The sequence below is a fragment of the Arvicola amphibius genome, chromosome 12, assembly GCF_903992535.2.
Source record: "Arvicola amphibius chromosome 12, mArvAmp1.2, whole genome shotgun sequence".
NCBI classification, from domain to species: Eukaryota; Metazoa; Chordata; class Mammalia; order Rodentia; family Cricetidae; genus Arvicola; species Arvicola amphibius.
Genome location: NC_052058.2, coordinates 22,373,045 through 22,444,651, shown reverse-complemented (window position 1 = coordinate 22,444,651; position 71,607 = coordinate 22,373,045). Strand labels below are relative to the sequence as shown.

The window sequence follows — 71,607 nt, the reverse complement described above, 5'->3', positions numbered from 1 at the left end:
GCAGGTGGTGAAGGGAGTCAGTCATGTCGGCTAAGTGGCATGGAGCGGAGCTGTTGCTAGCTATATCCAGGTCCTGGGCTAGAGTCCTCGGGTGGCTTCTGGTTGAGTCCTGTCCCCGCCAGCCACATGGCAACAGGGAGGTGTTGCTGTTACAGTATTTCGCTTTCTTACAGAACCCAGGATCACTAGTCCAGGGGTGGCTCCACCCACAATAGGCTGGGCCCTCCACGATCAATCACTAAGAAAATGCTCTACAGGATAATCCACAGCCTGAGCTCATGGAGACATTTTCTCAGTCGAAATTTTCCCCCTCAGATGGCTATAGTTTGTGTCAAGTTGACATAAATGTAGCCAGCACAGTAATTTATAAAAAGTTATTTTAATTCTTAGGCTTCTCCAATATATTTATTACCCCTTCTCTGGCTTTGGCTGTGGAAATCCAGTATGAAATAGAAGTGTTTTGTTTTGTTTATTTATTTATTTAGGCACAGAGTTTTTCTGTAGCTTTGAAGCCTTTCCTGGAACTTGCTTTGTAGACCAGGCTACTCTCCTGGGATCCGCGTGTCTCTGCCTCCCCCAAGCGTTGGGATTAAAAGCGTACCACCACTGCTCGGCTTGATTTTCTTAATGTATGTTTATTTTATGTAGATAGGAGTGTTGGTTCCAGGGGGGTCGCGCAAAGATGAGAACAACACCAAGTCTATAAAACCAGAAGCAAACTTTATTCCAGAAACCAGATCCTAGGAAAACCAAAAGCAAACTTAAAAAAGTAAAAATAATAAAAACACCATGGGGCACAGAAGCTTATCAGCTAGCTGAGACCCCAGCCAGAGATGGTGTTTGTTAGGCTGTGGCAAAAAGGCTGGTTTCTGAACCCTTCTTTTATACTTAGGGCACCAAGCATTAGGTCTGAACAAAAGAATTTTTAGAATCTTACCCTGACCCCAAGGAGGGGAGTGAGTTCTAACGTCAGTGGGTAACTAGGCAGCTATCATGAAATACGTTTTAGAGTAGATTACAGCGACAGTCACTAATTGTAAGAAAACAGATGTCTTTAGCAATTAGTCAGAAAAAGGAGTGCTTGTATTACTAGAAGATTGATAAATTAGAATAGCTGGTTTTTAAGCTGAGAATTTAGAAGATAGCAGAAAGTTCTTTACACTATCTCAAGGTAAAACTAGATACAGACTGCCATACTTTACGACCTCCATTATCAGAGCTCAATAGTTAAGCCAGGCGTTTGCACCGTGGTCACTGTTTCTCCTGGTACCTCCAGGCAGTGTTTACCGAAGCCCCAGGCCTCCCCTTTAAAGGTGCCAGTTTCCCATAACAGACAGTGCCTAACCCAGAGGTCACACATCTCTGTCTCCTAGAGGTTAACTCAGTTCACATCTGTCTTTTATCAAGGATGGCCAGGAAAGTACTCTCAATTTGAAGGGAGAAGCTCTGGCCTTGTAAATAAAACAGCCAGTTGTAAACTGAAATGACCTAAGCTGATGGAGACTTCCCCAGCATCTGAGAAAATAGCTCACTGTGAATGACTGATCCTTGATCTGCTGAGAAAGCTGCTGACAGTCTGTTCTCGTTCTCCTAGACTTATAATTTTATATTTCTTTAGTTCTACATTCTAATTTTTAGAATCTACATTTTTATTTTCTTATTCTTGGAATCTTCAAGAGCTTTGCTCACGTCTATGTGTGTGTACACTGTATGCCTGGTGCCCATGAAAGCCAGAACGGTGTCAGGTCCTCTGGAACGGAAGTTACAGATGGTTGTGAGATGCATTATGGGAACTAAACCAGTGGATGCTCTTCTGAGCCACCACTCCAGCCTCCACACCACCCTCAAGTGTGCCAGGTGCACACCCACACACATGCATGCACACACACCATTTCCCTGTATAGCCCTGACAAGGCCTGGAACTTCTCACCTAGACCAATCTGGCCTTGAACTTGCATCCTTCCCTGACCTCTTAACGCCTCAGTGCTGGGAGTACAGACATCCACCACCATGCCAAGGAGAACCTTTTTCCAAACATGAATTACTAGGTGTTATTACTAACCCATTTCTCAGGCACAGAAAAGCCAAGAATTTGCCCACGTTCACACTTCTTTGTATCTCCAGCCTTTAGTAGAGACATGAGTAGCTAGAAGGCTTTTTTGTAAAGATCAAAAACATACCCATTGTCCCTTCCCCTAAGAGTTAATATAAACAGGCCTGTAAGTCAGGAGGCTAGGAGGGACTTTAAGAAAGTAAAGGGCTAGGAATATAGCTCAGCTGGAAGAGCACTTGTCTGACAAGCTCTGGGTCCTGGGTTCAATCCCTGATACCTTAAGAACAAAAGAGAGCAGCCAGTTTTGGCCCATCTTTGTACGGAGGCAGGAGGATTTGGAATTCAAAGTCTTTTCCAGCTGCAGTGACTTTGAGATCAGCCTAGGCTACATTAGCCCATGTCTAAAATAACAATAATAATAATTGGGTGGTGATGGTGCACACCTTTAATCTCAGCACTCGGGAGGCAGAGGCAGGCAGATCTCTGTGAGTTCAAGGCCAGCCTGGTCTATAAGAGCTAGTTTTAGGACAGGCTCCAAAACTACAGAGAAACCCTGTCTCAAAAAACAAAAAAGATAAACAAAGAAAGAAAAAGAAAAACAAACATGTTTAATAATAATAAAAGTCTTCCTAAGAAATAAAGGTTGGTAAAATGCCGGGCGGTGGTGGCGCACGCCTTTAATCGGGAGGCAGAGGCAGACGGATCTCTGGGAGTTCGAGACCAGCCTGGTCTACAAGAGCTAGTTCCAGGACAGGCTCCAAAGCCACAGAGAAATCCTGTCTCGAAAAAAAAAAGGTTGGTAAAATGTCTACTCATCCTATAGTGTTTTCCTCCACTGGCCATTGATTTGTAAACACTGTATCTTTTCTGTTCTGTGTCTCTTGTGAATTCATTCACTGGAAAATGGAAGCCAGAGACGAAATCCTGTAACAAGGTAACTTCTTGTTCTTCTTTTGTGTGATGTATTTTCATGCATGAATGAGTACACCCACGAATGCAGAGGCCAGAGATCAACGTGTCTTCCTCGGTAGCTCTCCACCTCTCTTGCTGAACCTAGAGTTCACCAATTCGGCTAGACGGGCTGGCCAATGAGCTCCAGGGATCCACCTAGCTCAGCACCCATGCACTGGAGTTACAGATGTGTGCCACCCAGCCTAGCTTTTACATGGGCTCTGGAGGATCAGAATTCAAGTCCTCACGCTGATGTGACAGGCACTTTACTAAGAGCCAGCTCGCCAGTCCTCTGCCCTTTTTTTGTTTTGTTTTGTTTTTAAATGGTTTTTCTCTAGCCCAGGTTGGCCTCAAACTCCCTGTAATCCTCCTATATCAGCCTTCCAAGTGCTGAGGTTGCAGGTATGAGCAATCATGCTCAGTTGATTGTTGGGGGAGGCCACTTGTTTGTTCCCGGCTGCTTAGACCCGAAATAATCACTCAGAAACTATATTATTTGCAATACTGTTTGGCCAATAGCTTAAGTGTATTGCTAGCTAGCTCTTAAAGCTAGAATTAAATTAACCCATTCCATTATTTTACATTTTACCACGAGGTTTGTGGCCTACTGGCAAGGTTCCAGCTAGCAGCTCGGGGCATTTTTCCCCTCTGACTGCTCCATGGCATCTGGAGACTCTGCCTTCTTTCTTCCAGCATTCAGTTTAGTCCCCTCTCCCCTGGCCCTGGCTCTACTCTGCCCTATCGCAGGCCAAAGCAGCTTCTTTATTCGTTAACCAATAAAAGCAATACATATACAGAAGGACTTCCACACCAGTTGATTTCTTTATTTTGTTTCATGTCTGAGTTGCTGTTCTATTGCTGTGAACAAGGAATACTTATGAAAGAAAGCGTGTAATTGGGGGCTTGCTTAAGATTTCCGAGACTTAGTCCATTATCATCATGGTGGCATGCAGGTAGGCAGGCGCTGGAGCAGTTGCTGAAGGTTTACATCCTGAGCTTCCTGATCCGTAGGTAGAGAGTCTGGGCCTGGTATAGTCATTTGAAACCTCAAAGCCCACCCCCAGTGACACTTCCTCCAACAAGGCCACACCTCCTGATCCTTTTCAAATAGTGCTGCTCCCTGATGACTAAGCATTCAAATATATTATTGTGTGGGATGCCATTCTTGTCATTCTTAGTCAATCCACCACGATGTCATTACCTTATATAGAAAGTAATGTGTGTGTGTGTGTGTGTGTGAAACCTCTCCTATGCTAAGTATATGTATGTGTGAAACCCCTCCTATATTAAATGTATGTGTGTGAAACCCCTCCTACATTAAATGTATGTGTGTATGAAACCTCTCCTATGTTAAGTGTGTGCATGCCTGTGTGTGTAAAACCTCTCCTATGTTAAGTGCATGCGTGCCTCTGTGTGTGTGTGTATGTGTGTGTGAAACCTCTCCTATGTCAAGTGCGTGCATGCCTCTGTGTGTCTGTATGTGAAACCTCTCCTATGTCAAGTATGTGCATGCCTCTGTGTGTGTGTGTGTGAAGCCTCTCCTATGTCAAGTGTGTGCATGCCTCTATGTGTGTGTGTGTGAAACCTCTCCTATGTCAAGTGTGTGCATGCCTCTATGTGTGTGTGTGTGTGTGTGAAACCTCTCCTATGTTAAGTGTGTGCATGCCTGTGTGTGTAAAACCTCTCCTATGTTAAGTGCATGCGTGCCTCTGTGTGTGTGTGTATGTGTGTGTATGACTTCTCTTATGTTAAGTGCATGCGTGCCTCTGTGTGTGTGTGAGACTTCTCCTATGTCAAGTGCGTGCATGCCTCTGTGTGTGTGTGTGAAACCTCTCCTATGGTAAGCACCTGCTCTGTCACTAGGTCATACTCTTAGCCCTATAAAACCAATCATGTTGAGCACTGCCTTGGTAACCTTGCTGAGTTTCATCCCATTTTAATTCTTCTTATTTTTGAGTATAAGGTGTCTTGTAGGCCAGAGGTTTTTCTTCAGGTGGCTAGAAGAAACCGGTTGGATCTAAGATAGGTTGATGGATTTTTCTTTGGGCCGCCAGCTCACAAAAAAAGACCCAGAGACTTATTATTAACCATGAAAGCTCAGCCTATAACCTAGGTTTGTCCCACTAGCTCTTATAACTTAATTTACATTTTGCCTCATGAGTTTTTACCTCTCTTCCATCTTGCACCTCCTGTTTCCTTCTGTGTCCTCTGATGTCTCTCTTGAGCCCAGCTTCATCTCCTCTTCCTCTCTCTCCCTGGAGGTCTTGCCTAACCGCTTTCTGCCTGGCTATTGACCATTCAACTCTTTATTAAGCAAGTCAGAGGGCGCCTTGGCAAAGACACATCTTTACAGTGTACAAAATTCCACAACAAAGATGTCTACCAGACTGACTGCCAGAGAGCCTCTGACCTCAAGATGCTGCTATCTGCATGCTAAGTGATGAGTCCTCCTAGCACTGATAGCTTACAGTTGCCATGACAACAACAGAAAAACTATAAAAGTGAAGAGGGGGTGCTCCACCTACTACCAGAAGACTTATAATTATGACTCCCGTTTATTAGCCCATACCCTCCCCCTTTTTATTTTTTAAGGGATGGATTAATATGGTCTCTCATGTACCCCAAGCTGGGTACATATACTCCTCCCTACCAGCCAAAACAAAAGTGGCTAGACAGATGGTTCCAAACACTAATACAATATATGTATGTTTTCCAAGACAGGGTTTCTTTGTGTATCCCTGACTGTCCTGGAACTCGTACCATAGACAGTGTTGGCCTTGAACTCACAGAGATTTGCCTGCCTCTGCCTCCCAAGTATTGGGATTAAAGGTGTGTATCACCATTGCCTGACAAAATAAATCCTTTTTAAAAATCTAAAATTATCAAATCTTCCTAAACCCTCAAAGTTAAGAACTTGACTTTTGAGTTTATCCCTTACTTCTGTTCTTGGCCAAAAAGTCTCCTTCACTGCTCAATTAGCATTTAGTCTTATTGATTCCATGACTCCCAAGAGGAAAAAGGGATCATAGTTTGGGGCAAATATTGGTAGCAACTTTTTTCACTCAGCCCTTTGGGATACTTTTTTTGTTTTTATGAAATAAAGTATCATCATTCTAAATTTGAAAACTATGAGATCAATTAAGATTTTAAGACTTAATTATTATTATTTTGCCCTTTGGCATATTCAATAAATATGAAAAAAGTTGAGGTGGGAGGGAAAAGAACCTGGCTAGCAGTGGCAGCAGGTGCTCAGAACCCCAGCCCCCAGCAAAAGACCAGAGTCAAGTCCCAGGTGGTCCCTAGGCTGTCCTCTCTCATATTATGTTAGTTTTAATTGGCATATACTAATTATATATTATAATGAGTTATTGATACTTTCATATGTGTATCAAATGTGTAGTGATCATCTGCCCCTTTCTCTCTGGTCTCACTCCCATTGATCTGTTTCCTCATCCCAAAGAGTAGACCCCCTTCTATCTCTTTCTCTCTCTCCTTGACTGTGTGTGATCAGTTTAAATAAGGCAACTTCCAGTGTCTCCTGATGTTTTAAGGAGACACTGGGCAAAAGTATAAAGAGCAGGTAAAACTGAAATAGAGTTGGTAAAAGGATAAATGGTTGCTGTAATAAAGGTCAGTTCACTTATTTTTCTCTGCCAGGACTTCACACACACATACACACACACACACACACACACAGTCATATATATATAATTTCCCTTGTTAAAAATGGTCTTGCTGCCTTTAATTCCAGCACTCAGGACACAGAGGCATGTAGATATCTGAATTAGAGGCCAGCCTGGTCTACAGAGCAAGCTCCAGGACAGCCAGAGCTGCACAGAGAAACCCTGTCTTGAAAAACGAAAACAGAACAACAGAAAAAGAGACTTGCTCTCTTGCTATGTATCCCAGCTGGGGTGACTGGTGTGGACTACCACACCTGGCAAGAGCATCTCTTGTTTGAAGAGCCCCATAATGTGGAAATAAGGACCCTAGGCACTTTGGGCTAAGATTCAGTATAAAAACAGGACAATCGCCGGGCAGTGGTGGCACACGCCTTTAATCCCAGCACTTGGGAGGCAGAGGCAGACGGATCTCTGTGAGTTCGAGGACAGCCTGGTCTACGAGAGCTAGTTCCACGACAAGCTCTAAAGCCACAGAGAAACCCTGTCTCAAAAAACCAAATAAAAAATAAATAATGAAGCCCATCAAGGAGGCAGGAGACACTGGTTAACCTGCCTTTCACCCACAGCCTGTTAGTCAGCAAGTATTTCCTTCCTTGCCAACAATGTGTGGAATGTACTTGATTTCTTATCTCAAGAGGAAAAAACCCATGCGGAATGTCTACACGGTATTTGCAAGGATCTGTATCTTACATAGGAAAATCAAATTAAACCATCAAAAGAGATTTTGCTTTTGTTTATTTATTTATTTTTGAGGCAGGGTCTCTCACTGTGTACGTCTTACTGTCCTGGAACTCACACTGTAAACCAGGCTGACTTTGAACTCACAGAGATCCGTCTTGCCCCTGCCTCCTGAGTGCTGGGATTAAAGGTATTATAAATAGAATATTTTTTTGAGTCAGTGTCTCTCACTTGCCTGGGACTGCTGGGATAGTAGGCATTCCCCACCACACCCAGCTAACTATTAAAAATACCATCCTTATGACTAACAAAACCTTCCAAACCTCAGACCACTCCAATAACCTATAAAGTGCTTCTCGTTTCTGTCCGCAACCTGAATCTTTTGCAATCAGTCCCATCCCTTCTTTCTCTTGATTCCTCCCTTCCCATGAGAGCTTCGTGTGAATGCTCATACTCTGGTTCAGTTTTTCTTTCTGTAGTCGTTGGCATAAAAGTTTCCCTAAATCTGATGTTACTGTTCGTTTGCTTGTTTGGATAGGATCGCGTGCTTCCCAGGTTAGCTCCCAACTCTCTGTGTCACCAAGGCGGGCTTCTACCTGCTGTTCCTCCTTACTCCACCTTCCGAGTGCTGGGATTGCAGGAGTGTGCCACTGTTGGGGACCCAAGCGAGGGCTTCAGGCATGCTTGGCGAGTACTGAGTCACATCCCCACCCCAGATAGGACTTTTATCTTTCATTGTTTTGAATGCCTAGTTATTTGCAATTTCTTCAGATGAGGATAGTTAAGTTTTAATGCGGGAGATCATTGTTTTGTCTTTTGTTTAGCGAAGAAGGGGTAAGAAATGAAGTGGAGTGAAAGTCTAGTGCAAAGGCCCAATAGCTGTGAAGGAGCGTTTTCCTGCATGAATATGCTGCCACCAGGTGGCGCCAGACCGGCCTGGTGGGGCACTTTCAAACTGGTTTTTGAAATCCTGCAGGTTCAGGATTTGCTGGGGATAAGTTTGCATGAAGAATTAAAAATAGCCTGGCCTATCTGATTGGCAGGGACTCAGGATCTTGACAGAAGACTCAATTGGCACGGTTATGAGAAACAAGCACCCACATAGAGTTTTGGAAGGAATACAAAAATGTACAACTCTGGTAGAGAACAGCTTGGCAATATCTTAGCAAATCTACATATGCATTCAGCCTGGGACCTGGCATCCCATGCCATTTACCCTGAAGCTATATCTCTAACAATACGAATATACGTATTCACAAAAATATTTGATTGCAGCATAATTACACTTGCTAGAAACCATTTTAAAATGTTCAAGACACAGAATATTGTTTTACTAAACCACAACGAATGAAATTCAGCAACTGTAAAAAATGGCAAGGGAAAAAAAATCTCTACAAACAAATTAGGATTGTTTTCCCCTCCCCCACTTCCTTTCTTTTATCTTACTTTTTTCTTGAGAGTGTCTTACTCCGTAGTCCAGCTGTTCCTTCAAGACTTCTCAGAGATAGACTTCATAGGATGTCATGTCCCGAGGGAGGCCAGCCACCAGGAACCAACTGACCACAAGCAGGGTGACTCACTCCTGCCACAACCAACAGAGGCTTCGAGACCTGCTGGATACATGAGACCCTTTGCTACTGCCCCTTCCCTTAGTGAACTGCGGACTTGCTCTGCCATGTACTGCTGTTGGCTGCCATAAGAACTCTCCAAGAACTTTCCAATGGGACACTGGCAGTCTTTCTGTTGGCACCTCTCAGTAAGACACCCCAAAGCTTGCTTGAGGACATAGAACTGGAACATTACCAATCTCTTTTTGTTGACATCTGTTACCACCAAGGGTTGCAGGGTTCTCACTTTCCAACTCAAATGACTTCAACATATGAAATGGAAAAATGGATTCGTTCACAGTTTGCTACTAAGTTATTAGCGTACTTGAAAGTTACTTAAGATGAAGCCTTCCTGATAATCAACAGTTTACAAAGCCAGTAGCTGAAACTCTAAGAATCTGATTACTACTCATAAGAATGGGATCTGAGGGGGCTGGAGTGTTTAAGAGCAATGGCTGCTCCTCCTGAGGTCCTGAGTTCAATTCCCAGCAACCACATGGTGGCTCACAACCATCTGTAATAAGATCTGGTGCCCTCTTCTGGCATGCAGTCAGAATACTGAATACATAATAAACAAACAAAGAAATGGGATGTGAGTTTAGCTATGGCTCTGCACAGAGACAGGACATCCTAAACTGTCCAAAAGATCATAAGATTACTTCTAGCTGGAAGTTTTGTTTTTTAAAAAAAATATTTATTTATTATGTATACAATATTCTGTCTGTGTGTATGTCTGAATTGAATTGAATTCAGGACCTCTGGAAGAACAGTCAGTGCTCTTAACCTCTGAGCCATCTCTCCAGCCCAGATTCTTTGTTTTAAGGGGCCCCATTTCAAGAAGATCAGAGTTCAAGGCCAGCCCTGACTTTTTATAGAAATCCTACACATAGAAAATCCCCAATCAGCCAAGTGGTGGTGGTGCACACCTTTAAATCCAACACATGGGAGGTAGAGGCAGGCAGACCCCTGTGAGTTCAAGGCCAGCCTGGTCTACAGAGTGAATTCCAGGACAGCCAGGGCTACACAAAGAAATAAGGAAACCCTGTCTTGAAAAACCAAAAGAAAAAAAATAAGTAAAAGAAAACCCCAAATCAACTTGGGAAAAATGAGTATCATGGAAATACTTATAAAAGACACCCCTACAGGGGTTGGTGAGATGGCTCAGTGGTCAGAGCACCTACTCAGCTCCACCATAAGACCTGGATTCAATTCCCAGCAGCCACGTGGCAGCTCACAACTGTCTGTAACTTCTGTTCCAGGGATCCGGCACCCTCACACAGACATACATGTAGGGAAAACTCCAATGCACACAAAATAAAAACTAAATTATTAAAAAAAGACATTACTATATTTGCATATGAGGCAGAGGCAAAAGGATCAGAGATTCAAGGCCAACCTTGGCAACATGTGACCCTAAATTTAAAAAAGAAAAAAAAAGCCATACAAAATAGTTGTATCAGAGAGCTGGAGAACTAACTGGCCCAGTGTTTAAGACCACTTGTTGATCTTGTGAGGGACACAGGTTTGCCTAGAGAATAGCTTGTGTCTCCCAGTCATGGTGCTGAGATAAACGGAATAACGAAGGAGTAGCTAGCTAGGTCTGTGGTAGCAGTGATGAAGCCGTTAACACCTGAGGGGTGGAGGGTCGGTCGTCATGATAGCAGCAGACACTGGGGTTCAGGGGGCGCCTGCTGCGATTTCTAAACTCTTCCATTCCGAAATAAGGAGCTGGACAGAGACTCATAGATAACAGCCACAGAGGGGGTTTATTAGGAAAGAAACTGAGTTAGCCGGGGTTGACTCAGCAGATATGGCTGGGTTGGCAGGTGTCTCCTTCCTCTATCACTTCCTCTTTGTTCCTCTTGAAGCCCAAGGATGAGCTTCTCCACAGAGGTGGAAGAGTATCCAACCGGCTGCATTCTCTTACTAGACTTTCCAAACAAGCTCTCAACAAGAAATTCCTTCCAAGGTTGGAGAGATGGTTCAGCATTTAAAAGCACGGCCTGCTCTTCCAGAGGTGCCGAGTTCAATTCCCAGCAACCGTGTTGTGGCTCATAACCTTTTGTAATGAGATCTGGTGCCCTCTTCTGGCCTGCAGGCGTACATGCAGACAGAACACTGTATACATGAGAGAGAGATAGAGACACAGAGAGAGAGAGAGAGAGAGAGAGAGACAGAGACAGAGACAGAGACACAGAGAGAGACAGAGACAGAGAGAGACAGAGAAGGGGGGAGACTTCCGGAGGAAAAAGTGAGCCTGTTAAGCCGTTAAGGTACCACACACACAAAGGATCGGGACTTCGGGGACCTTATAGGTCATCTGCATACGGTGGGCTTTCTGGCACGTGATCAATCTGCGTGGGAAAGCAGTGTTTGGCTGGGGTTTCAGTTTTCCCTTGGACTGGTTTCTTTCATATGCTAATTACTAGCCTTGGTGTAAAGCCTTTCAGACTTGTTCCCATTCACTCTCCTGGCTCAAAGAGACCCCAACCTGAGGTTCTAACTAGCGCTCCTAACTGCCTCTCACCTGCCCCCAAGTAAGCGGTCTAGAAGATGCTAGGGTACCCAGGAGATAGGTAACTGGGAGTTGGGCCTCTTCATGGGGGCAGCTTCTGTGGGTGGCTCTTACGCTAGGGCTAGGACTTTTTAATGACATGGCTGCTTTGTGTCATCAATGTTCCTCTGTGGAGCCCTAACAGACTCGTTTGGCTCACCAAACTGTACTCAGATGGAATCCTTTTTGTTCTGTCTGTTCTCTGTCTGGGGTGAACATTTCTTTAGAATCTCTTCAGTTAAGTCATGAGATAGGATTGGTCATGCTTAAACTCTGACACTTGTTAAAGGGGATTAGTCCATGTGACTAGGGCATCTGGGTGTGTGAACTGATCCTATCTAGGTAAAAAGTGAACACTCATTTATTTATTTACTTATTTATTTATTTTGAGCCCAGGCTGGACTGGAACTCATGTTGTAGCTTAGGCTGGCCTCAAAGTCCTGGCAATCCTGCCTTGACCTCTTTGCTGAGAACAGGGATCTACAGGCGTGAGACACCTTGCCTGATTTATCTATCAGGTGTAGGAGATACTGGCGATGGAGTTCCGTGCCTCGCTGGTGGGAGCTACTGTAAGTGCCATTCTCTTTGAACTAGAATGTTTGTGCCTGAGACAGTGTTTGGGCTCTTGAAAAGACAGCTCGTAGTGTTAGATTTTAATCAAAAAAGGAGTAGAGACAGAAAGTTGGCATGTGTGTGTGTCCGTTGGAGATCAAAAGTTCTGGAAAACCAAATGTGCTGAGCCATATCCCCATTTCTCAAGTAATCACCCTGGGACCTACTAGGATGCTCTGGGACCTATCTTTATTAGCAGGCTTTGGTTGGAATAAACAGTCTATTTTCCTGGCAGCTTTACGGGGAGGCATTATAAGGCATTGTCTAGGGCCAGCCCAGGGACATGCCGGAACTTGCTAGAAGCCATGCAAGAGTCTGGTCAACAAGTCTTTTGTGTGTGCATGCGTAAGTGAAGGTTAACCTCTGGTGGTGTTCCTCAGGAACTGTCCACCTTGTTTGAGGCAGGGTCTCTCACTGGGACCTGGAGGGCACCCATTAGGCTGTATGGCCAGTGAGCCCTGGGGATTCACACGTCACTACTCCAGTGCTGGGATTATAAACACTCGCAACCATGTCCAGTTTCTTACCTGAATGCTGGGGATTGGTCTCAGGTCCCCAAGCCTTCACATGTTGAGCTCTCCCCCAAGGAGCCTGTCACCTGCTGTTTCTTGGCAGTTGAGCAATTTTACCTCAGTGACTTAGAACACGTGAGTAACTTGCCTCACCGCAGCTGAAAATGTGCACTGTTTTTAGACGCCTTGGGAAGAATTTTCTTTCCTTCCTTCCTCTTTTTCCTTCCTCTTTTGTGTGTATTGTTTTGAGAAAAAGTTTCACACAGCCCGGGCTCATCTCGAATTTACTATGTAGCAGAGGATGTCCTGAACATCTGATCCCCTGCCTCCACCTCTCAGGTGGGACTGTAGCCCTACTTCAGACCACTTCTGGTTTTGTGTGGTGCTGGGGATCAAACCCAGGACTTTGCACATCCGACATGGGCTAGTATGCTACCAGCCTTTTGGCTTATGGAAACATCCACACAAGTTGCTGGCCACCAATCTCCAGGGAAACAGGGCTGGAAGGCTGCTCAGTGTGAGACAGTGTGCTTAGGAAACACTTAAGGAAATACTGCCAGTTGTGGGGGTGGGGGGCGGGGGTGGGGGGGAGATGGAGCCTAGCGCTGACGTCAGTAGCCTGAGGAGTTTATGGCTGAGGGACCTAACTCAGGTCAAGGCGGTTCCCTGGCTACATTGCAGACAAGAGTTCCAAGGCAGGTCAGAGTGAAACAGAGTCACGGAGTTTACTAAATAGAGATAAGAGTACATACTTCATACTGAAGCGTGGGTAGTTAAAGAGACTCACAGAGGAAAAGGACGGCATGCACCCGAGTATGGGTGTGGTTTTCAAGAGAAAGCCTTCACAAGGGCTTTTTAAGTTATGCCACTCAGCGGATGCAATTTACATGGTTTAAAGATGAAGCAAACTTTAAATATCAAATGAGGGGCTGGAAAGCTGGCTCAGCAGTTAAGAGTACTTACTCTTTTCTTGTTTTGAGACTGTGCAACAGTCATCCTGGCTGTCCTGAAACTTGCTTTATAGTCCGGCTGGCCTCGAGCTCACAGAGATCCACCTGCCTCTGCCTCTCTAGTGTTGGGATTAAAGGCATGCGCCACCACTACCTGGCAGAGTCTGTTGCTTTTAATATCCTCATTTGAAATGTTTGGCTGAAGAAAACTAGCATTAGCTTCTTATGCTTTAGAATTAACATGCTTAATTAAATAAGAAATCATTTTGCATGTTTAGAGATTAAGAAAGGAAAGAGCTCTTTAATAATAGCAGGAGAATTGTTCTAGCTAATACACAAGAAGGAGCCTGTCTGGGATAGAAAAAAGTTCCAATTTATATAGGTCTTGGGCTTATACACTTTATATACACTGGCTGTCATCCCTAAATCTTGTTCAGGTCCCACCCCCAGGGGACCTTACACTTTGAACAATTTGAACAGAGACAAGAGACTCAAACCTGACCACTTGGGCAGATGGGAGGTTCACACAGGAAAGATCATCAGAATTATTTTTCCTTTTTCCTTTCCTTCCTTCCTTCTTTCCTTCCTTCCTTTCTTTCTTTCCTTCTTTCTTTTGTGTGTGTGTGTGTGTTTTCAAGACAGGGTTTCTGTGTATAGCCCTGGCTGTTCTGAACTAGCTCTGTAGACCAGGCTGGCCTAGAACTCAGAGATCCACCTGCCTCTGCCTCCTGAGTGCTGGGATTATAGGCTTGCACCATCACCACCCGACTTGAAGTTTACAGTGTGGGGGTTCCCCTAGGTTTGTGTGTATATGGTGGGGGTGGGGGAGACAGGGTGGTTTAGGGAGTAAAACCACAAAGCTGAGATTGGTCTTTTTCTGACTTCAGGATTGGTCTTCTGAAGGTTGTAAAACGGCTTCCCCTTTCTCTCCCTCTCCAAACAATGTCTTCTTTAGCCTTTGCTGGGCTCAAACTTGCTATAGAGCTTAGGAGAGTCTTGGACTCCTGATTCTCCTGCCTCCCTCCTTCTAAGGTGCCAGAACGAGAGATGTACAGCACTTTCTGGGCTTCTGCTGTTGTCTTAGGTTGTGACAGGGATTCCTCATTGCTGGGTGTCTACAGGCTTGCTTGTCCTAAGGAACCCCCAGCTCTCCATCAAAGAGGGTAACCAACGATGACCAAGCCACTAGTCAAAGGGGTTACTGGCTATTAACCATGCTATTTATGTCAAAAGATGCCACCATTAGTTTTTGTACGTCTCATGAGGAGGTCACAGACAGGGTAGGCAATTGTTTGTTGTTTGCCTCAGAAAGGATCTCGCCAGTCCTGGTTCATGCCAATTGTAGGAGACAAAGCAGACAGCTGGCAACTGGGAAGCAGCTGGCTATTGATTTTTTATTCTTCTCTTCTTGCCTAGCATCCTCTATCAAAAGGATGTAGGTAGACTTTGAGCTAAAATACAAATTCCTTTCTACAGCAATCTTTGACCACCCTGGGGGATGTGTATTTTGAACCTGGGAGAGACGCGGGGGTGGGTGCAGCAGCAGCATGCTGTCCCAGAGCAAGCACCCAGACGTGACTTCTCTACAAGTGAATTCTCGAGTCTCCCGTGACCTTACATCTCACAGTGCTTCCTGAAGCCTCCCCTAATTTGACTCCACTGTGGCCCAATGGACATGTGGGGAATTGTCTTGAATGATTAATAAACTCCAAAACTTTGGGGTCCAGCCAAGCCCTGCATCTATTGGAATACAGCACAGGGGACACCTCTTGAGGGTTTTTTCCCATGTGAATATTCTAATTTATGCATGCCTCACACGTATGTGAAGAAACGCTTAAGTCCTGGTTCTACCTGTCAGCTTGGGTAGAACAGCAAGAAGCGAGACTTGAGGCTGAGCTGGAAGAGTCAAGCAGGGGGCACGTGGAGTCCTGCGTGAGCCTACGTGAGCTTGCTTGTGTGCGTGTGTGTGTACGTGTGTAAGGGCGGGGAACTGTTATTCTTCCAGTCACCCAGCGCACCCAGTCTTTGCCAGCCCCGCCAGCTTTTCTGACGACTTCATTCCACCACCTGACAGTAGCTCCCGGCCAGACCGGTTCTGAGGTGCAGAACTAGAGAGGCCCCAACCGGAAAGTCACTTCTCACAGGGAAGTTTACTCAATCCAGGCAAGGCAGGGCCTTGGAGTGTGTGTTGCCAGTTGGCGTGGGGCGTGGGAGGGCGGAGGCAGCCCTGCCGGCTAGGCGGGGTGCTGGCTAATAGTGGGTGAGGGGAGAAAAAAGAGAAAAGGGATTGTGAAAAGCATTACTTAAGGCAAGCGAGATGGCACAGGGGGTCCTGACCACGGATTTTATCCTCAGAATCCACATACAGGTGGAAGGAGAGAGCTGACTTCCACAGTTGGTCTGTGATGTGGACACGCATGCGCACACACGCCTACATACCCAGACATTTTTTTAAAAAATGATGTTGAGATTAGGAATATTTATTTATTTATTTATTACTTACTTATTTACTTATTTATTTATTTTGATACACGGTCCTCTGTGCAGCTCTGTCTGGCCTGGGCACGCTACTAGGACAGGCTGGTTTTGAACTCACAGAGATCTCAGCCTCCAGAGTTTGGGCTTGTTTTTGTTTTGAGGAGGAATTTCAAGTGTGTCAGGCCTTGAACTTAGTCTGAGCTGGAAGAGTCAAGCAGGGATCGCGCTGGGGTAGTGCGTGAGCCTACGTGAGCTTGCTTGTGTGCGTGAGTGTGTGTACGTGTGTAAGGGCAGGGAACTGTTATTCTTCCAGCCACCCAGTGCACCCAGCCTTTGCCAGCCTCGCCAGCTTTTCTGACGACTTCAGACACCAGCATGTCTGTTGCAGAGAGAGGTTTAAGCCTTGAGCTTCCTTTAAAATATATATATATGTGTGTGTGTGTGTGTGTGTGTGTGTGTGTGTGTGTTTGGACACGCAGGCACAAGTGTTCAAACACTCGGGAACGCTTAGGAATATCGGAGCACAACTTTGAGAAGTGGATTCTCTCCTACCTTAACGTGGGCTCTGGGGATTGAATAGAGGCAGTTAAGCAGCCCCTTTGTTATTTAAGCGACTTGGTTTGGGGCTGCAGAGACGGCTCAGTAGCTCAGAGCTCTTGCTGTTCCTGCAGAGGATCCAGGTTCAGTTTCCAAGCCCCACATGATGGCTCCATTTCTTACTGCAGTTTCCGGGGATCTGCTGCCCTCTTCTGGGCTCTGCACGCGCCTCATGCACACAATCGCTATTAAGCAGGCAGAACATGCAATACATAAAATAGTAATAAGTAAATAATTTAAATATTTAATTGATTTTTAGTTACCTACATACACGTGTATCTGTGTCTTTATAACTGAACGGTTTTAAAATTATGCATGTTGGGCGGTGGTGGTGCACACCTTTAATCCTAGCACTCAGGAGACAGAGGCAGGTGGATCTTTGTGAGTTTGAGGCCAGCCTGGTCTACAGAGTGAGTTACAGGATAGCCAGAGCTTCACAGAGAAGCCCTGTCTGGAAAAATAAAACAAAGCAAACATAAAAATTTATTTATTTGCTTATTTTTTTTATTTTTGCAACAGGGTTTCATATGTCCAAGCTGGCCTCAACTCAATATTACTGGCCTTGAACTCTTGATTTTCCTGGCTCTATCTCCTGAGTACTTGGATTCCAGGCATGGACCATGGCGCCCCAATTTTTTTCCTGCTAAATAATTCTTACTAGGTGGGGTTGGCCTGAAGCCGCTGAAGCCTATTTGGAATCCCCCTGTTGTAGGTGTACCAGAGTCCCTGCTTACCTTTAGTAACACAGAAAGAAAGAAGACAATTGCAAGCAGCATTTAAACTGAGGATCCAGTTTTTCCCTGCGTTAATGTTCAGCAGAACAACGCCACTAACCTTGCCCACCCCAGTTCAAACAAAAAACCAGATAGTAATACCTCTTCATTTGGGAAGTGGTAAGCTTTTGGGGACTCTGTGGATGAATGGGCGGGTAGTCACAGCCTTCCTGGGACCCATTAGAGCAGCGTGTTTCAATGGCCATAAAATTGTTCACACCCTGACATCCAGTGACGGCTCTCATGGGAATAAGCCCTCAGGAAACAATTAAACGAAGCAAGAGAGCATATACATATATATGCGTGAAAGACATTCATTGTAGCGAGATTCGTAAATGTAACAAGCTGGATGGAGACCAAGTTCTCCACAATAAGCTGATTGTTAAACTAGAGTACGCAGACCGGTGGACTTTTATTCAGTTATTGAATAATAATTACGGAGAGCGTGTAGAAACACGGAACTATTTATAATTTTGGGGTATACACTTATTAAGTAAGAGGAGAGCGAAAGCCCAGTATGGTGGTGCCTGCTGGTGCCCCAACACTCAGAAGGTGGAGCAGAAAGACGAGCTGGAGGCTAGATCGGGTTCTGCGGCTAGTCTGGACTATAAAGACAGACTATATATATTTATTTTTCTCTTTTGAAAAGTCCTTTCCTGGTTATTGAAGCCTGAGCACTCTGGAGCAGCAAACTCTCTGGTGACATTGTGTCAAGGTTGTGTGGGCGGTCCTGCACTGGGGTCTGGGCAGAGCTCAGAAGGTTTTGGTAACAGTAGCGCTACACACCACCTGAAGCACCGTGACCCTTAGAGGAACAGGAGCTTCTTGAGGACTTAAGCTTGAGCCCAGTCCCTGCCCAGGTCTCTGTGGGCATCCAGCAGCTGTGTATTGAGGCCAAGGCATGCAGACAAAACTCCCACACACATAAATCTTAAAAAAAGAAGAAGAATTATAGGACAGGAAAAAGTTCCAGGAAGTTGAGGTCAATTATGATACTCCATATAGAAGGGAAAAAATGGAAGAAAATAAAATAAAAACTTATATCACAGATGACTGAAGATACTACTTTTTTGTTTGTTTTTGTTTTCTGAGACAGGATTTCTCTGTGTAGCCCTGCCTGTCCTGGAACTCACTCTGTAGACCAGGCTGGCCTTGAGTTTACCGAGAACCACCTGTCTCTGCCACTGAGTTCTGGGACTAAAGGTGTGCGTGTGTGGCTACCACCACTTGGTTGAAGATACTACCTAGCATAGGGTCTTCTGCCCATGCCCCGCAAACCGCTTTTCCTTCTGTGTATAAGAATCCCTTTCCTATACCTGGGTTTCCTGAGATTGTCTTTTTTGGGGGATGCTAGCCTCCTTCATCTTCTCTGCGTGTCAGTCCTTGAGTAAATCTGATTTCCTACCGGCTATTTCTTGCCTCCTGAGCATTGGCTTTCTGGGTGCCTTGGATTACAGTAATGTTGGATTCTATGTATGTCTATACATTGTCCTTTCTTCAAGTCAGCACCAGAGGCCCTGACAGTCAACACGATCCTTCCGGTCCTGGAGCCGACCATCAGGGCGGTGTGAGGTTCATTATGCTACTCGGACCTGCATGAGATTTGAAACATAATTCCTTTTAAGTTTCTAGAAGTTTTGGATTGCAGTTTAACAGAGGTAACTGAGGCCTTCGAAGACAAAAATCACGGATGGAGAGGAAGCTGTATTTTAACTTGATATATACATGGCAAACAGAAAAATTTCACACGGGAAACTTTGAATTTAGGTTTTTCTTTTTCTTTTCTTTCTTTTTCTCTCTTTCTCTATTTCTTCCCCCCCCCCTCTCTCTCTCTCTCATCGTCTTTGGGAGAAACAAAGGAGGCTATGGTAGTTAACAGCATAGTTTGTTTTTCAGATTTAAGTCAGTACTTCTCTGGTGATGAGAGTCTGAAGTTTAATTACCCTCCCCTTCCTGGTGCAGAGGGGAGGCACCCTTGAAATGGAAATTTCCTTTCCTAAGGGGGCAAGCTTCTACACTCTTTTCTGAACGGTTTCCAAGGCTGGGAGTGTGGGTCAGTGGTGGGAGCATGCGCACTTTGCAGGTGGACGGCTCTGGGTTAGCCAGTGCCAGTATGATCTAGAACTAAGTGCTTACTCCTCTACCCATCCAGGGAGGGACAGACAAGCATCTAAGTGGTTTTGTTAGGAGCTCATGAATGGAGGCAGTCTTCACTCCACAGAGCAGAACGGCAGCTCCTGTTGGACACGGGCAAAGCTGGGTTTTGTGAGAGAGGGACAAGAAAACAGAATATGGAGTTAGGGAAATTTGCTTGGTAACAGGTAACAGGAGGTTGCAGGTGTTTTTTGTTTTTTGTTTGGTTTGTTTTTCCCTTCTGTAAGGATTAAAGCAGGAAGTACTTCCTCCCTGTGGTGACTCAGGAAACTGGAATCTCTTGTTGGTAAGAAAATGCCCTGTTTGGGCTCTGTGTGCTTCCTTTTCAGTCTGATTTATCCTTTTGATTTGGCCTGATCACTCTTGGGACCCACCAAGACCCCAGGTCACAGCAATGGCTTCCCATCATTTCTAACTGTATCTTTTAACAAGCATACTGTATCTTTTAACAAGCAACTGTATCTTTTAACAAGTACTGCTGGCAAGGAAGGCACCAGGTCTCATTACAGATGGTTGTGAGCCACCATGTGGTTGCTGGGAATTGAACTCGGGACCTCTGGAAGAGCAGCCAGTGCCCTTACCCTCTGAGCCATCTCTCCAGCCCATTAAAAAATATTTATGTATTTATTCTATATGTGTGTGTGTGGTGTGTGCGTGCCTCGGTGTGTGTATGTGTACCACATGTGTGGAGGAGCCCTTGGATGTCAGAGGAGGGCACTGCATCACCTGGAATTCGATTTATAGGTGGTTGTGAGCTACTATGGATACTGGGATTGGAGCCTCAAGTTTTGTTTGCTTTTGAGACAGGGCCCACTATGTAGCCTTGGTTGTCCTGACTCACTGTATAGACCAGGGTGGCCTTGAACTAGATCTGCTTGCCTTTGCCTCCAGGGTGCTGGTGTTAAAGATGAGGGACGCTACACCCAGCCACACCCACTTCTTGCTGAGAGGAGTGTTTCCATACATAGAAGAAGCTGAGACAATGTGGGTGACATCTTTGGATTCTGCTCCCACATTAGGTGAAACCTAATCACAAGAGGAGTGGGGGCAAGGGTGAGGACGCGCTCGATAGTTGACTAGTTTTGAATAATAGACTTCCAGCAAAATGGACGTATTTCATTTCCAGACGGAAGTGATGAAAGAGCTGCACGATTTTGCAGATCTGGGAGGCCTGTGTGGTTTGGTCTATCCCTTTTGCAGTCCCAAAGACCTCAGCGTGAAATCACCAAGCTGCTCCTTGGGGGATGGTTGTTCTGCAGAATCAGCAGTGACTTTGTATTAGCAGGTACTAAAGTGCTGTTGTATTAAGTCATTGGGGTTTTGAGCTTGTCTGGGCTGTGTTGTTTAATGAGTTCATCACTATTACAGCAGGTGGCTTCCGTTCTTACCGACACCCTAGCCCAGGTTCTTACCTACACCCTAGCCCAGGCCCTGACACCGCCCCCTAGCCCAGGCTCTGAGTTCTGGCTTCCTCTTTCTTTGATTTTGCCCATCTACACGGTTGCCTCTGTCTTCTCTGGGTAAACTTCTCCTGATCCAGTGTCGATGCACAGTTCAGCTTTTGCCTCAAAGGTTTTTTTTTTTTTTTTTTTTTTTTACTTGAGTCAAAGACGAAGCACCATGTTCTAGGAACACGGATTCAGGTTGCATTGAATAACATGTTCTAACATGTCAGTAGTTTCATGAAGTTTTTTATAGTTCATGACATTTTTACAGTCGGAAACAAAAGAGAGCCATAATTCAAGACAGTTTTCAAGCGTGTTGGTGGGAACCCCAGTGAAGGAGCCTGCTCCTACAAAGTCAGCTAGGGTTCCTGACTTGGGCTTGGGGGTCGTTAAGAGACAGGTTGGTTACAGCACAGCAGGAGACTCAGCTGCGGCTGTTAGGTCATAGCTGGGTCTTAGTTTCTGGGTTCGTGGAAGCTACCGGTTTGTTAAATTCCTATATTCTCAGGCTTTCTTTCTTTTCTCTCTTTTTGGTAGCTGGAAGATGTCAGGTTATATACAAATATGAGCGATGAGGGTCTTTTAACCGGGCCACAGATCATTTGGCTCTGGATCTGCAACATTCCGATTCTCCATAAGCAGGATGTTCTAGTAAGCCAACCAGCCTGGAAGGGTCTTAAGCTAGGCATGGTTTCTATGTGGAAACTTCAGCTTCTAACACTCTTGCCCCAGAACCTTTGAGCTTGGTGCTGCTGAATTGGTGTTGGACTCCGCCAGGACCTGGCAGAGGGAACACAGGAAATTTTTAAACAGGTAATTTACAGTTCTTGTGGCTAAGTAGGTAAAATAAAGCTGTCCCAAAGTTTTTAATATGATTTATATTTATTATTATTATTACTACTACTACTATCGTTCTTGTTTTTTCTAGACAGATTCTCACTCTCTAGACCAAGCTGGCCTTGAACTCACAGAGATCCACCTGCCTCTGCCTCCTAAGTGCTGGGATTAAGTGCCACTATGTCTTGCCCTGTCCCAGGGTTTTAATGTGAAGAATAATTTGGAAAGAAATGAAAGGGGTATTTGAAAAACAGTTTTCTGATAGCAGGGTATATAGCAAGGTGTGGGGTGAGTTTGAGGAGAGAGGATCGGTCAGGGATATGATCACGTAATTCTTTATATCAAAGGTGGTAGTGGTTAGATTTGTGTAATCTTTCAAACTAACATCAATTATTAATCCATATAATCCGGTAAGATAACCTTGTTCTTTGACATCTTGGAAATCCAGTCCCAGGCTGGTGATTGTAGTTACTCAGAGGCAAAGCAGGCATGTCGGCTTTGTTCACCTGTTCGTTCACACACTCTTCCTTGTGTTCATTCATACAGCCTTTTCTTTTTTTTATAAATATTTATTTATTATGTATACAATATTCTGTGTCAGTGTGTATGTCTGCAGGCCAGAAGAGGGCACCAGACCTCATTACAGATGGTTGTGAGCCACCATGTGGTTGCTGGGAATTGAACTCAGGACCTTTGGAAGAGCAGGCAATGCTCTTAACCACTGAGCCATCTCTCCAGCCCCATACAGCCTTTTCTTAAGTCCTGCTAGACTGGGGCTTGCAAACCTTTGCACCATGGGGCTCGTATAAAAGGCTCATCTTTGGGGGCTGGAGAGATGGCTCAGTGGTTAAGAGCATTGCTTGCTCTTCCCAAGGCCCTGAGTTCAATTCCTGTAACCACATGGTGGCTCACAACCATCTGTAATGAGGTCTGGTGCCCTCTTCTGGCCTGCAGACAGACAAAATATTGTATACATAATAAATAAATATTTTTTTAAAAAAGGCTCATCTTCTCCTTCTGGATCTGGGCATGGTGTTCTTTGATGCAGCCAATAAAATCCTGCCTTCTGGAGTGAGGGTGATGCCTGCAGACTTTGCCAAGAATGGACACAGGAAGTATAGAAAAGGATCCATTCAAATAATATTCAAGTACTGTGGCCCCCCCCCCCCCCGTTCTGGTATTGAATAGAGGGACTTGTGCATACTAGGCAGGCATTCTATTACTGAGATGAATCCTAGCCTCTCGAGTGAGATTTTACCTGCTGTAAACTTTAAATGGTCGTGGGAACAGTTTTGGGTTACGTATTGCTGTGAAAACTCATAACCATCAGCGTCACCAGGCATGAGCCGCAGGAGACGGTACCTGGAACTCGGAGTCAGCAGCTGATATGTTCCTTACTGTTTCAGGACCGTCAGTAAATAAGAGAAGAATTTCAGGATGAGTCAATACGATGCCCAATCAGAGTTTATCTAATATTGGTTTTAATTTGTGCATGTGTGTTTATGTGAATGTGTGTGCGGATGCTCTTGGAGCCCAGAGGATCCCTTGGAGCTGGAGTAACAGAGCGCCGTGAGCTGCCTGAGTAAGTGGGCGCTGGGAACTGAACTCCAGGCCTCTGCAAGAGCAGCAAGTGTCCTTAACCACTGAGCAACTTCAAAAGTATTCAGTGTTAAGTAACATTTGTGCCATGTTTTAGAGTTTACAGTTACATAAATTGAGCCTCAGCATAGCCACTGGTGAGGCGGTTACTACCCCCACTTCACGATGCAGGATACAGAGCTTCCCCAAGGACAGTACCGGGCTTGCTTTCCCAACCCACGTCCCTGTTACTGTCTCAGTCTGTTTCTTGTTCCTTGGGCTTATTTTGAGTATGGATTTGCCTGCATTCCTGCTTAGACGCCTGCACCGGATCTGGGACTTCCTTTGTTTATTACCCGAAGGGTGGGTGGGTCCTTAGTAAGGGCCAGGCGTTAACAGTTCACACGCTCCGCTGCGCTCTGTGACCACAAGAGATTTTAAGGATCTTTAGCGGAGAAAATTTAGTATAAAAATGGAAAGCAAAGCCGGGCGGTGGTGGTGCACGCCTTTAATCCCAGCACTCGGGAGGCAGAGGCAGGCGGATCTCTGTGAGTTCGAGACCAGCCTGGTCTACAAGAGCTAGCTCCAGCGAGCCGCGCGGTGGCTCAGCGTGTAGGGCGCGTGCGAGTGTGCGTGCGCGTGTCCGCGAGTTCGAATCCCGTGTGTGTGTTCTGTCCGTGTGCTGCTTGTGCTGACCTTGCGCGCGCGCGTGTATAATCCACGCCGCATCTTGTGGAAAATAAAAGAAAAAAAAAAAAAGCTAGCTCCAGGACAGGCTCTAAAGCTGCAGAGAAACCCTGTCTCGAAAAACACCAAAAAAAAAAAAAAAAAAAAAAAAAAAAAAAAAAAAAAAAAAGGAAAGCAATTCTGTCTGACGCATTGAGATTTTCTTCAGGAAGAGTGAAAAGCGTTTCTGGGATGCTTCAGGTCTCTTCCTGGCCAATTCTTGGTTCCCTGGTGTATCCTCGTGAGTGAGCCTGGCATTTTCCTGAGGTGCTCTTCACTCTGCTTACCCTTAGAGAACAGTGGTCCCTGGGAGGTAGGGTAACCATTCAGCCCAAACACTTAGCCAGAAGCGGATGTGATTATTTGTTTTCCCAAGCTAACCAGGCAGCCAGGGAAATAGAATCGGTAATTTAGAACAATTAGGATTCCCCAGTTTTTGTCACAGACAACAAAGCAACCAACCATAGTGAGGTGGTATTAATATTAATAATTAAACATAGTTAAACATAGTTAATAATAAATGTGCTTAATAGAGACACGCATGATGTAACACTTTTTTTTTTTTTGCTTATTATACAGTCCTTGCTCCTTTAGGTTTTAAAAGTATTTTATATGGTAGAACAACCACATAGTTTTGATTCCTGTTAAAGTTTTATAAAGGAGAATGATCTAGAAACAGATGACAGTACTTCATGAGAAAACATTGATCATTCATATTCATCAGACCAGATGGTGATCCCCCAAATAAGACTTGTGGTACATGTTGTCCGGTGGTGCCCTTGTCAGCTTGTCACACGCTGCAGTCATCTGCGAAGAGAAACCATTGAGAAAACGCCTGTATAAGATTGGCCTTTAGGCAAGTCAGTTTCTCGATTGACCACCGATGTGGGGGTACTCCCCTGCGGGTGGTCCTGGGAAGAGAGCCTCGAGCAGAGCACGGGCGCTTCTGGCTTTTGAGGTCCCCGCCCCAGAATTTTCTATCACTTTATGTCACCGATTTTTATGACTGGGGTATTTTCACTTTGAGGAAACGGAGGTATCTCAGAGGGACAGTCTCCTTCCTTAAGGAAAGGACTTAAGAGGTAGGGTATGTTCCCTTGGTGATAATTATACTCTTGTGTGTGTTTCGGGATTCTTCCACACCTCCGAGGGAAACCTGTCTTTCCGATGGCTGGAAACTACAGCTCTTTTGCTTTTACTAAGTCAAGCTGGTGATAAACAGTCATACATCAGTCTGATTTTGGACAGTATTGGTAGCCTCGCTAATGCAAGGCCTCAAAAAATTAGTCTAAGACTCAGAATTGTTCCTCTCCACGGAAATCTTTAGTAAAAGGCGAAAGATTTATACGATCTGAAGAGAAACCAGAGTATGCCTTACTTTCCTAGGTGTACAGTCCTCGGCCGACTGTACCTCCTAGTTCACCAATGGTAACTATTCTCCTCGAAAGACTGTGGCTGTTTCATTCGTTTAGGGTAAAATTTTGAAATATCCATCAAATTAAGAAACTAGGATGAATAAAAATGAAAACAACAAAAAAGTACATTGTTCTTTTAAATGATGTAATTACCCGTGTGCAGTGCATTGTGGGTATGCAAATGTCGCCGGCGGGCCGGGTGGCCTCCCTCGGTTTCCGGAAGTGCCTTGGATTTGTCCCCGTTGCCGCTAAGCGCTGGGTCGCCACCAGAAAGAGCGAAAGCCAGATTTACAAGCGTCCAGACGTGTGTGACTTTGGCTTTGCTTGTGCGCTTTAATTCCAGCTTTGATACGTAGAGGCAGCGGAAGGGGGAACCATTGGATTTGAGGCCTGTCTGGTCTACATAGCGAGTGCCAGGCCTGCCAGGGTTACATATGGGAACAAAACTAAAATCAAAGTATGACTTTTCTGGGCGGAGCCCACTGTAGCGCGCGTGTCTAGCATGCAGGAGGGTTCCATTCTCAGCCCCGTTACATAAATACAAACAAAAAAGTTGAGAACACCATCTTGTCTTTAAAGGCGGGGGTACAGCTCGGTGGCTGAGTGCCTGCCTGCCGTGCAGCAAGGAGGCGGGTTTAATCCCATTGTAAAATCTTTCCAGCCTGGCAGGGGTGGCATATGCCCGACCTCTCAGCATTGGGAGGGCTGGGTTTTAGTAAGGTAAGACTTACCTAAAATAAAATCAAGTATCGTTTTAAAGGATTATTTAATAACACAGAATGGTGTCCCACTGTTTTGTGAAAGTAAATAAACAACCTAGGACTTAATAAATCCGTGTTTATTTATTTCCGGTGCTTGGGCTTGACCGTTGGCCATGACACCCTCTACCCCCCAGCTACACCTCACCGCTGCTATGATTGGAGAATAGTAGGACGTTCTTAGTTTATGAGTCTGATCAGGAAATCATTAGATCGAGAGGGTGTGGAACTCAGGGTGAGCCTCCTGCCTTGGCCTCTTTCCAATGCGGGGATTACAGGTGTGACCACTCTTCTGGCTTCTTACAGCCTGGTGACCGAGGATCCCCTATACTCTGTCGGTGCTGGGAATAGAGTCCCTCGCCACAGTGCTCAGCCCCACTGATTCTCTGAAAACAAAACAAAGCAACTTCTTCTGCAGTAAAAAATTCAGGGAAGAATGGGAAATAAACACAAAGAGATTTTACATAATAAAAAATTAATATGCATATGTAAATGTGCTATCGATGATTGAATTGATCCTACAGAAGAATGTGTTTAGACTAACAGTAATGATACATGCCTGACTCTAGGGTGTTGAGGCAGGAGGACCGCTGTGAGTTCATTGTCATTCTGAGTTTACACAGGAAGGTTGAGGGCAGACTGAGCTAGAGACTGAAACCTTGTCTCAAATAGCAAAGATAGAGCTGGACAGGCGGTTCAGAAGCCAAGGGCACAGACTGCTCTTGCGGACGCTGCGGTTAGGCTCCCAGAATTACCTGGGTTCACCGCTGTTAATATTTTGCTGTATTTGTTTTTTTTCCCCCTCTCCATTCACTGACACGCACACTTTTTAAAATCATTGGAGGGACGTTAATCCTGGCCCTTCACCTTAAATAATTATGTGTTTCCTAATGATAGGATCGCCCGCACACATTGATTGATTGCTACAGAACAACTTCACATCATGAACGTCAACATAATTGGTACTTTCCTAGGGTGGCTCACCAGCCTGGGGATCAGGCAGGGTTGGCATCGGTTGAAATCCCTCTGCCTTTCATCCTCTCCGATTGTCAGGAGGCTTCTGGTCCCCTTTGAAGTCCCCAGTCCCCAGGGGATATCTAGTGTGGGTGACAAACAGGGACTCTGTTCTTCTCATGTGCCAGCTGTGCTGAGTGATCTTTATTGCCAACTTGAGAGGACTGAAAATCATCCAGGAGGCACTTTTATCACTCACCCCTTTCATCAATCACTCGCCGCTTTGTAGCACCAACAATGAAAACCCTGAAAACCCAGAGACAGATACTGGGGTTCAAGCGGAAGATCAGAAAAGCAAAGCAGCCAGCCACTAGCTCCTACCTCTACCTACCTCAGGGTGGTCCTGCCTCCACGAATCCTCAGACGGAGACTGGAAGTGAGACCTGTTCCTCCCGTTTTATATTCCTCTCTAGTGCTGGATTTAAAGGCATGCGCCACCACTGCCCGGCCTCTATGGCTAACTAGTGTGGCTGCTGGGATTAAAGGTGTGAGCCACTACTTCCTGGCCTATAGTGGCTTAGCTTTGCACTCTGATCTTCAGGCAAGCTTTATTTATTAAAACACAAATAAAACTTCACTATACCCCTTGCCTTACAGCACGCATTCCAGTCTTGTAAAAGACTGGCCTGCAGTGCCTAGTGGTCTGGCTTATGCTCTCCTATCTTAATGTCTTGGGTGTTTTCTCCTTTTCTGGTGTCTTCTATCTCATCTTCCTCCTGACTTGTAGACAGCTACTTATTGTCCATTCAGTGCCAACTTTCTCCAGCAGGCTGCCCGTATCTGTACCTACGATGGGCCTATCCCAACTTGTCCTCAGCTGGTGTCCTTTCTAAACTGTGATCTCTTAAAGGAATGTGTCAAATCTTCTCTGTATGCCCAAGGTCTAGGTAGTTCATATTAAGGATTTAAAGTTACTTGACTGGAAAGATTTCAAGTGCTCAGCCTGTTTTTCTTTTTTCTTTTTTTTTTTTTAAATATTTATTTATTTATTATGTATACAATATTCTGTCTGTGTGTATGCCTGCAGGCCAGAAGAGGGCAGCAGACCTCATTACAGATGGTTGTGAGCCACCATGTGGTTGCTGGGAATTGAACTCAGGACCTTTGGAAGAGCAGGCAATGCTCTTAACCTCTGAGCCATCTCTCCAGCCCCTCAGCCTGTTTTTCTTATAATTGTTGATTTTTTTTTTTGTCAAGATCTTCCTCTGTAGTTCAAGCTGTCCTTGGGCTCACAGCAGGCCTCTTACCTCAGCAAGTGTAGTAGCTGTCACAGGCACGAGCCACCACACCAGCACACCCTGCTTTGTTCGGTTTTATTGTGAACCTCAGATGGCCCTCTCAACTGCACCTCAAGGTTTGATGTGAAGGTGTGGTTAAAGCCAAGTAGCATGACTAACTTCTTTTGTCCAGAGCACCCATTTTCCCCTATGCAAAGGGATACTTGTGATCAATATTGTGTTATCTGAGTCTGATCTGTCTTTTTAAAAAATATTTATTTATTATGTATACAATATTCTGTCTGTATGCCTGCAGGCCAGAAGAGGGCACCAGACCCCATTACAGATGGTTGTGAGCCACCATGTGGTTGCTGGGAATTGAACTCAGGACCTTTGGAAGAGCAGGCAATGCTCTTAACTGCTGAGCCATCTCTCCAGCACCTTGAATGTGTAATTTTCAGGACCTTTCTAAGCCTTGTAAGTTGTGCTTCTTTCTTTGTCCTTCCATGTTTCTTTTACTTCCAGAGTCTTAAGAGCCACCCTCATCTTTCTAGGAAGGAATGTTTCAGTTTAGAGTTTAGCTCTGGCTCATGAGTGTACATAAATATACATAAATATATAGATGAGAATTACATGGGAGTGGGGTGGGAGGGTGTGTGGAAGGAATGAAAGGAGGGAGGAGGGGAGGGAGTGGGAACTTGGATTGGTACTTTTTAAAAAAAATCTAATAAAAAATAAAAAAATAAAAAGAAATATATAGACACAATTTAAGACACAAGGTCTACAGAGGTGACTCAGTGGTTAAGAGCAATAACAACTCACAACTGCTTGTTGCTCCAGATCCAGGGACTATTTTCCCTCTTCTGGATTCCACAGACACTTGCACTCACCTGCACACATTCCCATACCCACACACATACATATACTTTAGAGAGGCATAAGATGATGATTGTTATTGTGGGCTGAATTATGGTCTCTAAGAAGATATGTTGTAGTCCTTATCAAAAGAATGCAATGGTGCTATTTTATTTAAAAACAGGTTTGAAGGTATATATATATATATATATATATATATATATATATATAGTTATTCTAGATTAGGGTGAGTTTTGATTCCAATATGATTCATATTATTTTAAGAAAAGCAGAAGAAACATAGAGACCCACAGAGGGAGGATGGTCACATGGCTGGTCCAGGGAAGGAATCTCATCAAGTTGGTCATCAGACTCCCTAGGCTGCTGTTTTTCCTGCTGCCGTTGCTGCACCAGCTCTCTGACTTTGTAAATTAGCTGTTTTTATGTAACTGTGACCCAAATTGTTGTGGAATATTCCTTTACACTGTGCAAAGATATGTCATTGTGATCAATTTAATAAAAAGTTAAACACTCAATAGGTAGGCAGGATTGCGGGGTGGCAGAAAGAATGCTGGGAAGAAGGCAGAGTCATGGGGAGATGCCAGGAATTGCAGAGCACAGGATGGGTAACACAGAGATGAGGCAATAAAGCCATGAGGCAGAAAGTAAATGAATAGAAACAGGTTAGTAGTTATAAGAGCTAGTTAGAAATAAGCCTAAGCTATTGATTGAGCTTTCATAGTTAATAATAAGTCTCTGTATCATTATTGGGGAACTGAAAATTCCCAAGAAGTCTGACAACAGCAAATACTTTCCGGAACAATTAAGAGAGGAAGGATTGTTTGGTTCGTGGCCCTGGAAGGGTCCATGTTTGCTTGGCTGTGTGTACTTGAGCGGATCTTCCTATTCAGGAACCCGAAGCAGTTTCCAACTCATGAGGTGTAGGGAGCAGAGACTGAGATGGGATCCTGGGACAAGGTGTAACCTTCAAAGGCATGCCTTCAGAACCTCCTTTCTTTAACTAGACCCCACTTCCCAAAATTTTCAGAACTATCCCAAATAGTGTCACCATCTTGGGACCAAGCACTCAACACATGAAACTGTATTGAACCTTTCATATTCAAACTGTAATATTTGCCTCTCTAGATCAAGGGTCAGAATTCTGGTCTACAACATCCAGTTGGTAAACTTAGGCCATTTGTATGTATTATGGGTATTATGGTTTTGGTCCCTGTCCCTTTAAGAGACAAGCCACGCCCATTCCCTCCCCATCCGCTGAGGCAGGCTGATCTTCAGCTTCCGGCCTGAGCTCACTCTCTTTTCCATCTTCCTCTCGGAGAGGCAGCTTCGCTTCTGCCTCTCTCCCCACTTCTCTGCTCTCCCCCTTTCTTTCCCCTTCCTCCTTCCCCCTTCATAAATCCCCTGAATAAATATTTAACCTCACCATGTCTCTGTCTTCTGCCTGCCCTCCATGTGTCTCCCTGCCTGGGACCAGCCACTGCTCGGGGACCGGCAGCCATCTCTGCATGGGACTGGCTGCTCGCAGGGCCTGCTGTCTGCCGCCACATGGCCTGCTACCACCATTTGGGACTTTATAGAATTTGCTGCTTGCCTACAGCTGCCGCCTGGGACTCCGTAGCATTTTTTTAAAGAACAACAATGGGCTGTTGGATGGGTATGAGGAAGAACCTGGCTCTAACAGCTTCAGCAAACCTAACGCTCTCTTCTGGCCTCCTCGGTCATCTGAACATGTGAGGCACACATGCACACACACACAATAACAAAAGCAAGTCTTGAGAAAAAAAAAATGAAAATCTGCCAGGCGGTGATGGCACACACCTTTAATCCCAGCACTTGGGAGGCAGAGGCAGACGGATCTCTGTGAGTTCTAGGCCAGCCTGGTCTACATGAGCTAGTTCCAGGACAAGCTCCAAAGCTACAGAGAAACCCTGTCTTAAAAAACCAAAAAAGAAGGGGCTGGAGAGATGGCTCAGTGGTTAAGAGCACCGACTACTCTTCCAGAGGTCCTGAGTTCAATTCCCAGCAACCACATGGTAGCTCACAACCACCTATAAATGACATCTGGTGCCCTCTTCTGGCCTACAGGCAGGATACTGAATAAATAAATAAATTCTTAAAAAAAACAAAAAAGAAAGAAAAAGAAAAGAAAACATGCCGATCAATGATCAGAACGAACACAGGAGGAATATTGTTTTGTGGCTGTAAAGTCAACATGGAAATCAGTTATATCTAATTAGTACCAGACCCTGGATTTGAGCTCTAGTATTCAGGCTTGAAGGAAAATTATTTTTTCCATTATAGCAACTCTCTGCTGATGTCAGAATTACCAGACACCAAGTCTAAGGCTTCGTTGGTGAACTGCACCGTTGCTTTATGTCCTGTGCAGGACGAACTACAAACTGTGATACACTGAATGCACGCAAATCATCACTAGAGACAGTCAAGTGCTGAGTCTGGGGTTACAGGAAGTGTACATTTTATTTGAACACTCGTCTTAGACCCAGAGGTAGTTCTCTTTTGTTAGTATATGCACCTGTGAAATTTTACAAAGAAAATATTGGCTTAACAAGTACTATTTCATACAAGTTTTCTAGGAATTGCCAAAGGAGCCATGGAAAGAACCCAATGGCCTTGCTATTGCATTAAGATAACCCTGTGCGCCGCCTGGTGGTGGCAGCGCACACCTTTAATCCCAGCACTTGGGAGGCAGAGGCAGGTGGATCTCTGTGAGTTCAAGGCCAGCCTAGTCTACAAGAGCTAGTTCCAGGGCAGGCTCTGAAACTTCATCGAAACCCTGTCACAAACAAACAAACAACAAACAAACAAACAAACAAACAATATAACCCTGTACACAGTGAACGAAGCAACATCTAGGAGGAGGGGGAGGGGGAGGGGGAGGGGGAGGGGGAGGAGGAAAATGGTGGAATGGCACTGGAGCAGGAGTGATGGGGCAGGTAATAGAGCACCAGAGGATGTGTGTATTGTTGTTGGACATGCCGTCTGGGGACCAGCACTACTTGAGGATGAGGTAGTTAAACCGTTCAGCAAGCTTACTCACTTCCGAGGTGATAACTTCCCTTCCAAAGTTGCTGCCTGTCTATCTTAGGGCTCCACCGAGCTCGGGATCCTTCTCTGCTAGGAGAAAAACAAACAAACATATTTTTTTTTTTTTTTGGTTTTTCGAGACAGGGTTTCCCTGTAGTTTCTAGAGCCTGTCCTGGAACTAGCTCTTGTAGACCAGGCTGGCCTCGAACTCAGAGATCCGCCTGCCTCTGCCTCCCGAGTGCTGGGATTAAAGGCGTGCGCCACCACTGCCCGGCACAAACATTATTTTTAATTGTTTGTCTCCTCTGCAGTGGGGAGGAAGGTGAGGGGCAGGAGTTGTGCACCAACACCCAGAACTCTGGGTGTCTCCAGCTGGGGTTTCAGGGTATAGAGGCAGGGGTGTCTTTTAGCTTTAGCGGCAAGAGAGCGCCAGGGATCAGGCCCTGACGTGGCACCAGAGAAGCACCTTTGAGCATGTGCGTCTGAGTGGAGGCAGAGCCCGGCGGAAAGCCGTAGATAGGTGCTGATAAGCTGTAGGGAGAGCGGCGGTGGAAATGGTTATTCTGCAGTCTGAGTGCTATGTTCTTCATGGACAAGCACTGCTTATGAAGGGTGCCTTGGCATCCAGGGCCTGAGTTTTCCCTGAGGTGGACTGCAGGTTACTCAGGTCTTCACCCAGGGATTCATGCTCCAGGGGCTGCTGCAGGATCGTTAGAATTCTGGGTCTTGCAGATAGAAAGTTAAGATTAGGCTGCTTATTGTCTCATGGCAAAGTGGTGGTAAATGCAGTGTGAGAATGGAGATAATACCATCATTTGATAGATCCGGAAGGGTAAAGTGTACAATCCAAATTCACTCACTCAAAATTGGACTCATGGAGGCTGGGGAGATGGCTCATTTGATGAAGGGCTTGCTGCACAAGTGTGAGTTTGGATTCTCAGCACCCATATGAAAAGCTGGGCACAGTGGCATGTTCCTGTAACCCCAGGCGTAGGAGGCAGAGATAGGCAGACTCCTGGGGCTTGCCAGATTGGTTCTAGTCTAGCCACATTGATTCAGTGAGAGATTCTGTCTCAAAAAATATGTGGAAAATGATTGAAGAAGATACTTAATGTCACTTAGCCTTTGATCACTTAATGCACACATACATATGCACACACGAATAAGAAGATACAATACAACACATATACAAATCCATTAACAAAGAGTTTGAACTTTTGTTCATTAAAAACCTAACATAATATGGGAACTTTCAAAACCCAATACATTTATAAAAAAAATTTCAACGTGGTCTAGAGAGATGACTCAGTGGTTAAAAATGGCTACTGCTCTTCCAGAGGACTGGAATTCAGTTCCCAGAACCCCTGGGTGGTGGCTCACAACTGCCTGTATCTCTATATCCAAGGGATGTGTCTGGAATCTGAGGGCATTCACTTCCTCTTCTGCTAGTCAATGTAACACTGGAGGTGATACCTTGTAGTAACACAAGAAAATGAAAAAGGCATAAAGATTGGTAAGGAAAGAACAATAGTTACTGTTTTCAGATGACATAATTGTTACATAGGAAATCTGAAATAACTCACAGATTAATGAATAAAAGATATAAAGTCTACATGAAAACCAGCATGATTCTCCATGTGCAATCAAACAATATGAAATTGAAATTTAAAAAGGAAATATCTACAACATAAAAAATGTCAAGTAGCCAACAATCATTCAGGAGACAGAGGCATCCTTTGCCATCCTTTGCCATCACACAAGAAAGAAAGTGCTGTGCAGCTAAATAGAATGTAGTTATATATATTGAAGATTTATTTCTAAGCATATGTATATGCGTGTCCTTATGTGTGTGCAGGGGCCTAAACCGACAACAAAAAACCTAAACCAAACTACAAACACACACCAACAAAGGCAGTGTAGTATGGGAACAAGGAACTGATCACCATTGATCTGGTGTTTACCCTAGAGGGAGGGAGGGCTTTGTAATGGGGAAGGAATGTATTTGATGCTTCTGAAGTGCAGATAAGATTTTATTTCTTCACCTGGCTAGTAATCCAACAATATTTGCTTTTCTATAATTCATTAATCTCTGTATTCATCTGTACCCACTCTCTATACATGTACATGTATTTGTTGAACAATAAAGCGTATATTTTAAAAACAGTAAAATATAACAAGTCACCTGGGGGATACAGATGCTGGGATGGATTGAGGTGGTATGGGAGGGAGGGGCTTTCTTCACAAGTTCACCCTCAGGGCACACACATGCTTCCACATCTCCCCGCCACCTAGCACACTTTGAGCTGGAGGGACCACTGAAGATAAACTGAAGACCACTCGGAGCAGAGCCCAGCAAAAGCAAGCTTCCTTTTTTTGTTGTTTATATCCCCATTTCCCCGCCCCCCCCTCAGGATTGGGATCAAATCCAGGACTCTAGTTCTCCCAGATTTTCAGCTCGTTCCTCCACACAACGGACTCAGTCTCTGTCCAGCTTAGTCTGCAGTATAGCAGAAAGCTCAGCTGGAGCAGCTTCTTACCCCTGATCTTGCTCTCATCCCCACCTTCTGTCTCGTCGTCACCAACAGAAGATACAACAAACTAGCTGGTTCCACAGTTACATAATTAATGCTTCTGATTCGATTCTGCTGTTGCGTAAGGAAATCCGGCTATCAGAGAAGTTGATCTAAATGACACCCGAGTCCCAAAGAGAGCAAGAGGAAGACTGGAGAGAGCAGCTGTCATGCAGTCATACGACCCCTGACCACCAGTGATCCGCTTGCCTTGCTTTCAAATGTGTCAGTGATTTAAGCCCTAAAATCCCACCCTGACAATAAAGAAGAAGGAACTCATGGGAATGACCCAGAAGATGCTAGGCACAACAGAAGCTAGCCATGCCATCTAAGTGCTGCTCAAATTGCAGCCTCATAGACAAAGGAAATGATTCTTGTTTTAAATTACCCAGTTGTGGAGTGGTTTGTTACAACAGGTAACTGATACAACCTCTAAGAAAAGGGCTTTGAATTTGTTTCTTTAGCTGCCGGGTGATAGGGGTACTTTTAATGAGATTATAGTAATAATTATGTGTGTGAGTTTTTTTTTTAAAGGCAGGGTCTCATGTAGCCCAGGCTGGCTTTGAACTCTGTAGACGGATGACCTTAAAGTCTTGATCATCCTATCCCTATCTCCCAAATGCTGGCATTACAGGTGTGGATCATCATTCCTAGATATGGCTTGTATTTCATAAGGATTCCCTTTGGCACCAGTGTGCAGAAGAATTTGAGAGGACCAATACTAGAGGTAGAAGAGGGCTAAGGAATGTTCAAAACAGAGGCCAGAGACTTTGTCACAAAACTCACAAGCATCTGGCCCATGCCCAGATGATTAGCCAGCCCTAGGCAAGTGGGGCAGTTTCACTCCCTTGACCAGAAATTAGTTCAGGAATGGACACTGTGTTGGGGTGAATTATGGTCCTCTCAATTTTATGTGACAATCCCAGTCCACCATCTCAGAAAGTGATTATGTTTAGATATAGGGTTTTTAATAAGGTAAGTGAAAGGTATGTATTGATCCAGTGTTCCTGGTATGTGTGTGCATAAATAAACTTTTCACATATGTATATTACAGGTATTTTTTATTTATTCTCTGTAAATATGTGTAAACACACATGGGTGTATGTATGTAGGTTTGTATGTCCCATGGCACACCTGTGCAAGTCAGAGGACAACTTGTGTGAATCAGTTCTCCACTTCCAACATAAGAATTATGGGGATTGAACTTAGGTTGTCAAGCTTGGTGGCAAGTGTTTTAATATGCTAAGCTGTCGGGGTTCAGCCTCTGTGGGGTTCACATGTTTCAGAATAAGGGTGTGTGGATTAGAAATTTTAGGCAGAAGGAACAGAGATACGAAAGAAAAAGACAGAGGCACAGAATAGAATTGGGAGGGCAATCCAGTGAATACTGAACCCACCCATGTTTATTTCTTATGATCTTTAAATACCCCAGTCCAATCCTTCAATCTTTCTGGATTTATTATTTCATCATGTGGTATAATCACTTGTTAAAATCTAGGCCATTTTAAGATTAAAATTTCTACTAGCCATAGCTGAAAAATCCAGATAAGAACAAAACGAGAGTCAAAGACAGTAGGGGTTGGGTGAGGTGGAATGAAGAACAGATACCAGAGGAAGTAGGAGGCAGAATCATTGGGACACAGTGACTAGATGCTGGTGGTTAGGGGGTGATAGCCTCCAAATAGCCCAGAGTTTCTTAGATTCTTAGGTCTAATTAGTAATTATCGGCTATTCTATGACTTATGTTCCAGTAAGGATAAGATGTATAATGACACTAAATATCACCGAACACATCTAGTAATCAACTTTTTCTTTTTTTTCTTTTTTGCCTTTCAAGATAGGGTTTCTCTGTGTAATAGTCCTGACTGCCCTGGAACTCACTTTGTAGACCAGACTGGCCTTGAACTCTCAGAGATCTGCCTGCCTCTGCCTCCTGAAGGATGGGACTAAAGGTGTGTGCCACACTGCCTGGCGGGAATTGATTTTTAAAAATACTAAAGGGTATATTTTCTTTGTGTGTATATGCAATTTTTTTGAGTCAAGGTCTCATGTATTCCAGACTAGCCTCAAACTCCTCTTTCTTTCTTTCTTTCTTTCTTTCTTTCTTTCTTTCTTTCTTTCTTTCTTTCTTTCTTTCTTCCCTCTCTTCCTCCTTCCCTCCCTCCCTCCCCCCCTTTCTTTCTTTTTTTTAAGACAGCATTTCTCTGTGTAGCCCTGGTGTCCTGGAATTTTTTCCTTAGACTAGTCTGGCCTATAACCTATAACCTATAACCTATAACCTATAACCTATAACCACCACTTTACTAACCCAGAGATCCACTTCCCTTTGCCTTCCCAGTGCTGGGATTAAAAGTGTGTGCCACCACACTGACCCTTTTTTGTATCTTTAAAATTACTTTTTGGGGGCTGGAGAGATGGCTCAGTGGTTAAGAGCACTGCCTGCACTTGCAAAGGTCCTGAGTTCAATTCCCAGCAACAACATGGTGGCTCACAACCATCTGTAATAAGATCTGGTGCCCTCTTCTGGCCTGCAAGCATATATGCAGGCAGAATACTGTATAAATAAATAAATAAATAAATAAATAAATAAATCTTAAAATTACTTTTTGGAATTTTCATACAGTATACTTTGATATATTTGTCCCCTCTCCCAAACTTTCCCATATCCTCCCCAATTCCTTACTCACCCAACTTCATGCTCTTTCTCTTTCTTACCAAACACAACACGAAACAAAATCCTCCTAACAATAAAACAACAACAACAGCAACAAAAGCAGAGCTGGATATGATCTAAAAACCTCCTCCTTGAGGATTAGCTTTCATGGACCTGGAAGGCATCATGCAAACTTCCAAAGGAGGGAAGCAATCAACAGTTCTACTCACCTATGATGCCTGTGAACCACAACAATTACTAGTTTGGTTCAATAACCCTAAAGCAGTGATAGTGGCGCATATATCTTGGCAGTAACCAACAGCTCTCTAATGGAACTAAGACCTGCTCAACAAGAGGGAAGTCATGCCTGGTACTGGAAACCTAACCAACCACCCAGGGCTAGAGAATTCATGGATCTTGGCAGAGAACCTACAACCACCCCTGTACTAAAGCAGCACAACCTAAATATTAGATAAAATATTAGACTTCCTTCTAAATATTTGTCCTTATATTCACAGATCAATGTAGTTCTCATTCCTTGTCAAGAACACTTCTCTTTGCAACAGACGGAGATCACTGCAGAAGACCACAATCAGTCAAAATGCATGGTTGTAGAGTCCAGTCCCAACTGACACATCACCCACACAACTCCTGCAGCTAATAAGGCTCAGTGTTCATTGTGGAAAGGGGGTGGAAATATTACAAGAGTCAAAAGAGAGAGTTAGAGAGATGGTTTAGTGGTTGAGAGCACTGGCTGCTCTTCCATAGGATCCTGGTTCAATTCCCAGCACCCACATAGCAGCTCACAACTCTCTGTAACTTTAGTTCCAGAGGTTATGACATTTTCTTCTGAATTCTGCAGGCACTGCATGCACATGCCACACAACCATACATAGAAACAAAACAGTCATACACATAAAAAAGAGTCAAGGGAACACGGAGATTGCTGTGAGACTGTCTTCTAGAAGCATCAGAAGCTACATCCATGAGGTCTTACCAACATGGCTGCCTAAGCAGAACCCCAACAAGGAGGACACCAATATTCATGCTACTGTAGAGGGAGAAAGCTCAGGAGGCCTCAGCCCTAGACAGAGGACTAGAGGCAACTAAGAACAGCAGAGCTGGAGAAACAGTCTTCTCTATGGAAGAGAACACCAATTGGCTATGTAATACCAAATGATCAGTCCTGAAAACATGTAAATACAAGCAATGTTATACAGATTGAACCAGCAGTAATTATGTATTTGGGGATATATGTGTGCACACGTATGTAACAGCAACTAAAGAAAAAGAGCCCGGCACTGGTGGTGCACACCTTTAATCCCAGCACTCAGGAGGCAGAGGCAGGCGGCCTTCTATGAGTTTGAGGCCCAGTCTGGCCTACAAAGCAAGTTCCAGGACAATGTCTCTGTTTAACAGAGAAACCTGTCTTGAAAGAAAAGGAAAAAGAGACCCTGAATTTGAAATAGAGAGAGAGAGAGAGAGAGAGAGAGAGAGAGAGAGAGAGAGAGAGACTGGGTGGAGTGCACAGGATGGTTCTGAGGGAGGAAAAATAAAACCCAACTCAAACGAAAAGATGAAGATTACCGAATTGTGACAAAATAAGTACACACAAAGCCATGGAGTCGGTTTTGTGCAGAAGGCTGTGCTGGAGTGTGGCTGATGTCAGAGTCACTCCGTCCAGAGGGTACCCATGCCAACCTCTCCTGACGTGTGTTGATTGCAAATAGCTTGTTGGCTGGCAGTGAGATTTATTTAACTTTGTCCACTTCTGTTTGCCTATGTTGGGATTTTCCCCCGCTCAAGACAGGGTTTCTCTGCATAGCCCTGGCTGTCCTGGAGCTCACTGTGTAGATCAGGCTGGCCTTCCACTCACAGAGATCTGAGATCCACTGAACTCTGCCTCCTGAATGCTGGGATTAAAGGTGTGGCCACCACCGTGTGGCCAATTAATTTTGTATGCCATTAAGCTTATTTAAGCAAAATATTTGTACTTATTCTGAAATTATTCTCTTACAAGGTTGTTATTTACATCCCCCCTCCTCTTTTCCTAGCCAGCATTTATGGCACAGACCTAAAATTCCAGCGCTTGGCAGGAAGCGGCAGGAGGATCTGGAGTCCAGGGTAATTTTCAGCCATATGTGAGTCTGAATCAGGTTGGGCTAATGAGACCTTGTCTCAAAAATCACCACCACCACCACCACCACTGACGCTGCTGGCAAAATTTCCCTTTCTTATGAATGATGATTGTGGTAGATGTTAGAATTTTTTTAAGAAAAATATGAATTTACAGGAAAGATGCGGACTGAAAAAACAAACCCAACATCACTTTTCTGAGTCTGAGAATGATACTAGTAAACCACATTTAGTATTTGTCCCTGAGAGCCTGCTAATCTCAGAATTACCCTACAGTAAGCAGATGCTATACCTACACTGGGCAGCCTGCCAGAAGGTGAGCTTATGCCCCACTGGGCTTTCCCCATAAAAGGACCAGAACCTCACACGTGCAGAAGCCTCAGAAGAGAAAGCTCTGTGTCTTTACTCGGCAACTCTTAGCTCCCACCAGGTAAAGAGGGAAGGTGGTTGCTTCTGGAGCAGCGGGGGAAAGGATTTTTGCTGTTAGGGCCAGACGTGTTGAGCTAAATAAAGGGAAGGGGCCTTTGAGTAACTGAAGGACTAGATAGGAGCTGAGACTGGGGTAAGGGGGAAAAGATGGTCTGGATAGAGCGTAACCATCATCTTGTCCGTCTCTAGATGACCATGACCCAACTCGGCTTCCTGCTGTTTATCATCGTGGCCACCAGAGGGTGCACTGCCGGTGAGTCTTGATACAGGAACAGAGCTGTAGGTCTCCTTTACCTTTAAAGGAAATCAGCGCTAGACTAGGTTGCTGCCGGGACCTAGGTCTCTGAGGGCCAGAGATCGTGCTTCTTTTGTTGTTGTTGTTTTTTGTTTTTCGAAACAGGGTCTCTCTGTGTATCCCTGGCTGTCCTGGAACTTGCTCTGTAGACCAAGCTGGCCTCAAACTGAGAGATCTACCTGCTTCTGCCTCCTAAGTGCTGGGATTAAAGACGTGTGTGACCACAGCTCCATTGTTCATGTCTTTTTTTTTTTTTTTTAAATAACCCTTTGAAATGAAATATAATTGTATTTTTTTCCCATTCCTTTTTTCCTTCCAACCTTTCCCAATTATCTCCCACCCCCACTCTCTACCAAAGTAAAGGCCTCTTTTCCTTTAATGGTGGATTCCTGAACATGTAAATACAACCTAGTCCACCCCCCATAGAGATGCTGCCTGTGAGTTGTAGGCTGGGGGCTGATTGCCTCCTGAAGGAATTTGGTGTGTGGCAGTGAGATTGTTGAGACAGGTCCTGGTCCAGATCCTGTGCTTGTGTGTAGCTCCGGGGGTGGGGGGGACTTCTGCAAGAGCTGTGTGTCCCATCCTAGTCACTCCCCGTACTTAGGATCTTTGCTTTAGAGTTTCAATGCCAAGGGCATGTTCTGGTCTGGTTCGTGACCAGAGAATGTTTTCTTCAGTTCTGCTGTCTGTAAGAACTCAATGGTATTGTAAGTGTGTAATTCCTCTCACTGCTTTTTTTAGTATCTTGAAGGAAAAGGGCTAGTCCCTATATGCCATCTTACATGATCTCCACATGGTAGTTTTTGTCAGACTGATATGAGGCAGTAGGGAACTGTGGCTCAGACACAGTAAACACAATCCAAAAATACTTGACTTGCACCCATGGAGCTACTTACACCTGAGCAGCTCTGATCCTAATATTCTCATTTGTTTCCACTCTCTAGGTTCTCAGAGGACTTGGCAGAGTCGAGGCCAATTTGCAAGGCTTTTTATTCCATGCTCTCTTGGTCAACCCTCTGCCCTGTCGACCTCACTTCCCATGCTTCAGGCACATTAGGCTCCCTGCATTTCTCCTATCTGCAAAGCTGGGCTTCACTTTATTCTTTGTTTTCAGGACTTTGGACACAAAGTTCTCCACACCTTCAGATCTCTTGTCTTTCTTCCTAGTTACAAATCTTGTTGATTCTCAGAGGGAGGCTTTGAGAAGTCATGGAATGAGTTTAGGATGAATGACAGGGGAGGCTGGGTGTCCCATGAGAGTGAAACTCGGCATCTTCTCTAGTTAAAGAGAACCTGGACGCCAACAGCCAAGCCAATCCTGTGTCTTCCCCTCTGTTCAGAAGCTGCAAGGAAATCAAGCAAAATATCACTGGGGCACAAGGTGAGTGATGAACATTTAAAGAGCACACTGTGATCCTAACACTTGAGAGCTTACGGCAGAGGATTGAAATCTCCAAGCCAACCTGGGGAGACCCGGTCTCAGAAATGCAAACACATAACCCAGCTAGGAAATCAGGCTTTTGTCCCATCAAACAGCTTTTCTTTTTTTGTTATAGAAAATGTGATAAAATGTACATCGTGGATAAAAATATCCACTTAACCAAGTTTGAGGGTTTTCAGAGTCAAGAATACCTTTCACAATGGAATGAATCACCACTATCCATCTCCAGAAAGCTTTCATTCATTAAACAGAAATTCTGTAGCCACCAAGTAACAAATTCCTGTATTTCCTGTGAGCTGCTGTTTTGTTTCTTACTTCTATGAATCCGACAATTTTTGTTACCTTATCTGAGAAATGTCTTATTTCATCAGCATGCTTCACGGCTCACATGTGTTGTAGAAGAGTTAATTTTAAAAAATATTTAGCATTATTATGATGATGATGTAGATGTACATGCCTTTGTGTGGGAATGTGTATATGTATGCTCAGGTACATGCAGATTCCAGAAGGGACCCTTTAGTCCTCTGGAGCTGGAGTGACAGGCACTTGTACATTGCCAAGTGTGAGTGTTGGGAACCTGACTCAAGTCCTAGAACAGTTCTTGCTCTTAACCTTGGAGCCGTTTCTCCAGCCCACTTCACTCTTTTTGATCTATGGGATATATAGAAATATGCACAATATATATTCTGCATACCAGACAACACAGTATATTGCTTATTCCTTTTTATGCAGAGAAACACTTGGCTTGTTTCTGCCATCCAGGTCTTGTGACCAGAGCTGTCACAAATATGAATGTCCATATCTGAGTCTCTGCTCCCAGTTCTTTGGTTATCTACCAAGTGGAGTTGCCAAGTCCTTTGATAATACTATGGTTAAGTTTAGGAGAAAAATCCCTGTCAGTTTGGGTAGTTCCATGTCCTGCCTCAGTCACAGAAGCATGGCGTTCTGAACTCAGGCACAATCCCAGGGACACCTGTGGTAGGACACTCAGGGTATGAGGTATTGTTTGTAGTTCCTAGAGCCATTCTGTTTCTAGAGCAGAGATGGACAATGAGCCTGCACACAGGACTGTGGACTGGTTCTCTCTACAGATGGCCTCTATTTCCTCCGCACGAAGAATGGTGTCATCTACCAGACCTTCTGTGACATGACCACTGCTGGTGGTGGGTGGACCCTGGTGGCCAGTGTGCACGAGAACAACATGGGTGGGAAGTGCACGGTGGGCGATCGCTGGTCCAGTCAGCAAGGCAACAGAGCAGACTACCCAGAGGGGGATGGCAACTGGGCCAACTACAACACCTTTGGGACTGCAGAGGGGGCCACAAGTGATGACTACAAGGTAGGTACACTCTGTAGCCACTTGGGACAGTGTGAGGATGCAAGTGTAGCTCAAGGATGCCATGGAGACGGTGGGAAGGTTGTCCTTCAACACGGGCAAAGAAGTGAAAAGTGCTTACCTTGAATCTCAGCATCCTTCCAAGTAGGGTTTTCAGTAAGTAGGTGATGGTGATGGGACCATTGTCCTTGGAAATAACGACATTTGAATATGGCTGACCCTCTGTCCACCTGGAGCTCAGAGATACCAGCTGTGCAAGACACTGTGCATGAGGGTCTTCTGCTTAGTGAAATCTTCTGTCTGGTCAGGCTCAGTGTTGGTTGCTTTCCAGAACCCTGGCTACTTCGACATCCAGGCTGGGAACCTGGGGATCTGGCATGTGCCCAACAATAGCCCCCTGGAAAATTGGAGAAACAGCTCCTTGCTGAGGTACCGCACCTTCACTGGCTTCCTGCCATACATGGGCCATAATTTGTTTGGCCTGTACCAGGTACTGGAGACTACTGGGTGAGGCTGTTTTTCATGGGTGTGGAGAGAGAGGCAGGTGTTTGAGATTGGGGGGGTTGTACTCAGTGTTTCCCTAATATTAAGTGTAATGAGCCAAGTGAGACAAGGGATAGGGGTATGTGGAAAAGAGAATAGATGAGAGGAGAGGAAGGAAGAGGAGAGGAGAGAAGAGAGAGAGGTCCAAGGTATCGGAGAGATAGACAAAGGAAAGGATTCTTTTTTTATGTGACTAGTTTGGGAAAAATCTTATTTACTGGATACATGTAGGGCAGTGTTTTTGTGAGTACTTATGCTGCCATTTTTACCAGGGACTTTTTTTTTCTTGTAGATGTACCCTGTGAAATATGGAGTAGGGAAGTGTTGGAATGACAATGGTCCATCGTTACCTGTGCTCTATGACTTTGGTGATGCTCAGAAGACAGCCTCTTATTACTCTCCCAATGGCCAGAGTGAGTCTCTAATGCACCTCTGAACCCTGTGCAGGACACGTGATAAACTCAGTTATGATAAGTAATAGTCATTTACCATCCACCAAAGCCTGCTTCTCTTCTGTGATTATTTGTGTTTCACTTCACTCAGTTGATTGCTCTTGGGCTCTCAACTATCACTAACCCATTTTACAGATGAGAGAAATGGAGCACTCAAGGTCCAGGAACTTGCCTGAGATCATAGGGTATGAACAAAAGGGTTAGCATTTGTACTGGGGATACATGGTTCCAGAATCTACTCTTAGCAATCCCATTATCAGTCAGAAGTTTCTTGGGAATAAACCAGGTCCATGTCCAAAAACCAGAACAACAGAAAAAAGGTGGGGTAGAAGAACAAAGAAAATGGAGTTTTATGTCTGATGTGATGGGTGACTATTGTGTTATTTAACATAAATCTAAGGTTGCACATACCCTTCAAAGCGGTTGAATCTGTGCTGTGTAATTTCAAGCTCCTGTTATTTGTTCTTGGCATATAAAAGTTTAAAAATTAAAGGGAAGAAGAAAAGTGTGGTAGGACCAGAGCCAACATACTTGCTAACTGCTGTGATAGTCCATTGGAGGTTGTCAGTGTGATCTTCCTGGGTTACTAAGTTTCTTCATAAAAGCCTTCAGCAGACTCTTGAACTCTGAGATTTGGAAAAGACTCCTGTTAACGACATTTGTGGCTAGGATGTTTTAGCCATTGGTCATGGTAGTGACAGACTACACCCAGTGTTTCTGATGTGTTGAACTAGAATCTGCATCTGACACTGACAATCTCTGCATTGACCTCAAGACAAGTTTTTCTAGAATCTTCTTTGAATGCTCTTTTTCTATTTTTTCTTTTCAGGGGAATTCATTGCAGGATTTATTCAGTTCAGAGTGTTCAATAATGAGAGAGCAGCCAATGCCTTGTGTGCTGGCATGAGGGTCACTGGATGTAATACTGAAATTGTGAGTCCTTTCAAATATATTTAAAAAAATTTAAATTATGTCTCTACCCCTGTCCTTGTGAGTAGGTTGTGTATGTGAGTACAGATACTCTGGGAAGCCAGAAGAGGGTGTTAGATTTCCTGGAAATGGAGTTACATATGGTTGTGACATACCTGACATGGATACTTGGGAACTGAACTTGGATCCTTCTGCAAAAGCAGCAAGTGTTCTGAACTGAGTCTTTCTAGGGACCAAGTTGGCCTGTGAATAAGACTGAGGTTTTCAGTGTGTGTTGAGCATGGGAGACTGTCATGGTAGTATGAGCATGTGTGTAGGAGTGTGACCTTTCCTTGTACTTGGCTTGTTCTCAGGGATAAGAACTTATGTCTACATACAAATATCCTCTCTCATTGAAGACCAAAGTCAATGTTACAACTTCTAATGCACTGTTGCTGTTTGCTTAGCTTTTTGGATAAAACACCCAGTTACTTGGATTCAGGGTGACACTTATATTCAGGAAGTCCTGTGAAAACCTTTGGGGGCTGAGACTGTTATAGAGTCACCAGGTATTGTGATTCTCTACTGAGGGTTTAGCTTTGAGAGTGAAATTTGTACAGCTACTTATTGTATAGAAAGATTACCTAGAGGAGTTTTGGACATCTGGTAGACCTCACCCAGGCTTTTCTCCTCCCTATCACAGGCACTTTCTCTGGTTAAAGGTTAGCATGTAGACTGACTGTGAGGTCAGGTACACCCAATTCCACTGCAGCTACCTGATGTTCTTTAAGCCTGGGATCATTAGACATTTCTGTTTATTTGTCTGTTTTTCTAGTTTGTGGCAAAAGGCAGAATGAGGTGGGAATTGCCATGAATAACAGATTCTCTTGGAACCCAGACCTCCTCAAAATAACAGTCTCAGAAAAGGGTCCTCAGCTCCTGACAGGTGACCCTTTTTCCATTTTCATTCCTTGGTCATCAGAGCGTCCATTCTCCTAACAGGATGAGGAAGCTTTGCTGACAAGGAGCCCCCTGATTGAGATGGAGAGAGATGAATATGGAGATAATGAAAGGGAAGGTTTTTTGGTGAAAACCTGCTTTCTAGTCACCTTTCAGTCATGTCTGAAGAATATAAAATGTAATGTTAACGGGTGCCAGTGTGTTACCTGCTTTTTATTTAGCATAGCTCGCTTTGGGTACCTATATTGTAACAGTACAGGAGATATGAAATGTGATGTACTTTGCTAGCACTTAATAGATTAGACATTCACACAAATGTGTAATTGTTATTTGATATGTTTGAAGTATAATTGAAATATAAACTAAGGAGCTTAGGTATGGCTTAGTGGTAAAACAGTTGCCTAACATGCAGAAGGCCCTAGGATTTGGTTCCTAGTGTTGTAAAACAAAAGAAAGAAAAACACAAAACACAACAAACAAAAAATAACTAGGGGCTACAGTAAGCACTGGAAAGTCAGAGTACAGACTGTAGGAAAGGATTTTTGCTTTCGAGACAGGTCTCATATATCTTCATTTGGTTCTAAACTCACTACGTAGGGAGGATGACCTTGAACTTCTGATCCTCTTGCCTTGCCTTTAGCTTTCCAGTGCTAGGACCACAGGCATGTGACACACACCTCGTTTATAGGAAAGGTAGTTTTTGAGTTGAGTCTTGGGAGATGGATAGAAGCTTATGGTGCAGACCAACTTAGGGTGAATGAATAATGTATTCAAGTTTACCAGTGTATCAGTTAGCATGTGCTATGAGGGAAAGCAAGCTGTGTTTTAGTTTTGTTTACAGATGAATGGAGGGTAGAGCCAAGAGCTGATTTAGGAAGTGTTAACAGGAACTGTATCAGGATGAAACTTTTACATCATTCTAGTGAGTTTGTACTGTATGCAAATGATGGGAGCCATCAACACATTTTGAAGGGGAAGACTAACTTTGTCATCTTTGTGTGTTCAGGTGACACTGATAGCACAGTGTCAGGTCTGAGTGGGGGAAGACTAGGCACAAAGAAAGGTGTTTTCCATGGTCCAAATGAAAGCGTGAAGTAGGGCAGTACCCATGTATGGGGCCAATGAATACCGATGATTTAAAATTTAAAACTTGATGAATACAGAGAATGTGAAGAGATGTCTAGGATAACCTTATGGCTTTCACTTGGGTGAGTGAGTGCCATTTTAAACTATTATTAAAATTAAGTTTACTTAACTGATAACATAAACTTTAAAAAAAATATTTATTTATTTATTATGTATACAATATCTGTCTGCATGTATGCCTGAAGGCCAGAAGAGGGCACCGGACCTCATTACAGATGATTGTGAGCCACCATGTGGTTGCTGGGAATTGAACTCAGGACCTTTGGAAGAGCAGACAATGCTCTTAACTGCTGAGCCATCTCTCCAGCCCCCCTGATAACATAAACTTATATATTAACAGGATGTATTGTGATGGTTCAATGCACGGTTAGATCATGCAATGTTTAAGTCAGGTTAAGCCTGTCTGTCTCCTCAAACATGCATTTTCTTATGATGGAAACATTCCAATTGCTTTGCCCTAGGTTTTCAACTCTGCAGCATGCTATCATTGTCTGAAGCCATCTTTCTCCACAACAGCACACTAGTTCTTGTTCCTGTGTAACTGTTATTTTGTGCCTATCCAATCCCTTTACTTCTTTGGTTTTTAAGATGGTGTGGCAAAACATACTCTGCTACTTGGGAAGTTAAGACATGGAAATAGCAAGTTCAAAGTCAGTGAACTGCGTTTATTAAGTCCCAATGTCTGAATGAAGACCAGGTTTGGCGCTAAGGAGGGATTTGCACTCATGCTGCTTCATGTTTTGGTCAGTGATGGATTGTTTACATGACAGTGTACTGCCTAGGGGCATCATAGTGACTCTAGATTGTCTGAGGATACCCTGTGATGTCCGCACCATGGCAGAACAACCAAGGAATTTATCACAATAAATCCCTATTGTTAAGTGGCTCATGGCTGTAATTAACTCTGCTTTTTCATGTGGAGCTTGAAATGCCTGGAGTGATTTGAATGACAGATGGATTTAAGATCTTTAGCTCAAGAAACATCCGGACTGGAGATAGACAGTTTGAATCATCAGTTGGCTAACTGAAGACAGAGAGGTGACACAAGCTACTGGGGACTGGAAAATGTGTCCTCTCTGGGAAGTAGTGCTTAAGGAATTTATAAAGGAAAAATCTAGACAGGGGACCTAAGGACAAAGGTGCAGAGAAGCTGATGAAAAGGTAGGGAGGGACAGTGATGCCACTAAAGCCAATGGAAGGAAGTTTTATGGATCAAACGACGTGATACTGTCAACAGAGAGTCTGAGAGGGACAAAGAGTCCACTGATTTGGGTATTAATGTGTCTCTGGACTCATCGGCTGTATTAGTCAGCCTTTTGCCTCTGTGATTAACACCCAAGAGAAACAGGTTAAAGGGGAAAATCTTATTTAGTTTTGTGCTTTCAGAAATTTTAGCCTGTGGTCAGTTGGCTCCATTGTTGTTAGATCCGTGGTGAGGTAGAAACATTCTACAAGAAAGGCACATCAGAGCAGTGTGGCTTACTGAATGGTGACCGGAAAACCGAGAAACATCATTAAAGGCCAGGGCAAGTCACCTTCAAAAACTTGCTTCTTTGTGGCTGAAAAGATGGAGTAGTGGGTAAAAGTACTTGGGGTGCAAGTCTGGTGACCCTGAGTTCTTATCTCTAGAACCCATACAACAACTGCACACAGGTGTCTGCCATTCCAGTGTGCCCTACAGAGGAATGGGAGACAGAGGCAGGGGACCCTCCAGAACCTCTTAGGTCAGCTAACATGGCTAACACAGTGGTGAAGAGAACCTGTCTCAAACAACGTGGAAAGGCAAGGACCAACATCTGGAGATAATCCTGCAACTTCTACTTTCACATAGGTGCATTTGTGTAATGCAGGTGCACGCGCCACCCCTGAAACACACACTACACTTCCTCTCCCAGTGATCTATTTCCTCTAACCAGACCTCACCCCCATTCCCAGCTTCACCACCTCCCAAGAGTCAGTTCAAAATAGTGACTCTATTAATTAACTGATGAAGGCAGGATCCTTCTATTCAAGCATTCCACAAAGTCCTGTCTCTGAATGTTACTTACACTGGGGACCAGGTCCTCAGTGCATAACATCTCTGGGGAGGACATTTCATATCCAAACCATTTCACCAGCTGACCTCTCCTTGCTATTTTGCCTCTTCCCTTTTTTCAGCACTGCATTGGTGGAGGAGGATTCTTCCCAGAAGGTAACCCTCGGCAGTGTGGAGACTTCTCTGCATTTGATTGGAGTGGATACGGAACTCACACAGCGAGCAGCAATAGCCGTGCGATAACTGAAGCAGCTGTGCTTCTGTTCTACCGTTGAGAACTTTGTGGTGTGGGACCCAGACTTCTTCTCCAATCTGTGGACTCACATGCATGGAGAAAAACCTATCTAGTTATTAGAATGCTAATGGCACAGAAAAGGAGAATAAACCATGTTCATTGCAGGCTTGGTGTCTTCGTGAATCCTTTTTGTGTAGGGGTGGGAGATTTCAAAAGAATTTCTGCTGCCGTGCTTGGTTGTTCTTCAGATATCAGGACCATGATACTGCAATGCTCTTTAAAAAAAATTTATGCTTCTCTCATATATTATATCCTGACAGCAGCCTTCCCCATTTATCTCCTCTCAGTCCCTCCCTTAACCCCCTGTTCCCAAGATCCACTCCTCCTTCATTTCCTGTCAGAAAGTGGCAGGCTTCCCATGGTTATTGACCAAACATAGCATAACAAGTTACAATAAGACTGGGCACATCCCCTCAGAGTGGATGAAGCAACCCAGTAAGAGCAAAATGTTGCAGAATATTCCTTTATACTATGTGAAAATATGTTACTGTGATTGGTTTAATAAAAAGATAAATGACCAATAGTTAGGCAGGAGGTATAGCATGGACTTTTTGACCAAAAGAGCTCTGGGAAGAAGCTGGATGAGGCAACCCAGTAGGAGGAAAAGTGTCCCAGGAGTAGGCAAAAGAGTCAGCGACAACCTCCACTCCCCTGTTAGTAGTCTCACAAGAAGACCAAGCTACATAACTTTAACATACAAGCAGAGTACCTAGGTCAGACCCATGCAGAATCCCCAGTTGTTAGTTCAGTCTCTGTGAGCCCCTCTGAGTCCTGGTTAGTTGATTCTTTGGGTTGTGCTCTTGTGGTGTCCTTTATCCCTCTGGCTCCTGCAATCCCTACTTCCCATCTAGCACAGGATTCCTCAAGCTCCACCTAATGTTTAGCTGTGGGTCTCTGCATCTGCTTCATCAGTTGCTGGATGAAGCCTCTCTGATGATTATTATTTTAGGCTCTAGTCTACAAGTATAGCAGAATATCATTAGGAATCATTCCATTGACTCTTTTACCCAGTCACATTTGGTTATATCCCAGGTCTCTGGGCTATCCAGCCTCTGGTTCTTAACCCTCTAGGCACTGTCAGGCATAGGTTCTCTCTTGTGGTCTGGGTTTCAAGTTGGTCCAGTCATTGGCTGACCATTCCCAAAAGTTCTATACCACCTTTCTCCCAGCACATCTCTTTTTTTTTTTTTTTTTTTTTGGTTTTTTTTTTTGAGACAGGGTTTCCCTGTAGTTTCTAGAGCCTGTCCTGGAACTAGCTCTTGTAGACCAGGCTGGCCTCGAACTCAGAGATCCGCCTGCCTCTGTCTCCCGAGTGCTGGGATTAAAGGCATGCACCACCACTGCCTGGCACACATCTTTTCTTTTTAAATCTATATTTTTTCTACTTTGAGCTTTTAAAATTCCTTAAATCTGAATATTATCTCTTTTCCATATAATTGTCTAATATTTTCTTCATTTCTTTTTTTTATTAAAAAATTTCTGCCTCCTCCCTGCCTCCCATTTATCTCCCCCTCCCCCCTTTACTCCCCCTCCCTCTCTTGTCCGAAGAGCAGTAAGGGTTCCCTGCTCTGTGGGAAGTCCAAGTTCCTCCCCCCTCCATCCAGGTCTAGGAAGGTGAGCATCCAAACAGGCTAGGCCCCCCAAAGCCAGTATGTGTAGTAGGATCCAAATCCAGTGCCATTGTCCTTGGCTTCTCAGCAGCCCTCATTGTCTGCCATGTTCAGGGAGTCCGGTTTTATCCTGTGCTTTTTCAGTCCCAGTCCAGCTTCCAGCACATCTTATAGGCAGGAAGAATTGTAGGTCAAAGGTTTTGTAGCTAGGTTGGTGCCCTAATCCTTCTACTGGATGATTTGCCTGGTTATGGAAGATAACGAGTTCAGGGCTACCATCTTAGAGTTTGAATTGCTGTGAAGACCATGCCCTGTTCTGTTGTGTGATATTTTGTTTGTGTTCTGACAAATAAAGCTTGCCTGGAGATCAGAGGTCAGAGCTAGCCACTGCTTAATCATAGAGGTCTGGAGGTCTGTACAGAGAGGATACAGGAAGTGACAATATGGGGCAGGACAGGAAGGGATAAGGCAGGTTGTACCTTTTTGGTAAGAGGATTCTGAGAGCAGTCACCTCACACTTCACCATCATCTTCACCATCATTGTCAACAGATTTTGTGAGACAATTGGGAATTCTTAAAGGGGGGAAATTAATTAAAAAAGAGATAGAGTTTTTTTCTCATGTTAAAAAACATGGGAGACACTATTACAACAGAGGGAGTTAGTTCTGTATGGTTACAAAATGGATGATTTAAAAATGGAACAATTAAATGAAGGGATACTCAACTGGGATTGATGTAATGTTAATTATCATTTCGATTATTTTTATTTTATTTCTAAAATGTTGGTTTGTATGAGCGCCAAGATACAAGTGTCAGAAAAACTTATTAAAACAGGTCATAAAGATATTCAGATCCAGACAGAGAAATTTAAAGGAGAACCAATCTCAGCATTACATTGTAAGGTTAGTGAGGAACAACGCAAGTTTTCAAACAACCATTTATCCAGTCACCTTACAGAAACTGCCAAATGAGGTTATCCACCCCCAAGGCTATGCAAGAGCTGATTGGAGTCTTGTGGAAATGTTAGATTTAAGGAAGTGATAGTCTCATATGGTATGCATTCACCTTTTGTTAGGCAGATGTTAAACTCATGGTCAACTATTGGCAGAATTATACCTCAAGACTGGAGAAACTTGGGTACAGCAGTATTGGAACCTGGTCTTCAATTGCAGTGGAAAACCTGGTTGAAAGATGAGGCTAGGACAATTGAACAATGAAGTAGGGCTAGAGGTATTGAAATCTCCCAAGACCTACTTCTTGGAGAGGACGATTATGCTGATGTACAGAAAGTCTATATATGATAATCATACCTTGGCTCTATGTTATGCAGCAGCTTTGAATGCTTGGGACAGAATTGAAGAAGGCAGAAAGAGAATTAAGAGAATTGAGTCATTTACTAAAGTTATACAGGGCCCAAAAGAAACTTTCACTGATTTTTTTTTTTTACAAAGACTGACTTTAGCTGTAAATAGAATGACACCAAATTCAGAAGCTATGCAAAGCTGCCTCTCCCAGAGGAAGATGGAAAAGAGAGCGAGATCAGGCCAGAAGCTGAAGATCAGCCTGCCTCAGCAGATAGGTGAGGGAGTGGGTGTGGCTTGTCTCTTAAAGGGACCAGGGACCAAAACCATAACAGTATTTGTCTACTTTCTCTTGTTTAATAAAAAGAAAAAGAAAGAAAAAAGGAGAGTATATAAGGTCACCAAGAGTGGGTTTGAGGTGTCTGTGAGGGTAAGTGGACATTGTGACAACATGGCTTCTCCTTTGGCATGTTCAATTGTGATGGTAAAGACATCCTTGCAGTTTAAGATGACACTTTTGAAATAAATTTCTCTCCTAATGATGACTTGAGCCCTGTCACTCAATGGGAGAATCAGCAGACCTTGCAGGGTTTTATTTGGAGTTGATATCTCTGTTGTAACTTTATTTTGAGTGTTTTTATTTTTAGTTTTTTGTTTTTTTACTAGAAGGAAAAAGATGCTCATTGTAAATGTTAAAGTGTACAAATTGCTTTGTTACAATAAAACCAATGTGTAAACAAAGGACTGGATGCTTTTCTGTCGGAACAGAGGCTCAATATAACCTTCTCCATTTGACCTGAGTAATGACATCATGTCAAACTTTGTCTCCCTAACTTTGTAGTTTTTGAGACGTGATTTTCAGGAAGACCACAGGGCTATGCAGACTGAATTAAAGGGATGTGAATCATGTCTCTGTAATTGAGTGATGTGGGTACAGTTTGATGTAATGGACTTGTACCCTTGATAAAGAAAAGAAAAAAAAGCCAACAGAAAGTCTTTTTTTTTTTTTTTAATATTTATTTATTTATTTATTTATTTATTTATTTATTTATTTATTTATTTATTTATTATGTATACAACATTCTGTCTCGGTGTGTCTGCAGACCAGAAGAGGGCAGCAGACCTTATTACAGATGGTTGTGTGCCACCATGTGGTTGCCAGGAATTGAACTCATGACCTTGGGAAGAGCAGGCAATGCTCTTAACCACTGAGCCATTTCTCCAGCCCCCAACAGAAAGTCTTATTCACTGACTGCAGACTATCCAGGGAATCATGTAGCCCAAATTGTGTAGCCACAAGCCTTATAGTTTTATGCACAAAAATTATACCCTGATTGACACAGGTCAGTTATTAAAAACAGTTAGTAATAAGCAAATCTACAAAAGTAAAAAGGCAAGGTTAATATATTTAGGGACTATCCCAGAACTAGGAACTATAATGATTATGACTTTGTTCTCATTTTGGCAGGTGTAGGGGTCTATGTGACAGGCTCTTAGGTTACAATGGTGCCTTGGTACATCTAGCATGGCACCAGTTGTGTTAAGTTCTGAGAGTGCTACATTGGTCCCCAAACCACACATTGGATGCATGATCAGTACACTCTTCCTCTGGTTCTCCATCTCTTCTGACCCAGCGTCATTTCTCCATTCTCTGAGTATCACTGCTGTTTGCACTTTCCCCAGTGGGATGGAGTCCTCCCTCCTAGGTGTGGTTTCATCCTTGTACATAGTGTTATCTCAGTGTGATAACAAGGCTGTTGCATTGTTTACATGGCTCCTTTGGTAGTTACTATGAAACTTTCATCAGACTGTATTTGTTAAGCCAATATTTCCTTTGTGAATTTACACAGCTCCATAAGCTCTAACAAAAGAGAGTAGAACTACATCTGGGTCTAAGACCAGTGTTCAAATAAAATGTATACTTCCTGTAGCACTAGAGTTAGCACTTACTGTCTCTAATGATGGTAGCAATTTGTGTTCATTCAGTGGCATATTTTTGTTTGAAATCCATCCTACACAGTGCAGTTGTTGATCAACTTTGATTCCATGAAAAGTACTCATTCTTATATCAGCAGCAAGTTGCTACAGTGGGAAAAAGAATTTCCTGGAAGTCTGGGACTTAGCTAAAATCCAGGCTTTGATACTACTTAGATACAACTGATTTCCATGTTAGCTTTGTATCTAATAAAATGTTCAGGAAGTGTAAATTTTGAATGGAAAAATAAATAAAAAATAAAAAAATGTTCCTTTCATTCATTCTGATAATTGATCTGTAGCTATAGTTTAGATTTTCTATCTAACCATTTTATCTGCAAGACATTCTGCAGGACACAGCAGATAGTGATTGAACTGTCTTTGAAATTTCCTGCTTCATGGAAATGTCTGCTGGATATTATGGGCCTGAAGGCTGAAGATGGATGCCCCAACAGTACAGAGGAACTTTGGGTGACTGTCTAGACAGCAAGATGTCTCTGTCATTTCTAGAGTTAGGAAGTTGCTTATTTCTTGTTTACTTATGTAGTATTATATCCTTCTGGAGTTTTTGATGGAGTTGAAGAATGGATAGTTATAATTTTCCTTAGTTATGATAAAAGATAAAATAGATATAAATATTACAACTGTAATTCTTGCTTGATAACAATTTTGTTATATGTAATTTTACTATGTTAAAGTTAAAGCCTTCCTTTTTGTTTAAACAGAAAAAGGAGAAATGATGGAGGAGAGTCGCCTATCTATGTGTTACTTTCATTGGTTAATAAAGAAACTGCCTTGGCCCTTTAATAGGACAGAAAATTAGGTAGGCAGAGTAGACAGAACAGAATTGTGGGAGAAAGAAAGCAGATTCAGGCAGATGCTTCAGGCAGTCGCCATAGCTCTCCTCTCCAAGATGGACGCAGGCTAAGATCCTTCCCAGTAAGACACCATCTCGTGGTGCTACACAGAATACTAAATATGGGTTAAAGCAAGATATGAGAATTAGCCAATAAGAGGCAGAAACTAATGGGCCAGGCAGTGTTTAAAAGAATACAATTTCCATGTAATTATTTCAGGTGTAAAGCTAGCCAGGTGGTGGGACACAGCCCCACCATTCCTACTACAGTCCCACCCACTGAGACGATGGGGCTGATCTAATGGGATCTCACCAAGGCCAACTGGACTGGGACTAATGGAGCATGTGTTCGAACTGGACTCTCTAAATGTGGCTGACAATGAGGGCTGACTGAGAAGCCAAGGACAATGGCACTGGGTTTTGATTCTACTGCATGTACTGGCTTTGTGGGAGCCTAGTCTGTTTGGATGCTCACCTTTCTAGACCTGGATGGAGGGGTGAAGACCTTGGACTTCCTACAGGGCAGGGAACCCTGACTGCTCTTTGGATTGGAGAGGGAGGGGAGGGGGAGTGGAGGGAGAGGGAGAGTAATGGGAGGAGTTAGAAATTTTTAATAAAAAGAAAAAAAGAAAACAAAAATTACTTCATACAACTGCTGACTGAGGTGAATCTAGCACACAGGATATACCATGAAAGACCTGGTTAACAGCACCCCCAAACAGCAGGAAGCAGTATAGACAAAACTACACCCATATTCCCAAATATTGTTTATAAATGTTCTTTTACATTTAAAGGGGGATATGATATAGATGTGAATAATTTGCATTGGTATGGATCTTGATAGCAGTTTAATCTCAATTTTGTTATATGTATATACATTTCTGATCTTGATTAAGGTATTGTGATTGTGTAGCTCATTAAAAATATAATGTATTATTAAGAAATATAGGTTAATGACTAATCATCTAGCAAAAAATGTCAAGTTTGTAGTCATGTTAGTTAGATTTTCTAGATGTGTATAAATATATTTCAGTTAGTTAGGTATTCTTCAAATCTTTCAGAGACCTTCAGAATATGGCATTTAAATGTTTTTAAAAATTTAGGACTTTTCATGACAATGAGACATATCTGCTCCTGGCAGCACCAATTTACTTCAAGAGGAAGACAGGCATTGAAGAGTCTCCTAATGGAGTTGGTTAGCCATTTGGGAAAGAAGCTGCTCTTGCCTGGACATGCAGTACTCACAGAGAGATGACTGCTGAACTTGCTTAAAGGTGAGATGGTCTTTTGGGTTCCTGCTTATTGAAAGAGTCTGGGAGATATTCTGCAGGACACAGAAGAAAGTGATTAAATTGTCTTTGGAATTTCCTGCTTCATGGAAATGTCTGCAGGATACTATGGGGTTGTAGGCTGAAGATGAATGCCCCAATGGTACAGAGGAACTTAGGATAACTGTCCAGGAAGCAAGATGTCTCTTTCAATTCTAGAGTTTTGGAAGTTGCTTACAATGCACTTCCAGTTTACATAGGTTTTTGATGGAGTTCCAGAATTTATATTTATAGTTTTCCTTAGTTATGATAAAAGATAAAGTAGATATAAATATTATATTCTTGTTTGATAAATGTTTTGTTATATGTAGTTTGGCTATGTTAATGTTAAAGCCTTCCTGTTTGTTTAAACAGAAAAGGGGAAATGGTGTAGAAGGTCCTTCTTTCTATGTGTTGCTTGTATTGGTTAATGAATAAAGAATCTGCTTTGTGCCTTTTAATAGGACAGAGCTTAGGTAGGCAGGGAAGACAGAACTGAATGCTGGAAAGAAGGGCCGAGTGGGAGAGAGACGCCATGGACACCGCTGGAGATAGATGTGCTGAGACTTTGCTGGGAGGCCATGATGTCATGGTGATATACAGCTTAATAGAAATAGGTTAAATCAAGATGTGAGAGTTAGGCAGTAAGAGGTTAAAGCTAATGGGCCAAGCAATGATTTAATTAATACAATTTCTGTATTGTTACTTCTGGGCTTGTCAGGGACCATTGTCCTAAAGATGATAGCAGGGACCATTGTCCTAAGAATGTTTGCAGAGAGCCCCACATTCCAACTATCTTGAGAACTGTTTGTTAACAGAACCACAAAAGAATGTTTCCGCTTACACAAAATACACCAGGTGTGCTAACTGGTGACCTTTGCTACCCCGCTAAGTTTCTTCTTACCCCTACCTCCCACCCCAAGCCAAGTTCCTCATTCAAGGGCTATATAAGCTGTAACCATTACCCTAATAAAGTGAGACCTTGACAATTGAATTCTGCTTGGTCTCCTTTTCTCTCGCCCATGATTCTTACAGGTAGAGCCTCTTCAGACCCTGAATAACTGGATCTGATGGACGGGTCATGGGCTAAGCTAGCCGGGCAGCCAGGACAAACAAGTGGCTCTCTCCTTGCAACACCTACCTCAAGGGGCTGCTGTGAGAAGTGAAAGGAAAAGGCCAAACAGAAAAGGGATGCAGACACGGGGGAAGTATTACACCTTTCTTCCTTTGTAGAAATGTTTCCCGTGCTTCCTAGTCTCGAGGTAGGCAGAGACACAGATGCTGGCAAACTAAAGGGATGATTCCTCCTCATACCCTTCTGGCAATCTATACTACTGGCAGATAGCCTGGATGTGGCCAATTAGATGCTGTAGCACGGAATTCTGACTCTTGACGTGGAGAAACAAAATATTATGTTTTGAATGTGGAATGTCTACTCCCGGCTTGTGTGCGGAATACTTGACACCCAGTTGATGCCACAGAGGTAAGAGGCATTGGATTCCCTGGAACTAGAGTTATAGGCAGTCATGAGTCACCTGACAAGGTTGCTAGGGATCAAACTTGAGTCCTCTGGAAGAGCAGTTCTTTTCCTTAAATGCTAAGTCATTTTTCCAGTGGGACACCATGAGAATAACAGCATATGCCAGGTATCTGTCTAGGGTAGGCCAGGAGTCAAGCCAAATCACCTTCTCAGTGAGGTGCTCCTGGCAGCCTTCTCTGGATTAGAGGGTCCCCTCCATGCTTCCCTAGCTCCATGGGATAGGCGTTCCTAGAACTTGTCCCTTTTGCACTGGAAAAGCCTGCAGTTTTAGAACGTGGCTCATCTGTCTGCTTTTTCACAGCTTGACAGTCCTTATTGAACTAGTTCCTGGACTCAGTGCTGGGGAGCACGTGAAAGACAAAAGTGTCCTGCCACTGGTCTGCACACCCCAGTCAACAGTGCCTGGCACAAGGGAACAGGGTCACACACGGGGGACTGTTGGTTTATCTTTGGCACAGTGGTTGTGCCTTAATCTACTGGTATTTCAGCCAGCAAGTGTGACTCTGCAGTTCCTGGCCTGCTTTTCTGGCGCTGCCCACCATCTGTCCCCGCAGGCACTGGCTCTGTTGTTGCTACTAAAGTAGCTTTAACTAAATCTCTATCATTCTATTTATAAATAATACTCGAGAATCAAAGGCTGGGGTGAAACTTGCTAGCTCAGAGAGGTTGAGTAGTAACCAGCAAACCTTCTCTCCTTGCTGGTGTCTCCCCAAAGAGCATGTCTTTCTTGTCTGCCAAAATAAAAAAAAGTCGCCACTCAGAATCCTTCCTACTTCTTCCAGGGCATCTCTCTGTCTTTCCCAGGTGCTCTCCAATGCCCTATGATTACTTTCTGTCAACTGTTAGCTGTTATCTCAGCCTCCTGACCCAAGGTTAATTTATTTAATTAACACAAATGCTAACTTGAGGTTCACAGAGTCATTGAATATTCCCCAACAGGGGACTGCCAATAGACAAAACTCATTCAGGTTTCTTTTCACTTTCTCTAATTGGGAGAAAGTTGTGTGAGAATAACGAGGAACCAAGAAAATCCATATAGTTTGAATAATTTTTACACTTATTTATACATGCTTGTGTGTGTGACTGTGTGTGTGTGTGTGTTTGTGTGATGTGCAAGCTGTTATGCCGTGGAGGCCAGAGGACAATTTTGAAACTCAGTTTTCTCCTTCTATCATGTAGATCCTAAGAATCAAACTCAAGTCACTGAGCTCACTGGCAAGCGCCCTTACCAGACAAGCCATCTTGATGGCCCCACATGATGAGGACGAAGAATGAGGCCAAGATATAAGAGAAAAGTCAGGAAAGAACAGCTAGCAAACCCACGTTATTAAGTATAGAAAAGGAAACAAGAAAAAATAAAGAAGAGCAGAGAGCCTACTAGCAATTTCTCATTCAGGACCTAAGAAATCCAGTTTAAACAAGATAAAAACTCTTCTCTGCCCAAATATTCTTTCTACTATGTGTGACTGTTTTGTTTGCATGTGTACTTTCAACATGTATGTGCAGTGCCAAGGAGGCCAGTAGAGGGCATCAAATCCCCTGGAACTGGAGTTACAGACAGTTGTGAGCTATGAAGGTGCTTAGTCTTCTACATGAAGAGTATAAGGTAAATTTGGGACACATAGACTCTGTCAGAAAAAAAGGAGTGAGGAGAAAGAGGAGTAAGAAGAGGATGATGATGGAAAGGGAATAGAGAGGTGACTCAGAAGTTACAAGGACATTGCTTTTTGCAGAGGACCCAAGGGCAGTGACCAGCATTCAGTTCAGGCAGCTCACAACCTCCTATAGCTCCAGTTCTAGGGAATCCAATGACCACATCTGGACTCAGCAGGCACCTGCACACAATGTGGTACATATTGCCATACAGAAACACATACATACATAGTTCTTTTACACACAATGTTTAATTTCAGTCTTTAAAAACAAAACAAGGAAATAGTGGGGGTAAAGAGCCTCCTCCATGCCCTGTGTCCTTCAGGATGTTTGAAAGGTTCTATTTGAAGAAATATTGCTGGTGGCCAAGCCAGAACAAGAACAGGTAAGAGGCCCACCTGCCCTTTGAACCCTCTCACACCCTTGGTTCAATCAGCTTGATTGTTATAGATGACTAAGTATTAAACTGTATTTCTTTATTTTCCAAAATAGTTTTCAAGGACGAAAACTTTACATTACATTTATATTACATTTATAATGAGCTGCATAGGTACAATACATTAAACAAGAGTAGAAACTTACATAAAGTTTACCAAAAATAACCTTGAAGTTGTATCAGTATACAAAAAATCCATACCACTGTGAAATATTTGAGACAAATAGCTGTCTTTTTTTTTCTCATTTTTTTATTAAAAATTTCCATCTCCTCCCCTCCTCCTTCCCCTTCCCTCCCCTCCCCTCCCCCCATACCCCCACTCCGTTCCTCTCCAGGCCAAAGAGCCATCAGGGTTCCCTACACTATGTTAAGTCCAAGGTCCTCCCAACTCCCCCCAGGACCAGGAACGTGAGCAACCAAACTGACAAGGCTTACACAGAGCTTGTCCATGCCATAGAATCCAAGCCCTTCGCCATTGTCCTTGGATTCTCAGACAGCCTCCACCGTCAGCCACATTCAGAGAGTCCAGCTTGATCGCATGTTCCATCAGTTCCATTCCAACTGGTCTTGGTGATATCCCGTTAGTTCTGTCCCTCTGTCTCAGTGGGTGAATGCATCCCTCACGGTCCTGACTTTCCTGCTCATGTTCTCCCTCCTTCTGCTCCCCATCAGGACCCTAGGAGCTCAGCCCGGCGCTCCAACGTGGGGCTTTGTCTCTATCTCCATCCATCGGCAGGTGAAGGCTCTATGGTGATATGCAAGACGTTCATCAGTATGGCCATAGGATCTGGCCTTTTCCGGCTCCCTCTCCTCAGCTGCCCAAGGAAGTAGCTGGGGGCATCTCCCTGGACACCTGGGAACCCCTCTAGAGTCAAGTCTCTTGACAACCCTAAAATGGCTCCCTTAATTAAGATATATGCTTCCCTGCTCCCATATCCACCCTTCCTATATCCCAAGCATCCCATTCCCCCAAGCTCTCCACTTCACACTTTTCTCTCCCCATCTCCCCTTGCCCCCATCCCACCCCACCCCCAAGTTCCCAATTTTTGCCCAGCAATCTTGTCTACTTCCAATATCCAGGAGGATAACTATACGGTTTCCTTTGGGTTCACCTTCTTTTTTTTTTTTTTAAATATTTATGTATTTATTATGTATACAATATTCTGTCTGTGTGTATGCCTGCAGGCCAGAAGAGGGCACCAGACCCCATTATAGATGGTTGTGAGCTACCATGTGGTTGCTGGGAATTGAACTCAGGACCTTTGGAAGAGCAGGCAATGCTCTTAACCTCTGAGCCATCTCTCCAGCCCTGGGTTCACCTTCTTATTATCTTCTCAAGGATCACGAATTATAGGCTCGATGTCCTTTATGGCTAGAAACCGATTATGAGTGAGTACATCCCATGTTCATCTTTTTGGGTCTGGGTTACCTCACTCAGAATAGTGTTTTCTATTTCCATCCATTTGCATGCAAAATTCAAGATGTCATTGTTTTTTATCACTGAGTAGTATTCTAATATGTATATATTCCACAGTTTCTTCATCCATTCTTCCACTGAAGGACATCTAGTTGTTTCCAGATTCTGGCTATTACAAATAATGCTGCTATGAACATAGTTGAACAAATGCTTTTGTAGTATGATTGGGCATCTCTTGGTAAATTCCCAAGAGTGGAATTGCTGGGTCCTGGAGTAAATTGATCCCAAATTTCCTGAGAAACCACCACACTGATTTCCAAAGTGGTTGCACAAGTGTGCATTCCCACCAGCAATGGATGAGTGTACCCCTTACCCCACAACCTCTCCAGCAAAGGCTATCATTGGTGTTTTTGATTTTAGCCAATCTGACAGGTGTAAGATGGTATCTCAAAGTTGTTTTGATTTGCATTTCCCTGATAGCTAAGGAGGTTGAGCATGACCTTAAGTGTCTTTTGGCCATTTGAACTTCTGTTGAGAATTCTCTGTTCAGTTCAGAGCCCCATTTTTTAAATGGGTTAATTAGCATTTTAAAGTCTAGTCTCTTGAGTTCCTTATATATTTTGGAGATCAGACCTTTCTCTGTTGCGGGGTTGGTGAAGATCTTTTCCCAGTCAGTAGGCTGCCTTTGTGTCTTAGTGACAGTGTCCTTTGCTTTACAGAAGCTGCTCAGCTTCAGGAGGTCCCATTTATTCAATGTTGCCCTTAATGTCTGTGCTGCTGCGGTTATACGTAGGGAACGGTGTCCTGTGCCCATATGTTGTAGAGTATTTCCCACTTCCTCTTCTATCAGGCTCAGTGTATTCAGATTAATATTGAGGTCTTTAATCCATTTGGACTTGAGTTTTGTGCATGGTGATAGATATGGATCTACTTTCATTCTTCTACAGGTTGACATCCAGTTATGCCAGCACCATTTGTTGAAGATGCCCTCTTTCTTCCATTGTGTACTTTTGGCTCCTTTATCAAAAATCAGGTGTTCATAGGTTTGTGGGTTAAGATCCGGTTCTTCTATTCGATTCCATTGGTCGACTTTTCTGTTTTTATGCCAATACCAAGCTGTTTTCAATACTGTAGCTCTGTAATAGAGTTTGAAGTCAGGGATGGTAATGCCTCCAGAAGTTCCTTTATTGTATAAGATTGTTTTGGCTATCCTGGGTTTCTTATTTTTCCATATAAAGTTGATTATTGTCCTCTCAAGATCTGTGAAGAATTTTGATGGGACCTTGATGGGGATTGCATTGAATCTATTTATTGCTTTTGGTAGAATTGCCATTTTTACTATGTTGATCCTCCCCATCCACGAGCAAGGGAGATCCTTCCATTTTCTGGTATCCTCTTCAATTTCTTTCTTCAAAGACTTAAAGTTCCTGTTAAATAAATCCTTCACTTCCTTGGTTAGAGTTACCCCAAGATATTTTATGCTATTTGTGGCTATCGTGAAAGGTGATACTTCTTTGATTTCCCTCTCTGCTTCCTTATCCTTTGTGTACAGAAGGGCAACTGATTTTTTGGAGTTGATCTTGTATCCTGCCACGTTACTGCAGGAGTTTATCAGCTGTAGGAGTTCTTTAGTGGAGTTTTCTTTGGGGTCGCTTATGTACACTATCATATCATCTGCAAATAACAAAAGTTTAACTTCTTCCTTTCCAATTTGAATCCCCTTGATCCTCTTATGTTGTTTTATTGCTATTGCTAGAACTTCAAGCACTATATTGAAGAGATAAGGAGAGAGTGTTCCTGAATTTAGTGGGATGGCCTTGAGTTTCTCTCCGTTTAATTTGATGTTAGCTGTCGGCTTGCTGTCAATAGCCTTTATTATATTTAGGAATTGCATCCCTAATCTCTCCAAGACCTTTATCATAAAGGGGTGTTGAATTTTGTCAAATGCTTTTTCAGCATCTAATGAGATGATCATATGGTTTTTTCCTTCAGTTTATTTATATGATGGATTACATTGATAGATTTTCGTATATTGAACCAGCCCTGCATCTCTGGGATGAAGCCTATTTGATCGTAGTGGATAATTTTTCTAATGAGTTCTTGGATTCGGTTTGCCAGTATTTTATTGAGAATTTTTGCGTTGATGTTAATGAGTGAGATTGGCCCGTAATTCTCTTTCTTGGTTGAGTCTTTTTGTGGTTTAGGTATTAGGGTAACTGTAGCTTCATAAAAGGAATTTGGCAATGATTCTTCTGTTTCTATATTATGAAATACCTTAAGGCGTATAGGTATTAGGTCTTCTTGGAAGTTCTGGTAGAATTCTGCATTGAAACCATCTGGTCCTGGGCTCTTTTTGGTAGGGAGGTTTTTGATAACAGTTTCTAATTCTTCGCAACTAACAGGTCTATTTAGATTGTTCACTTGGTCCTGGTTTAACTTTGGTATATGGCACTTATCTAAAAAAATGTTCATTTCTTTTACATTTTCCAATTTTGTGGCATACAGGCTTTTGTAGTAAGATCTAATGATTCTCTGAATTTCCTCTGTGTCTGTGGTTATGTCCCCCTTTTCATTTCTGATCTTATTAATTTGCTTGTTCTCTCTCTGCCGTTTGATTAGTTTGGAAAGGGGTTTGTCAATCTTGTTGATTTTCTCCAAGAACCAGCTTTTTGTTTCATTGTTTCTTTGGATTGTTTTCTGTGTTTCTATTTTGTTGATTTCTGCCCTCAGTTTGATTATTTCCAGTCTTCTACTCCTCCTAGGTGAGTCTGCTTCTTTTTTTTTTTTTCTAGAGCTTTCAGGTGTGCTGTTAAGTCACCAATGAGTGCTTTCTCTGTTTTCTTTAAGTGGGCACTTAGGGCTATGAACTTTCCTCTTAGCACTGCTTTCATAGTGTCCCATAGGTTTGAGTATGTTGTGTCTTTATTTTCATTAAATTCAAGAAAGACTTTAATTTCTTTCTTTATTTCTTCCTTGACCGAGGTGTGGTTCAGTAGTTGACTGTTCAGTTTCCATGAGTTTGTAGGCTTTCTTGGGGTAGCATTGTTGTTGAATTCTAATTTTAATCCATGGTGATCCGATAAGACACAGGTGGTTACTAATATTTTTTTGTAACTGTGGAAGTTTGCTTTGTTACCGAGTATGTGGTCAATTTTCAAAAAGGTTCCATGAGCCGCAGAGAAGAAGGTATATTCTTTCCTATTTGGGTTGAATGTTCTATAGATGTCTGTTAAGTCCATTTGGTTCATTACCTCCATTAAGTCTTTCAATTCTCTGTTAGGTTTCTGACTGATTGACCTGTTCATTGGTGAGAGAGAAGTGTTGAAGTCTCCTACTATTAGTGTGTGTGGTTTGATGGCTGCCTTGAGTTCTAGTAATGTTTCTTTTACACAAATGGGTGCTTTTTTTTATTAGGGGCATAGATATTCAGGATTGAGACTTCATTCTGAAAGATTTTTTCTATTATGAGTATAAAGTGTCCCTTTCCATCTCTTCTGATTGATTTTAGTTTGAAGTCAACTTTGTTAGAAATTAGTATGGCCACACCGGCTTGTTTCTTAGGTCCATTTGCTTGATAAACCTTTTCCCCACCCTTTACTCTGAGTAGGTGTCTGTCTTTGTGGTTGAGGTGTGTTTCTTGTAAACAGCAGAATGTTGGATCCTGTTTTTGTATCCAATCTCTTAGCCTGTGCCTTTTTATAGGTGAGTTGAGTCCATTGATATTAAGTGATATTAATGACCAGTGGTTGTTTACTCCGATAATTTTTTTTGTAGTAGAGTTTCTGTGTTTTCCTTCTTCTAGTTGTGCTGCTGAAGGGTCGCTAAATGTCTGAGTTATTGTGGGCATTGTTAGACTCCTTGGTTTGTGATTTTCCTTCTATTACTATCTGCAAGGCTGGATTTGTGGCTATGTATTGTTTAAATCTGTTTTTGTCCTGGAATATCTTGTTTTCTCCATTGATGGTGAATGCAAGCTTTGCTGGGTATAGTAGTCTAGGCTTGCATCCATGTTCCCTTAGTGTCTGTAGCACATCTATCCAAGACCTTCTGGCTTTCATGGTTTCCATTGAGAAGTCAGGTGTAATTCTGATAGGTTTCCCTTTATATGTTACTTGACCTTTTTCCTTTGCAGCTCTTAATATCTGTTCTTTTTTTCTGTATGTTTTGTGTTTTGATTATTATATGGCATGGGGATGCTTTCTTTTCATCCAGTCTATTTGGTGTTCTGTAGGCTTCTTGTACCTTCATAGGAATATCCTTCTTTAGGTTGGGGAAATTTTCTTCTATAATTTTGTTGAATATATTTTCTGGGCCTATGAGTTGTAATTCTTCTCCTTCTTCTACCCCAATTATTCTTGGGTTTGGTCCTTTCCAAACTAAGAAAAAACTAAGAAATCTTGGTGTCCCAGATTTTCTGGATGTTTTGTGTTAAGAATTTGTTGGATTTGTTTTGTTCTTTAATCTGTGAGTTTATTTCCTCTATAGTATCTTCAGAGTCCGAGATTCTTTCTTCCATCTCTTGTATTCTGTTGGTAATACTTGTCTCTGTAGTTTCTGTTCGTTTACTCAGAATTTCCATTTCCAGTCTTCCCTCGGATTGTGTTTTCTTCATTACCTCCATTTCATATTTCAGGTCTTGTACTGTTTCCCTTACCTGTTTGATTGCTTTTTCTTGTTTTTCTTGGGTATCTTTGAGAGATTTATTTATTTCGTCTACCTTTTTGTTTGTCATCTCCATTTCTTTATGGCAGTTTTTTTACCTCCTGTTTAAGGCCCTCTATTATTTTCATAAAGTACTGTTTAAGGTTGATTTCTTCTATTTCTTCTGGAGTAGGGTGTTCAATTCTTGTTTTTTCGGGATGACTGGATTCTGGTGATGTCATGTTGCCTTTCATGTTGTTGGAGGAGTTCTTGCATTGGCGCCTGCCCATCTCTTCCTTCAAATGGAGCCAGGAGAGACTTGGTGACTTAGTGCATCTTTGCTGTGACTGAATCTGGTTGGATCTCCTCAGTGCCGGAGCAGGAGCTATTCCTTGCAGCACAATCTGAAGGAGCCAGCACTCCCTTGCCGGAATCCTCAGACCTGCCTGGAGGGCAGCCTCTCACCCCTTTCCCTCCGCTGGTTCTTCTGTTTCAGGCTAATGGTTCCTTGCTGGGCAGGTATCTCAGGCAAAAGGCCCAGCTTGCCACAGGCAAGCTGAGTGAAACAAAGGATCTCCCGCCCCTCACCACTGGGTCCCAGCCCCAGTACTGGCCTAGCCGGGCAATTTTGTGGCCCCTAAGGAGTGGTGCGGTGCATTAGGGACACTGGGAAGGGATAGGAAGAGGAGGGCAGAAGGCACGGGGAGAAACCCCTGCAGAATGACCAGAAAGATTAGGGGGTCGAGGAATGTCTGCAGAAACACACTCACCCTCTGCTGGGTCTTCTGTTTCAGGCTAATGGCTCCTTGCTGGGTAGGTGTCTCAGACAAAAGGCTCAGCTTTCCACCAGGAAGCTGAGTGAAACAAAGGATCTCCCGCCCCTCACCACCGGGTCCCAGCCCCAATACAGGCCGAGCAGGGTCAGTAGCTGTTTTTTTTTTTTTAGCTGAAAAGTAGATTTAATAATTCAATAATTCTATCCTTTTATCCTATCTTTTATCCTTTTATCCTCCTTTTTTTCTTTTCAGAATGTAATCCCTGAATCTAATCTCCTTTGTTCAGTTTTTTTTTTTTTTGCTGACCATTACCAATAACAACTTGTAGCCAACTCCCTAAATGATGACAAATACCTATAATCCCCTGAGTGACTAAAAACCACCCACTCCACCTCTTGGGAATGTGGATGTCATGTTCTCTAGACTTCTTTATGTTGCTTGGGGGCAATGGCATCTCTAGGGGACCTTTTGAAAATTAGGATAATGGACAAGAACTGGGAGAGCTAACTGTTGTCTAGTCTTGGTGTGATGGGAAAATGGAGGGCTTATCTGAAGTCTGGTTGAAGTAGTCTGTGAGGCTGGACTCTCAGCCAGCATCCTTGAAGCTGTTCTGGATGTAGAACTCTGAGGTAACCACAACAGAGGCACCCTGAGAGGCTGAATCACATGAGCCACCGTTTTCATTGGTGTCTGGTGTCCTCGTTCTGAAAACACACAAACTTTTAAAAGTAACATGCATATCTGTATTAACACAAGTCTGGAATGTGTGGTGTGCACAAATCAGTTAAAAATGATTTTCTTTATTCTATATTTGAGAAGGTAAAAGGGATCTGTCAACTTTATGAGATCTCCTGGACTGCATAACCAAAGTGTAATACAAGTCTCTATTCATGGTATAAGAAAGGATATCATGTAATAATAAGTCATGAGGTCTCTGTAGTCACAAGATTTATCATGTCTCATCTCATCTCTGAGAAGTTCCCATGCAGAGTGATCAGCTTATACATCACCTGTCCTCTAGTCTTTCTTGGCTTCCTCTCTCACATCTGTAGCCAAGATTCTCAGTAGTCTTCCCCTGGTCAAATATGATTTCTATTAACCTGGAAGGAACTCACAATCTTTTGTGTCCTATGGAAACAAAAGCATAACCTCTTCTCCTAATGTAAGACATATTTTAACTTCCATTTTAAAGTTAAGGCATTTCTACAATATATAGGCTGGTTGAATTCCACAGTACTTTCCACAATCCAGTGTCTCTCAGCAGCTGTTGTCTGTTCATTAACATTCAAAAAATCCAAAATTAGCAACGCACCACATAAGGTTCAAAGTCCTTATGTTATAATATTTCCCATTCTTACATGGCTTCTTTTTATTTATTTTACTTCTCTCTTTAAAGACTTTTTTATTTTCACAATTTATTTTTCTCTACAGGTGTCTGTACTTTATTTTTCTGTATGAACTTTGCTTTACTAGGCACCTGCATCATTCTGTGACCTCATGAGTCAAATCTTAAAGCCACCACACAGCTTAGCTCATGGTGTGCTGGTGGTTCAAGGCCACAGGTAGCTGCTGGGAGACACAAGGCAGCCCAAATGATGAGAGACTGTGCAGCTAGGAAGCTGTGTTGGTCTGTTTTTTTGTGTGTGTATGTGTGTGTTTGGAGACATTTTTTTTGAAAAAACTTTTTCAGGTCCTACATGGATATGTTTCCCCATGTTGGATGCCATTATTTAAACAGATTTTAATTTGTGCTGCCAACTTTCAAAAATGACACAAAGACTTCTTATTAATGATAAAAGTTTGACCTTAGCTTAGGCTTGTCACTCTCTAGGTTTTATAACTTAAGTCAACCCATTTCTATTAATCTTTACACTGTTGCATGTATCATGACTTTTGTTTCTCCTCCTTCATGACTGACTTCCTTTATGTCCAGCTGTTACTCAACCTTTCTTCTTCCCAGAGCTCTTTCTGTACAGAAGTCCTTGCTATACCACCTGCTTAGCTATTGTGTATGTATGTATATATATATTACTTTAAAATTTTTATTTTTTTTTATTGTGCTATATATGTTTCTTCACTCAGCCATTTGGATTTTTATTAAACCAATCACAGTAACGTATCTTTACACTGTGTAAAGGGATATTGCATAGCATTTTCCTGCTACTGGGTTGTCTCGTCCAATCTTAATACGAGGGGATGTGCCTGGTCTTTTGTAACTTGTTATGCCATGTTTGGTCGATGGCCTTGGGAAGCCTGCGCTTTTCAGAAGGGAAAGGGAGGAGGAGTGGGTCTGGGGAGGGCAGAGTAAGGGAGGGGCTGGGAGGAGAGGGGAAGGGGAGGCTGCTGTCAGGATGTAATATATGAGAGAGTGGATAAAAAGAGTATTGCTGTCTCAGAATTCGCACCCTGAATAAAATCCCAAGAGAGTCAAACAGGACAGCAGAAACTCTTTGGGAATCTCCCATCCCTACACAAAAAGAATTCACAAAGACACCCACGCCTGCAATGAACATGGTTTATTCTCCTTTCCTGTGTCATTAGCATTCTAGTAACTAGATAGGTTTTTCTCCATGCATGTGAGTCCACGGATTGGAGAAGAAGTCTGGGTCCCACACCACAAAGTTCTCAACGGTAGAACAGAAGCACAGCTGCTTCAGTTATCGCACGGCTATTGCTGCTCCCAGTGTGAGTTCCGTATCCACTCCAATCAAATGAAGAGAAGTCACCACACTGCACAGGGTTACCTTCTGGGAAGAATCCTCCTCCGCCAATGCAGTGCTGAAACACAGGGGGAGGGAGTAGCAATGAGAGGTGTTATGGTTCGGATATAAAGCTCCCTATCAAAAGGTGTTAGATACTGAAGACCTGATCTCCAGGATAAGTAACATTCAGAGGCAGCACTTTGGGGAAGGGATTAAATATGAGGACCCTGCCTTCATCAGTTAGTTAATCACTAATGGAGCTACCATTTTGAACTGACTATTGGGAGGTAGTGGTGGTATGGAAGGGGGCGTCTGGTTAGAGGAAATAAATCACTGAAGGTGTAAGTGGCATGTTTTGAAGGGTATCTTGCTCTGACCTTTCCTGGTCGTTCTTGACTTCTTGTAACTAAGAAGTGAGTCATATTGCTCTGATATGTCTTTCAGCTCCACTACGGATTTAAAAGCAACAGCACCAAATGACCATGAGTTAAAATCTCAGAAACCATCAAGCGTTATTATTGCTGTGATGAAACATCGTGAGCAAAGCAAGCCTGCTCTCTTGCTCTGGCTGGTGTGTGGCATGGTACTTAGCATGCCTGGAGACCCAAGAGTCAGTGAGACGGCACGGGATCAGAGGTGACTTCAGCCTTACTCTGTATCTGTGAATTTGTCCTTCTCATTGCATTCCTTAATAAGTCGGGTTTTATGCCTTTGTGACTTCATGCTTCACAGAGGTGAATTGAAACCCATGGCCTGTGGCTAGCCTGCCTGGCATCCTTGTTCTGTGGGACCCAGAGCCTGCAAACATCCGCGAGCTGCCACCTGGACACGGTGGAGTTCTGCTCTGATTAAGCACAGGGTCCCACAGAAAGCCATTGGTTAGGCTGCATGCCCTTTCCCACCTGGAGCTGATCTCACCATGCACAGTGCCATAGGTACGTGTATCAGTCACATTAGCCACCCCAGTCTCCCCTCTCCCCACGCTGAACCCTGTGGCTGTTGAAACAGCTCAATGATTCTGATCTGCCTTGCGCTTCTGTCTGACCTGACCTGCTTTGCATATGAGCGTGCTGTTTTGTGGACTGAGGCCATCTCCAACCTAATCCCAAAGACACTTGGTCTGGTCAGGGAATAGTCATGGCAGTCACAGTATGGCCTGTCCCGTGCCCAAGCACAAGTGTTTTTTTTTCCACATCCTCAGACCATCTTGCCCTGTAGAAGCAGGGCCTGCGTCTAGCCAATTCCTCAGCCGAGCAGGCCTGCTCTGCAGCGTGTTTATGCCCCTCCATGAGCTTTGCGTTTAACACCAGGTTTTATTTGTATTTGTTTTTGTCTTTTGGGACAGGGTTTCTGTGTGTATGTATCTTTGGCTGTCCTGGAACTCGCCTTGTAGACCATGCTGGCCTTGCACTCACGGAGATTCGCCTGCCTTTGCCTCCCTAGTGCTGGAATTAAAGGCGTGAACCACCATGCTTGGTGAACACTGGGTTTTAAATTATGTGCTCTGGGTTTCCTGTGTGCAATCAATCAATCCCTCTAAGACTACAGGATAGGCACTTCCCACCAGCGATTGACCTGATTGTTGGGAGTGTTCTCCAGTTGCTCTGCATGCCTGCCACCCCCTAATCAGGTTCTAACCAAATCTAACCAATTTTGTTAGTTATAATTCGTTTCAGCTTTG

The 71,607-nt window shown here is 43.5% G+C and overlaps 2 protein-coding genes and 1 non-coding gene across 3 annotated transcripts in view; 1 reads left to right on the top strand and 2 right to left on the bottom strand.

Moving 5' to 3' along the window:
- Positions 1–25,443: 25,443 nt before the first annotated feature.
- LOC119799631 lies at positions 25,444–25,559 on the bottom strand. The gene has a single exon (XR_005282908.1). It is a non-coding gene; the product is annotated as a U5 spliceosomal RNA (small nuclear RNA).
- Positions 25,560–40,481: 14,922 nt separating this feature from the next.
- Positions 40,482–49,693, top strand: LOC119827924 (intelectin-1a-like). Its single transcript, XM_038349875.1, has 7 exons — positions 40,482–40,554; positions 41,879–41,977; positions 43,129–43,376; positions 43,705–43,863; positions 44,209–44,329; positions 45,198–45,301; positions 49,541–49,693. Exons 1-7 carry the CDS (start codon positions 40,491–40,493, stop codon positions 49,691–49,693), a joined length of 948 nt encoding a protein of 315 aa, XP_038205803.1. The 5' UTR covers positions 40,482–40,490.
- A 20,156-nt stretch (positions 49,694–69,849) lies between these two features.
- The window catches only part of LOC119827922 (intelectin-1a-like), an 8,269-nt gene continuing 6,511 nt past the window's right edge, over positions 69,850–71,607 (bottom strand). Inside the window, exon 7 of the mRNA XM_038349873.1 lies at positions 69,850–70,002. Within this exon, the coding sequence (XP_038205801.1) occupies positions 69,850–70,002 (153 nt within the window). The remainder of the gene's footprint in view (positions 70,003–71,607) is intronic.

Excerpts from the sequence above, each read along its gene's own strand:
- LOC119827924 (XM_038349875.1), top strand. The coding sequence starts at position 40,491 with ATGACCATGACCCAACTCGGCTTCCTGCTGTTTATCATCGTGGCCACC. Across the intron at positions 41,978-43,128 it reads AAATATCACTGGGGCACAAG|ATGGCCTCTATTTCCTCCGC; the intron begins GTGAGTGATGAA and ends TTCTCTCTACAG. Across the intron at positions 43,864-44,208 it reads ATTTGTTTGGCCTGTACCAG|ATGTACCCTGTGAAATATGG; the intron begins GTACTGGAGACT and ends TTTTTCTTGTAG.